This window comes from Squalius cephalus (genome assembly GCF_949319135.1).
Source record: "Squalius cephalus genome assembly, chromosome: 9".
Lineage (NCBI taxonomy): Eukaryota > Metazoa > Chordata > Actinopteri > Cypriniformes > Leuciscidae > Squalius > Squalius cephalus.
In genome coordinates, this window is record NC_137130.1 from 6302291 (window position 1) to 6363238 (window position 60948).

The 60948-nt window shown below is 38.2% G+C and overlaps 2 protein-coding genes across 4 annotated transcripts; one reads left to right on the plus strand and one right to left on the minus strand.

Moving 5' to 3' along the window:
• Positions 1–17895: 17895 nt before the first annotated feature.
• Positions 17896–33313, plus strand: igfbp5b (insulin-like growth factor binding protein 5b). Of its 2 annotated transcripts, none has more exons than XM_079882293.1 (4): positions 17896–19005; positions 26657–26865; positions 26959–27078; positions 29567–33313. In XM_079882293.1, exons 1-4 carry the CDS (start codon positions 18678–18680, stop codon positions 29699–29701), a joined length of 792 nt encoding a protein of 263 aa, XP_079738419.1. In that variant the 5' UTR covers positions 17896–18677; the 3' UTR covers positions 29702–33313. The 2 variants fall into 2 exon arrangements, with proteins under 2 accessions (XP_079738419.1, XP_079738420.1); XM_079882294.1 differs by having other exon boundaries at positions 18285–19005; positions 26741–26865.
• Positions 33314–38044: 4731 nt separating this feature from the next.
• igfbp2b (insulin-like growth factor binding protein 2b) lies at positions 38045–60119 on the minus strand. Of its 2 annotated transcripts, XR_013822214.1 has the most exons (5): positions 59619–60119; positions 46548–46705; positions 42589–42729; positions 40513–40849; positions 38045–40434 (listed from the first exon to the last, which is right to left on the minus strand). XR_013822214.1 is itself a non-coding variant. In XM_079880502.1 (4 exons), the coding sequence occupies exons 1-4, from the start codon at positions 59959–59961 to the stop codon at positions 40691–40693; spliced, it is 801 nt and encodes a 266-aa protein (XP_079736628.1). In that variant the 5' UTR covers positions 59962–60119; the 3' UTR covers positions 38045–40690. The 2 variants fall into 2 exon arrangements, 1 of the variants encoding a protein (XP_079736628.1); XM_079880502.1 differs by having other exon boundaries at positions 38045–40849.
• Between the last annotated feature and the right edge of the window lie 829 nt (positions 60120–60948).

Genomic DNA, 60948 nt, shown 5'->3' on the forward strand with positions numbered 1-60948 from the left:
GCAAGTCACGCTGGTAATGACAGAGGTTTTATGAAAGCCAGATCTTTGAGTAATGTCGCTTTCTGTTCTCTGGTCCAAAATGTATTTGTCAATTCCAAGTGGCTTGGGAGAGCTGAAGCTATTGCAGCAAGGCTTTTCTCTCAGAGACCGTCCAAAAGTTTAATCATCCATGAAGAATATAGGTCATTAGAACTAAGGTGTTAGCCTTAGGGGTGTCCATAGCTAAATAGTTAAGGATCTGTGCTGGTGACAAAAAGCTTTCGGATCAATCTTAGCCTGGATGAAGCAAAACCTGCTCTTACTGTCAACACAATCCTGATCTATGATCAAGGCACTTGAGCCATTAGTGTTCGGCAGTGTCTAAAATCGACATAAATATAATATAAAATATACATTTCAAACACTATTAAAGTCAAGTAAACAGTCTGCAATAAAATAAACAAATAATCAAACTACAAGCATTAGCACAATTAAACAACAGAACAAAAATGTATATGAAATAAACAGTGCTTTTCATGTCTAACAGTAGTTATGTACAGAAATTAAATAATCAAATGTAAAAACAGTGCATAGTCTTCACTGTATCAAATAAATACAGATGAATCATTAATAAAATCACTAAAGTTATTCAGTCAAGAGCATTGAGAGATTTATTTGCAGTAAGTCTGATGTTTGATTAACATGAAAAACACAGCAGCAGGGATATTAGGCTGCTGTCACTTTAAGATGTGCAGATCCAATTCACTGATACTGTACAAAGCACTTAAATTTCTCGACTGTTTACGTTCACGTAACCGGCTATGTTTACTAGGATACTCGCACACGCAATTGTCCGTTCAAGCGCAAGACGACGTAAAATAGAGCTCAATTTAGTATGCTTAAGATGCGCAGTTTGCACACAAAACTTCTCACACAGTGCATGCGAGTTATTTTGCATATTCTTGCGCTTGAATGTTTTAACTGGAAAGGCTTAAAAGGCGAGCAAATGATAAACTTTCATGACTACGCAGCAGTGATCCGATAGTTCTGTCAACAAGCCCTGCATGTGTTTTCATCAACTGTGAACTTGGCAACACTAACTGTTGTCTAAGGTAGTAGCGTCTTTTTGAAAATACTTGATGCTTCAAATAACAAATAGTCATTGAATCATTCAATCAAACCGTTATTTTTTTTTACATTTTAAATAGACTGCAGCAATTAACATTTTGTCAGAACCTCTAGTAATTTACATGTTATTTTGTTCAGTATCGAGGGAGAATCATGATCTTTTTTTGAAGCAAAAAAAAATTGTGATTCTCAATTTATCCAGAATTGTGCAGCTCTAGTTGGAAGTGGGAAAGCTACACTATTCTGAAAACAGCTGAGACGCTGCCATGCTACTGAAAAATATAGTCAAGTTAGCAGTTAAGTTCTTTTACAATGCGCACTGTAAATCACTGCATTGCATTGCAGCCTACTTCTTATTAGTGGTGCTTGCAAACAACCATGCAGCAAGGCCCTAGCAACCACATAGCTGCACACTAAATCCACACAAAAAACCTTAGCAACCACTCACAAATCCCTAGCATCTTGTGGTGAGCTTTTTCAGAAAATGTAAAAATCCCATCTTCGTCTTTGCCACACATTTCTGCAATTAAATTAGATTTAAAGCTTAGCAGTCACCATCATTTTTCAGTCTTATATTTGATATCAACATTTTTCAATCCCATCAAAACAAGGCTGGGTGTCATCATGATATTTGCATACTGAATTAAGTGGTCAAGGTTTGGCTGGTTAGCACAACCCGTTTAACACTATTCACTTCCTGCCTTGCATGTACCGTTGCTTCCTTCAGGAAATGCAGATCTAGTTTAGCGATTGCTCTTGTGTGCATTGCTGTGAGAAAATAAATTAAAAAGACAGAAAAGGGAATATGAAGATAAATTGCTCTTGATTTTGGCTCGGCTGTGCGCCGTGCTGATATCATCGCTGCATGCATACGATTACATGCAACGGACACATTTATTCTGAAGCGCGCTAAAAAATGTAGTAATACTTGGAGAGAAAACTAGCCCGTACAGTGATTTCACCGTGGACGACATCCATTATCTTACCATATCTGAGGCAAGATGATGTGTAACCACTAATTGGAATCTCCATGGCAACTCATCACAAGCTTAGCTAATGTCAGATCTGCAACATAAATCTTTCACAACAGCTCAGCTCTGAGAGAGAACAGATGCGCTGTAAACAATCCAAGACAATCCAACCATACTGAAGCAGTCCTGATTCAGTAACATCAACACATGAGCTGTGACCACATGGACCATGTATATTTTCTGGGATGTTTTGATTGCACCCAGTTGCAAATTGATCCTTTGTAGGCGATAGTGTTTAGGATTTGTAAAGTTTCTTGTGCAATGTAGGATTTACAAGGCCCAGGCGACGCTCACACGGCCAAGGCTAAATGATAAAGAGTTCTGCAAAGACATGTTAGACAAGCTAGTTTAGATTTGTATCCCAAATGAGACATTTATTTAAAACAATTGACCCTTCGCAAGGCCGCGCCTCAAAAACGTTCCTGACCGGTCCAGCCGTAGCAACTGTTGCCGTCTGCCATATTAGCAGACAAACTTTTCTGATCCAAGACTATTGCAAACCATAACACGGTATAGACATGGAGCGAATTACAGGGGGTTTGTTGGGGGTTTGCCATATGGAAGTCAAATCTTTGGTTATCTTCTTTTGTGTTCAGCAGAAGAAAGAAATTCATACAGGTTTGGAACAACTTAAGGGGGAAAAAATTATGACAATTCATTTTTGGGTGAACTATCGCTTTAACTATACAGTAGTAACATGTGAGTGCATTCTTTCATGATCATCCATTTATCTGTGAAATGGTAAGGAATCACTTACTGAGATGGTGTATCATAGAATCTTTTTTTTTTCTTTCTCTAAATTGTTCATACCAATTTCATATTAAATACAGGCCACTATATATATATATATATATATATATATATATATATATATGTGTGTGTGTTACATGATATGATTTATCCATGTATAGTTTATGTTGGTCATAAACTGAAAGTAAATGGAGTGACCTTTTCACATATAAATAGCAGAGGCCTTTTTTCCCACTCAGATTTCATTTAACAGTGATGATGTCATGAGTAAGAGAACAGCAACAGACATAATACAGTATTTTACTACAGTATACTGCCTGCTGTATATAGTTTCTTATTTACAATGTTTTGAAATATAGGTGAAGCTGTTAAGCAGTTTTAATAGCTATTGTGTAGAGTTCATACTGAATGGAGGAATGTTTTTCTTTGGATATTAACTGCATACTTTTGTTGAATAAATTAGATCTAATTGAATTAAATTTGATGAGCTTGGCTTTAAACTAGGTAACCTGAAAAAAGCTGAACCCCCTGAAAGTCAATGTATAATTCGCACACTGGGTATAGGGTTTAGAATTTGGAATTTGAATTGAATTAGCCAAATCTCACAGGAAGTGGAATTGGAATGACAGGAAGAGGAATTTTTTTAATTAATTGAATTTTCTAGTAAATTGTAGTGTTCTTCCACGCTGAAAGTTAAGTTTCTAAATATGATCAAATATATAAACAAACACAAATTTCTAAAGGTGGCATTTCAAACATCCATCTATCCATCCATCCTTGTCTGTATACACAAGACCTACAAACCTTTAAGCTTTTTATACTTTTTTGTTTTTTTTCAAAACAAAGGCAAACATTCAAAGCTTGACAAACTTAGATTGTATACTTAAAAAACAGTAAAATGAAGTGTACATGAATTTCGATTTTTTTATTTGTTACATACAAATTCTGCATCACCTCAACAGCATCAATTTATTATTATCAATTCAAATAGAATAATCATAATTAAATCAGTTTTTACCACTTCATAGAAATTCCAATTCATTATTTATTTTAGCTTGTCTGAGTTAGCAACAGAAACCAAGGGGAGGAGCTTAGCAAAGGTTAAAGTAATTAAAACTAGCCTTTTTTTTTCCTTCTTCTTCTTCTTTTTTTTTTTATTGAACTGGCCTTTGTAAATTCCCAAAGCCTTATAATTTATGCCCTGAGACAGAGTAAATAATATGAATATAATGTTGGGATGACTTGCCAGAGCATTACATTCTATCATGCTTTTTCTTCCAATGTACAACTGACAGACAGATGTTGCTTCTCTCTCACAAGAATGCTGATCACTTGTCAGGTTTTCCAGCACAGTATGCCAATGCAATCCCATTTCTTTCAAGGTGAATGTAACTTCAAACTTTTTGTAGGAATTATCCTTCACATGACATAAATCATGCACAATATGCCGATGAACTCTGAGCTATGTCAGGAGCAGACCAAAGCAGCAGGGACATAACCTCAAACTATTTAAATCTCAATATTCCAGATGTTTTGGAGCCTAGAAAGAATAACTTGACATTTTATTTGCTAACAATACCTCCTAAATGTAAGCACTCACACTACTCAAATGGGCCAAAGATAGTTGCTAAGTGAAACTTTTTAGCATTTTCTGTGCTAATTTAGAGGAGAAATCCATTTAAAGATAATAAAAGGAGTTAAACGGATTGGTCAAATGGAAATTAGAGCATTAGAATGCATATTCTAATTAGTCAAAATATTCAATAAACAACCATGCCATGGTCCACACTGCAGCTTACTTTACACATAGGTGAACTGACCAGCCATAGCTTTTTATGTGCAATTAACTTTTACAAATCAGAAACGGCTATTTAGGTTGACTAATGCATGCCAATCGTGGCATATGCATCAGCTGAGAATTGAAATACACTAGCAAAATATTTAAATGGTAAATCAATGGGCTTTAAAAAGATGGCATTGATCACAATTTAAAGTTCCGTATCAATTACAAAGTATTGCTACTGACCTATAAAGCCCTAAATGGTTTAGCTCCCGTGTATTTAACGGAACTTCTATCGCCCTACAATCCATCGCGCTCTTTAAGATCACTAAATTCGAGGCTTCTGGTCATTCCTAGGATATCTAAGTAAACTAAAGGAGGGAGAGCTTTTTCACATTTAGCTCCTAAACTGTGGAATGGCCTTCCTGATATTGTTCGAGGCTCAGACTCGCTGTCCCAGTTTAAAACTAGATTAAAGACGCATCTCTTCAGCCAGGCATTCACATAATACTTACATTTTATACTACAGTTGAATCAGATTGAATGCATTAATATTGCGAACAGCAGCTACGCTAATTATTTCCCATATGCTTTTCTGTTGTTATCTCGGGACGCTAGTCCCGAGGTAAATACAGATCGTCAGCTCCAGTTTGTATCCAGCCTCTCATGGAAACTACAGATTCTCCAACACCCGTGCAGAGACGACTCGGCGCCTGTGAAGAGACGACTCGACGCTGGCGATGTTTATGCCCTAAATCAATACATGATTAACTAACTATATTTCTCTATGTACATTTCTGAAATGCACTTTCTGTAAAGCTGCTTTGAAACAATATGTATTGTGAAAAGCGCTATACAAATAAATTTGAATTGAAATTGAATTGAACAATTTCCACATCACCTGGAGATGGTGAGAGAGAGAAGAGTGAATTCAGAGTTAGTTTTTTCTGTAGCCCTTTAGAACCTGATTTGTCAGAAACATAATTCCTGTCTGCTATTGCCATAGTAACAAAAACTTGTCACCATGGCCACGGCTAAATTAATACAAAAACATGCCAAAATACATTGGCAAAGACCTCAGTGACAAACATCAGTGACTATGGCTACAGTCAATGAGTACAAAAGCTCCCTTCCTACGGTAGGCCGTGCCCCTATAGGAACTGCCTGGATGCAGTTTGCTTCCCAAAGCTTACACATTCTCCTGGTGGGAAGAGGGCAAAAGCAACCAACAGGGAAGCCAGATTAAATCTATGCCTTCGAAATCTCTGAAAGCCCATTCAGGGCCGAGCTCAACCCTGGGTTTCTGAATGGGGCTGTTAGCTAAGCTTTTCAAGGAGAGGTATGTCTAGCACATGTTCATTTTGGCTTTGAATTTTCCAGGAATTCAAGGTCTATATCTGCTCATATGAAAGCAGTACCTGAATAGCAGTAACTGTTTAAACTAGCTGCAAAATACACTTAAACTACTGATAATATCAAAACAAAAGTAACAGTTTGTTGTGAAGCTAAAATATCTGATGCCTTAAACCCAGCTGAAGAAACCATGTTTAAAGAATATATTTTGCTTGTTTTAGACTGATATGGGTCATTTGTTAACTGGTGGGAGAACTAAATCAAGTGAACTGAGACCTGCTAGGCCATCTTAAACCAGCTTAAAACCAACAACCCACCACAGATAACACACATTTTTGTAATACAAAAAAATGTATTTCATTTCAAGGCTTTATATAAATATTATTAAATGGAAAAAGAGGGAAAAGATTTTTTACATTTGAAAACTCAATAAGAATCCATTTTTGCAATTTGACATATTTATAAATGAAACTGATTTTGGTTATTGAAAACTGATCCTTACACATCAAAATGGAGCCAGGTTACTGGAAGGGGAAAAGACAAACTGTTTTCTATTGTTTGAAATAATATGCACCAATGAACCAAGCGCACTAAGACCAGGAAAAGTAAAAAGGATCATTTTCATGTTGACTTTAAACACTCACAAATTAAAGATGTGAGGGCTAATAGTTCAGAACTGGGATGGTCGGGTGAATATATTGCTCAGGTTGCAAAAATAACAAACAGCTTTGACAGTAGCGCCGAGACATCTTCCCTGTGAGTTGAACTGGGAGCCAAAGAGTTTCATTCACCAAGCTGAAATTGCACATAAATTACCTTGAAGTGCTTCATGCTCTCCTTGACTGTGTTTCTCTGGTTCCACCCTGGCTGGCAACTCTAGCAGCATACTAAAATCGGAAAATAAAAATGGTAATGAGAGAAACCGTATCCTCTTCCAAATAAAATCTCATGCTTAGTGAACTTTCTCCACGGCTGAGATAGAACCATTGTGAAACGAGTGCATTTAAGTGGCCTTAATGTTTACTTGCTTATCAGTTCTGTCGCAGCAAGGTTTGTCTTTATAATTACACCATAATTAAACCTGTTTCATTAAGACAAGCTAGAGGAAGAAACAGGTCACTGCCAGGTTTATGGTTGACAGAGTTTGGTCAAGAATTTGCCTTAACCCTTTGCAGAGACGGGAGCCTCTCGTATGCGGGTTCGAAAATGAGGGCCCTTGATAAACATCCTTCTTACCACAGGAAAATTTGCAACATAATTATATACTCTGTAAAGCCTCCGTGTCCTCTCTAGAACTATTTGAGAGTCTCTGCAGAGCTGTAGACGCAGTTGGGATCCACGACCAAAACTGCCATTCTTACCCACCGACTGGTCATAAACTAAAAACCAAGAAACAGACGATTCCCCTACAAATGGCTGCCATGTTCGACACAAGTCCCACCATTCCTCTTGGCTGGGTCAGTGAAAGAGAAAACAGAACATACCACTGGTGTGGCCTCATTGTGGTCAAAGCGCAGCCACCTTTCTGAATGGGAGAACACAAGACTCTAACAATACATCCATTGTAGAGTGTGCATGGTGCATATCTTTGGTGGGGTATAGTGTCAGAGAAGACAGATTGCTAGAAGAAAAAGCAATTGCGCTGAAATAGTGACGACATTATGAAGGACAGCAGAGCGTGTCAAACATGCATCGGTTTGTGCAGGCCAGGAGTCCGACAGGCCTAGAGGAAAGAAACGAGCAAGAATCCAGGGCACAGTCGCCTGGTTTGTTCCTCCTTGGGCAAATAAAGACTCAAGATGAGCAGCAAGTGCCATGAGAGGTCATGTCTTAAGTCACAATGAGCAATATAAATGGCATCAGTAATAGGATAAAGGATACCAATGTTCAATGATAGATCATTAGTCTACACAACAGAGGCACCAATATTAAAATCCCTTACTATTTTGTCTGATTAGCTAAATTTTCAACTTTCTATTTTCACATTTTCAACTTTATCTATTTAACGTTGCTGCATTTGAGCATGAAAAGTTCTGCAACTTTTCTGAACTCCCTGAAACGCCTCGATTGTAGTCTTGAATTTTCTTTTTCAGTTAAATAATTCCCCAAGGTATATGCAAATAAAGGGGGCGAGGCTTGGTTGAGTTGCGTTAGTAGTGTGTTGAAAAACGTGGTTATGGTAAGGGATGTGACATTTCCAAAATTGGTTGACCAATCAAAACAAAATGGTCCAGCCGACCAATCAGAGCACATTGCGATTTTTTTTTTGTTGTTTTGTTTTTGAAAAAGGCAAAGGCTGCGATTATTTTATGCACAGTTTGTCAGTGCAGGACGGCTGATCGGTAGTAAATGCTGCTCCATCTGAATGCCAGAGTGCACTCTCACATACACACGCCAAATATGTCCCGCCGCAGAAGTACAATAACACACATCATTCCAGGAAATCCCTATGGGCATCATACTATCGCTGTATAAGCTGAATAAACAGAAGATTGAAACGCTTTGATTAAACATGACTAATAAATACATTTTTCTGCCTTTTTCTGAGTAAGAAGCCACATCATCTAAAGGAAGGATGCTCAACTGTCGTTATGAAGTGAGTTGAGTAAAAGCATGTTATTAAATATTGTCTTTTGTTGGACAAGAGGTTCATAAATGCTTATCATGTTTGGAAAGATGTTTGACATGGGTTGCTTTTTCAAATGCACATTATAAGAGACTCAATCTCAGTGCTTTCAGATGGAGCAGCGTTTACAGAGCCGTACATCAATGACAAGCTGCGCATAAAAAACTTTGCGATTTCAAAATCACAATAAGCCAACTCGATTTAAGTGCGATTACATGTAAATTGCGATTAATCGTGCAGCCCTATGTGAACTATTATTACAATTTAAAATAACTTTTCGATTTTAATAGATTTTAAAATGTAATTTACTCCTGAATTTCCAACTCCAGTAATCAGTGTTGCGTGATATTTCAGAAATCATTCTAATATGCTGATATGCTGCTCAATATTTTTTTTTTATTTTTTTTTATCATTATAAGTTTTGGAAACAGTTGTGCTGCTTAATATTTTTGTGGAAACCATGATGAAAAAAAATCAGATTTTTTTTTGATGAATAGAAAGTTCATAAGAACAGTATTTATTTAAAATATAACTATTTTGTAAAATGATACTGTAATGTATTTACTGTTATTTAATGCATTCTTGCTAAATATTGAAATATTCCAAAAAAAAAAGTCTAAAACATGTATAAAACCTGTTCCATAGAAATCCACTGATTTTGCCAAGAAAAGTCTGCAAATTCCATCTGGGTCCAGTCACAGCTATCCATCTTATAATGTCCTTTAAAAAATCTTCTGGATAATCTAGGATAATATTCAGTCAGGAATGATTTAGACAACCCTGTGCTTTTTTTAAGGTCAGGAAACGTGGGTTAGCTGAGAACAAATTCTACATGCGTTGTCTGGAAGAATATATTGTGCCAGCAAAAGCCACAGCTTTGACCTCTAAGAATGTGCACGGTCCCTGGGCCAAACATTCCAACAGACATCAGAAATACAAATGAAAGACAAACAATGCAATACTGATTTTGCATTAAATTAATGATATTTTTCTCATGCTGCTTTTAACGTCTCTGTGTACTCTGATATTGTGGGAAATGATGGTTGAGAGGGAAAGGATCAGAAAGATCATATGAAACATTTCTAGAGAAGGACACTCATGCATCAGCAAGAAATATGAACTATAAATGAGCATCAGCAAAACTTATAAACAAACATTTTAGCTGGACACCCTCAGAAAGCAACCTGCTTTGATCACCATCAGTTTGGGGTTTAATGCATTACTAAGAAATGAATTACTGTAATTTAATTACTTTTCCCTTGAAAAAGTAAAGTAAGGGATTACTCTAATTTTTTCTGTAATTTAATTAGTTACTTCTGGTGTAATTGCATTAAATGTTATATGCCAACAATTCTATTTAAAACACTAGAGAATTAAACATCAAAATTTAACATCTAATGATACAATTTATGTTTTAATGTAAACTTTGTTTAAATACTCTATATTTATTTGAAAGAATTAAAAGAGCAGTTTCATGTATCATTCCTTGTATTGTACTGGTCGAAGTTGATATGGGATTTAGAATGTAATAAGTGCAATACTTTTTGAGAGCAATTAGTACAGTAAAATAATTACACTGCTAAAGATGTAATTACAAGCTATAATTCATTTTTATTATTCCCCAACTTTGATCACCATTACTGTTTCAAAGTTTAGTGCGCTGCCTTACGTAGGATCCAACACAAACAAAATAAAACATCATAAATTACCAATTTGGAACATATGTGCATCATACAAATAGCACTTCTCACATAAAGTGCATGTTTCTTTATGTTATATATACACATACATATGCCTGAGGGCTTTACTGGGTGGCTGAACATGAGGGAGAGCTTTAGAAAAGAATTAGCTGTGTGAGTTCAAGCCATCCAGCGGCCTCATTGTCTCTCTGATGCTGCTTCTATTCATCAGGCAAGCCATGTAATCCCAGGAATTAGGCCGAGATGAACTATGGAAAGATGGATCATTGTGACCAGTAGTACTGGCCAATCTTAAAACATCTGGACACAAACTATGCCTCAATTCTACACTTACTTTTTATGTAGAACTTAAAGAAAAGCTGACAGCACCTCAGCCTATAGTGATTCAATCAACACAGACTCAACCAGTGGGGCATGGCCTACTATCTGTTTGACCAACCGATGAAAGTGTTCAGGAAACTAGTTCAAACTAGAAACAATTTTTTTTTTTTTATTGTGACGCTTTGAGCGGAATCGTAAACACTTCTGATTGGCCATTGTATTCACAAGCTCATCGGATATGTCTGTAGCCGCGTTTCCATTAAAGATTTGTGCAAAACTTTTGCGATTTTTTTCTAAATATCGATAAAAAACTATAGCGAAATGACGGCGTTTCCATTAACCGATGTTATGCGACTAAAACGTCATTTTATCCTCTCGCGATAAGTCATTCCAAAAATCATGGCAACGGACGTTGGTAAGTTTATATAAGCTATATATCACAGCCACGTACCGCACTAGACATTATTATTATTAATAGAAGGAAACGTAGGCGTGTTATCCAAGCATTAATGGCAAGGAAAGACCCATGTCTGTGAGCGGCACATATGAAGTGTTTCTGGGTTTTTCTCACTCATTTCTGCTCCGAGGTCTTGATTGTGGCATTTCTTTGAGGTTTAGAATCCAGTATTTCTGTCATTCTTTTGTCTTTTATGAATTCAATAAAGAACTCCGTCTCGTAGGCTATTCTGTCCAAACACACCGCGCCTTCTATGTCAGGTGACCTGTAAATGCGCAAAAACTGTTTCCATTGCAGTTTTGCGAAATATTTCTTTTTCGAATTGCCTGAAAAACCACCTCATGTGAGCGTAAAAACCTTTTTGCGATAAATGGGAGTTTTAGCAAAATTGACGTGTTTCCATTGAGCGTATTTTCAATTCGCAATTTCAATTTGCGCAATTTGAAGGGTAGGCTAATGGAAACGCGGCTTGTGATTGGCTACAATGATCAAAGCACAGGAGCGTTTGAGAGCAGACAGAAGTGTTTGAAAGTGTTTTTAAAAAACGGGAGCTGGAGCAAACGCTCCCGTCTGGATCTGTGCAAGCGCTCGGTGAAGAGCGTCAGTGATGTATTTTTACAATATGTTTTTGACGCGTGATCATTGTAACCAATCACAGACATATTCGATGAGCTCGTGAACACAATGACCAATCAGAGGTGTTTACGATTCCGCTAAACAGTGTTCAAAGAATCACATTTTTAAAAATTTTACTTGGTACCGAAGTCAGCACTTTTGGACAATTCATTATTTTGCTATTGCTAGTGGTGCAGAAAATACTCAATTTAAATGGCTATATATAGCAAGAGGAAACCTGTAAAGCCTGGAACACACCAGAGAATGTCTAATATGAAGAGAATTGGCGCTCTCTGGTTACTTCCGGTTTCTGGACTGGCTGCAGTAACACGTCTCTGTCCATGCGGGGGCGCTCGCAGGTGAGTGCAGAATGAATGGAGATCTATGGCGCTATACCCATCAAAATCCACTTTTCTCCACTTTTTTCTTTTTCTAGTAATTTGAATGTTGTATTCGAAAGGAGATGCAAAGAAATTACACATTGCTGGGAGTCACTTATTTGCTTTAAAAAGTCTTTTAAAGTGTCAATGACGTCATACACATCATACGACCAGAGATACTGCTTTACGGCAATCCTTCAGTCACTTTGGTGCTTTCGCGCTCTGCACTTTCTTTTCACTCGAGGCATCGACAACACAGCTGACACAGGTAAACACACAACACAGCTGACACAGGTAAACACATGTGCTAGAAGAGTTTTTGTTTTGTTTTTTTCTGGTCCTGCTTCGGATGCCACGATGATGCCATCAAGCGGTATCTCTGGTCGTAATCAGTCCTTCACTGACCAATCAGCGTTCATTAGCAGAATGCTAGCGTGTTATGGGCAACAACAACTCAACCTGTAAGAAATCGAAAGGACAGAAGTACTAGTTCATTCAACTTTCGTCCTATAACCCATGTTGAACTTGCAAAATCTACAATAAAATCTGAGATTTCTCAACGGCAATCGGGTGAAAGAGACAAATTTAGCCGTCTAGCCTCATAGACTCCCATTCATTCTGCACTCGCCTGCGAGCGCCCCCAGTGGAGCTCTGGTGGAACTACAACCAAAATTCGGTACAATAGGACTTAATAGGGAGTGCCAAGACTCTCCGGAGACGGGCTCTGAACACACCAAGCCGTTATGAATCTTACCAAGCCGTAAAATATGAATCTTCAACGCTCGTTCATGAGAGTACCACAACGCATGGGTGTTGCGAAAGCAGACATTGTTGTGTGAACACGTGTTTTAAATAAAGTGGTAAATTATGGGTTTTTTTAGCAAACAACGTTTTCGTGTTGCTTCATAAAATTGAGATTAAACCACTGGAGTCACATGGATTACTTTTATGATGTCTTTACTACCTTTCTGGGGCTTAAAAGTGGCAGTTGCGTAGCTGTCAATGGAGGGACAGAAAGTGCTCAGAAAAATCAAAAAAATCCTCTTAATTTGTGTTCTGAAGATGGACGAAAGTTTTGGAATGACATGAGGGTGAGTAATTAATGACAGAATTTTTGGGAGAACAAACCCTTTAAAAATATATTTTTGTTAATTAAAATAAAGCTGAAAGAAAATATAAATAGTACATTAAAAAATTAAAATGTTGCCTTGGCAACTAACTGAAATAAAAGAATTTTACAAAAGTACTAAAATTACTAAAAGATAGACATTTAAAGCCAAGTAGACGTTTAATAAAAATGTGAAAATTTTAAAAAAATGACAAAAGCACAAAATTACTTAAACCTAAATTAAAAACAAAACAAGTATAAAAATAAAAGCTATTTCAAAAAATTTATAAATACTATAAAAATAGTATATAAAAACATTCTAAAATAAGACAGCTCACCACACACAAAACAGCATTGTACAGTCTCACAGCTACATATTAACATACATGTTAACGCTTGAAATCATTAGTTTGTGTAAACAGTACGACGCCCACAAGGCTGACTGAATAAAAGACAGATGGAAGCATTACACGACGAGAGACATTAATTTACCAATTAAGGCGTTTTTCATTGTGACGCAGACATGATGGAGTGCGAGAAAATTCCTACACTGATGTTCACAGACCACATCCTACTCAAAATATTTGTACATAGACACCTTTCTTCCACTGACAACATTTTTCCATCGATTTTTCACCATGTGGGTGACTACATTTCCAAGCTGAAGAATCATTTTCAAGCATCGTAAATATTCAAACACCCAGACAACACAATTAAAACGTGATTGAGATTGAGAAAAGGTGACAATACATGCTACTTTTGCTATCACTGACAGAACATTGTAACTATGACACAAACGCGAACCACCAACAAGATATGCCATAAAGCCATTAAAAAAAAAAAAAACAAAAAAAACATTTTATATTTTATGTTTCAACTGGACCTGTACTACTAGATGTTTTGAGATAAACACACAAAGTAGTAAGGCAGAAACATACTTTACACAAGTCCACAAAAACTTAATGATAATAACCGTCAGTGCTCTTGCTCAACTAAATACACGTCAAGTAAAAAATTCCTCCTTACAAATAAGGTTAAAGAAATCTCATATAAATTAATTCATAGAGTTTATCCCACAAAGGTATTCTTACAAAAATTTTAAATTAATATTGATTTAAAATGTTATTTTTGTGAATGCTCCACTGAAACAATTTCACATTTGTTTTGGTATTGCCAATTTACCCAGTATTTTTGGAATAATGTGGAGGGTTTCATTGCTAATAATATTTTAAGAACATTTTCTTTATCTTATAAACATGTGATTATGGGTTTTTATATAAAGGATCGCTCTTTAAAGGACGCTGGTTTTATTATAAATTTTATTTTATTTGTATGTAAATTTCACATTCATAAATGCAAGTTTACAAAAGGCAAACCTCTTTTTATGGTGCTTGAAAAGGAGATTAAAATGTACATAGATGCAATCTCTAAATCTAAAAATAGTAAAGCAATTAAAATGATTAATATATGCTCCTTCTTTAACATTTTCACTTAATATAAAAAATAAAATGTAATGAATGGGGCTGACCTGAAAAGTATATTCTCTGTACTTAAATTACATTGTAACATCCTATGGAACTGTTATATATATAATGTAGATCTGTTTGTAAAATGATGCTTATGTACCCTCTCATCCTTTTTTTTTTTTTTTTTTTTTGTGTGTGTGTGTTCTAGTTTGTTCTTTTTTGTTGAGGCATGGAAAATATTTTTGTTATACAAGATATGGCACTGTACATGCTACCTGTTGTTGTCAATAAAGCATTTAAAAAAAAAAAAAAAATTAATTAACATTTAGGGGTGAACTAAATCAGGCTCTGTAAGAATAAACAAGAAGTGCTCTGAGTTTGAAATAAACATGTGATTTAAAAAAAAAAAAAAACGTCAAGTACCAAACACTTAAACACTTAAAAATAAAGCGTTACGATTAGCAATTTCTTGTTGAGGGATAGAGAGTTCGCATAACTTTTAGTGCATTTTAATATTTTGAAATATTGGTATTATCATATCAAAGAAGATTAAATGTTTTAGAGTACTATAAACACAGCAAACCACAGCTCATACTCACAGAGGCTTGTGCTGTTGCTTTCCCTCCAAAATAAAGTCACTTCCTGTTTGGATGACGTCATGAGGGAAGTGACTGTTGTTATTTAAAAGGTTAAAAGACAAACAGGATGGAATGTAATATTGAGGACGGGAAAAAATTAAAAATAGATGATCGATTATGACAACATTTCTGAGAAGGTATAAACACGTTATTTTAAGCATTTGAGAAAGAAACACTTGAATGAAAAATAATATTCTTAATGATTTTTTCTAAATAAATTGTCAGTTTTTCATGTTAAAGTTCATCTGCTCAGACCAAAATAAAATGAAATCGTTTATGTGAAATACAGTGATATCATGTCATTGTGATAAAAGAAAAGCAACAATATCATTACATTTAATAACATTGTATATCTTTATGCAATATAAAAATAGATTTACAATTCATAAAATAATGTTTTTAATATATTGTAAAAACAAATTACTTTTTTTAAAATAATATGTTATCCAATATATTAAAACATGATATGCACAATATTTGTACAAAATAAAACATAGTTTTCAAATGTATAAAATAATATTTTTAATATATTTTCAAATAAAAATATGACTTATTTTTTAGATAATATTTTCTACAATTTATTAAAACATGGTAAGCACGAGAAAAAAGAGCTGCCTAACATAAATGACTCAATATCATCAATAAACCACATCCACGTGATACTGTGGCGGTTAGTAGTGTTCATACCAGTAATTTGCAACAGTTTATCTCCTCATTAGCGAGCGTATAACAGTTCCAGCTTGTTTCCAGTAACTTGTGCACTCTGCATCCATTAAGTTTGTTTTATATCCAGGCAGGGATAAATACACTGTGAGTGAACCGGGGCAATCTGATATCTTATACGACTTGAAAACAGTCCCGGTTCAGGTCCAGAATGGTAGATCATAGGCCTACAGGAACTAAAATGAAAACAGGCATAATTAAATGAACAGCAAAACATCTTTGCGGACACCATGAGCAACCAATGTCAGGAAGACGGGCACTGTGGACCCATTAGTGTAAAGATGACATCAGTCAAACAATTCAGACTTACTTGAAATATGATTATTAAAACAATATCTAGCCTATAGGCCTATACAGATAATGTTTTCGAAACATGCATACAGAGACAACAGGGCACTAAACTACACGTATCAAAACAGCATGTGCATTCTTGACGGCTGATGTTTGTCTCTTTGACTCTTGAGTGTGAGATGTGTACAGCAGCACTGTATAAATCTCTGGTAATGAAACATCAGCGTCTGCGGGCCAGTGTTCATTCCTCTTACCATTGCTAACAGCTCCTTCTAGTGGTCAAAATCTCAGAGGTGAAGTAAATCCAACAGCAAGGCCCACAACCGACACTCAGCCTTGTACAGCTGGGCAAAACAAGAGACAGCATGCATGTATGAAAAACACAGAACAATCAAAAGAAATAAAAATATCATGTGCAGTCCTTTAAACTTGGTATCGCACATCTGACAAAGCAATTTTTAAGCAAAACAGAGCAGCTCATTTTGCCGCATTGATGAACTTTACATATGGGACATGTGCAAATGCCATTTTGGAGCACTCTATAAGGCAAACCAGGGACATGTAAACAGCAGAGATCCACTTGGAAACCGAGCGAACGGCATGATTGAACAATCGTGTCTGTTAAATCTCATCTTTTCAAAGTGTGGTTTCAGTAGTTCAAAGTTTGGAACAGGTGGGTGTAGATTGCCTATTCTTCAACTACCACCAAGACCACTGTAATTAAAGCTCAAACGAGACTTGGCAACTCAACGAAAGCCTCTCCGCATGAGAGAAAAGAGACTCTAGGCATTTACCACAGTATTTACCACACACCTCAGCTGGTTTTAATTGTGCACTGCAGTGATTTGTCTTCATGGTTGTAGTCAGTAGCGCATGTGAATGTTGCTTATAAGTTTCTAGGGGAGACCAAGGTGAACTGTTACCCTGTTAGTTTAACCATTTAGAAACAAGTTACATGGATGAATCACTATTGATGATTGCCACTCTAATGAGAAGAGTTGGAAGGTATACTTTCACATCTGGCTTTTAATTCGATTTGTGATCACGCTGATGAAGATTGCATGACAAGTTATCTGAATCAGCAGCTTCTCTTGTCAAATTTGATATAGCATTCAAACAAACTCTCTATCTTTGGAGAGTTGTGCCATCTTCAAAACCACTCTAAACTCTACACTTGTTAGCCTTTTATCTTTGTTTTATATGTTTAGAATGAAAATATGTCCTAAATGTTCACTGTTTTGAACTAAAATGCTTCAAATGAGAGTGCGGTGGAGATTGAAAAAGGGCATCGTTATTTATATAAGTAAATGTGATTCGTTTTCTAGTGCTACCGGTAGGTTGTATAAACAGCACACGCTGTACTTCACACTAATTTGAACAGTTTGAGGATAAGTATTAGATTTCAAAACGACTTGAATTTGTAGAAGCCAAACATGGGAATAATATAAAATTGTTTGAGACACATACAGCAAAACAATAAAGAGTTACAGACGTTGAAACAAAACACTCCCCGTTCTCTCCTACTCGTAGGTACATGTTATCTGCGCTCACTAATACAGGTGGTGCCTGCAGCAGAGCGCTTCTAATCGTGCTCTTTTGTATGTATTCTCACAAATATATATGCGAGGAAGCGTCTTTATCATGTCACATCCATGTTGCCTTTTGTCGCGTTTTGTCTTGAATCTGTTGGAAAGCCGCTGAGCTTCGCGAACGAATCTGACGCTATACCAGCCACAAAGTGCACGGACGATCTCAGAGGAGCATATCTTCGATTTTGCATGGATTTGTGTTTTGCTCTGCGCTCTTGGCATCACTGCGTAAAAGACTGATCCTATTGCCGAGGGGGGGAAAAGGCGCTGGCGCTGCGCCACGATCTGGCAAGTGCGCCTCCCTTCACCGCTGTTTGGCTTATTCATAGTTAGGGGTTTGGGTTTGGCTGTTTTTAAAAAGGCAAGCACTGCTGTGAAGTTGATCAGTCTGCTCAGAAAACTTCCAGAGGGGAAAGTGTTTTGGAATCGGAAAGTCCAGAATTTCAGTGCGCAACCAATTGCGCACAAACTGGACTATTGGAGAATACCTATGTGATTCATTTATTTTATATGTATTTACATGAAAATCCACCGGATTGTTCTTTATCATCTTTTTAAGAGACTATTTTTAATTGAATCATTTTTAAAACACCACAACCAGTGCTTTCACTTTGCATGCGGACTTTTCCTTTGAGTCGAATCTGAGCCAAACGTTCATGCGTTCTCATATCTAGTTCTTGGGTTTTTTTTTTTTTTTTTTTTTTTTTTTCGCCATCGGACCTCATTCACTTTGACACGAAGTATGGCTCTTCTTGTGCTGGGTACATTTCTGACGGCGTTGTCTATCAGCGGAGGCTCTTATGTGCCGTGCGAGCCGTGCGATCAGAAGGCGCTCTCCATGTGTCCTCCGGTCCCGATGGGCTGTCAGCTGGTGAAGGAGCCCGGCTGCGGCTGCTGCTTGACTTGCGCGCTGGCGGAGGGGCAGGCATGCGGGGTGTACACCGGTACATGCACACACGGGCTGCGCTGCCTGCCGCGCAACGGTGAGGAGAAGCCGCTTCACGCCCTGCTGCACGGCAGGGGAGTGTGTACGAACGAGAAGGGATACAAACCACCGCACCCACCAATTGGTAAGTTAACTGGAAAGCAGTGCGCCTTTGTTGCACGGAGGCATTGTTGCGTTGAGATCGTGTATCTGGTGGGAACTTTGTGGCTTTCGCTGATCCAGTTTTATTGCGTGCGTATGTTTCTGCATGAGCTTTTCTGTGTTGTGGCCGGTCTGTGCTCCTCACTGCTGTTTTCTATCATATTCCAGCGCTGCATGTTGTTAGGATTAGTGAAACCTGTTTGGGTTTCATCCAAAGCCAATCATTAACAAACGATTTTCAATGCAATCTTTGCGCTGCAAAGGCATTAACAAAAATAGTACCGTGGTAGTACCGCGTTTTATGGAAATGTAGGCTACCATGGTATTATTGTACGTATAATGTAAATACCATTCCGTTACCATTGTATTATAATCTGGTACTTCCACATTTGAGTGCTGCGCATTATAAGTATTAGTGTAGATTATTTTATTCAAAGCCAATATCAACAAACACTAGCCTACAACTAAAAGTACCATGTTTTTTGACATGGTACCATGGGTCTACCATGGTATTTTTGTCATGGTACTACCATGTTTTTTGGCATCTACCATAGTAGCATCATGGTATTGTTTTGGACGAACTTGGAGTACCAAAAAAATGCCATGGTTGGAGTCTCATATAATGGCATTACTGCCACAGTACTTTTTTTTGTAAGAAATATTGTTAAAAAAAGCTACTTGTGTATATAATGTATGTGCGCAGAAATAATTTGCGGTGAAATGTATGAAAAATCTGATTGTGAATAAAAACATTAAACTATAAAAGATAAACTAACTAATATATATTCTATCATGACAAAGTTCAAGGCTGCTCTGATGCTACATTTCATTGGCACAGTAGCAAAGCAGCATCAGACTCACCAGAACTGCATAATTTAGTATGCTGCTCAGAACTGTGTAAAGAGCCTCAAGAAAGATGCATAACTCCATACAGTCTTGCTTTGTGCATAGTTAGTGTTTGATTTGGCAGTGGTGCTCTATTGACATTAGTGACTCCTCCATTGTTATCATCACACCTCTCATCATTGTATGGTGTACCCACGTCTCATGATATTCTTGATTGAGATTCTAGGTTGCTCTGAATTTAGGTCTAAAGTCTGTGGGTGGTGTTGAGGGATGGATTACCGTTCAAAGATTAAATCCATGGGAAGGAGGGTAGCTGTAGTGTGTCCACAAGCCCTCCTATCTGCAAAAATCGCATGTTTATAAAGAATAACCGTGCACAGCATGCATATTTATTTATATTTATGTATTTGGCAAATGGTTTTATTCAGTGCATTCAAGTCATGCTTTTCCCTGAAATCGAACCCCCAACCTTGGTGTTGTTAGTGCAAAACTCTAACAGTTGAACTACATGAACAAAAATGGACTATGTGGTTTCAGAACTATATATTTTAGACAACAGCAATGCATGAAACGGAGACAATTTGCTTTATTCTCCAAGACAGCACAAATTTTGTAAAACAGATGAGGTTTAATTCAGCCGTGGGTGTTTGTACACAAATACAACCCCCTCACACACAGGTGCACATCAGAAACCCGTTTGTCTCTATCTGAAGTCCTCTGATGAGTGCGGTTACTGGTTTACCCCTTCTGTGATTGCAGTGGGCACACAGTCGAGCCCTTGTGATTCAGCAAAATGTCTGTGGAGCCGATCTATCAAGAGCTGTTCGTCAAGCATGGGGATGAATTTAGAGGAACGCTTCTAGCCTCCCGTGGTATTCGGTTTCAGCCTGGTTTTACTAGCTGGGCAGGACAGACAGAGAGAGAGAGAGAGAGAGAGAGAGAGAGAGAGAGGGGGGGGGGAGGTCAAGCGTCCTTGCCCGCATTAGGATTCAGAGCTTTTTGGCTCGTGTCTTCCTGATCCATTTTTATTCCCCCTCAGTTTCACAGTTATGCAAACATAAAATTGAAATACAAGTTTAAAAAGGAATAATTTCTCACTCAAGGAACATAACGTGAATAGTCTTATACCTTCATGGCCTTGAATGCTGGCGCTCACCATTTAAAGATCGAATGTTTTGAGCCAAGTACAAAAGGTTATGCCGTCGCCATTGATGGATTGGCAAATTCTGCAAATGTGTCAATGATCACATGGGAGACTTTCTGTTTGGACATGCCATGTGGATCTTGGAAGCAGTTGCCAACAGATATGACTACAGGCTACTTGCCCGTTAAGTCTGTGTTCGCAACGATTGCACACCACGGTCTGAATCTAAGAGCGTGCAAACGTAAAGAATCGGGCCAAAAGAAGTTGGCTGTTGTATTCGGTTACTTCTGTATCTCTGATTTATGCGTTTTATTTACCCACCAGAGACGTAGCCATAACTAAACAACGATTACAAGGGATTGGGACGCAGTTGTTCTTCTATTGCTTGTCTGTCATCAAATTTTTATATTATGCCACAGGCCAAACTCACAGAAACGTATACTTGCTTGCAACAGCAGACTGACACTGACAGATATACGGCTCGCTTCACTGAAAAGAGCCTGAATAGATCTCTTGCACTTTTTGAAAGTGGTGCCCAGCTTTTGAAACTTAGTATAATCTGCACATTGGTTACTTTTAACCATTTTTTTTTACCATAAGTCTACAGCACTCGTATATCAAGTGCCCTGTCATCCTTTGCAGAGGTATGCAAGTAGGGAACCTATTTAGCATGCTTGAATGACTTCTTCCAGTAAAGTTTAACAGCAATCTGCCCAGCGTGTATTTGTCATTGGCACCTGGAAAGCTAGTGAGTAACAGCTGTGAAGAAAATCAGCTTGCACAGTAGTCTCGTCTCTGTCAGAAACGTGATTCCCAGGCTGCGACATCCTCACGCTGGGCCCTGCTTAAATAAGAACACATGTTAGGCTGACCAAAACAGTGAACGCACAAAAACAATCTATTTAATCTATGGGTTTACAGCTCACATTTAGAAAATTAAACATACAGAATGTAAGCAGACAGCAGGGCTGAACCATGTGGTTTAGCAGAAGACACCGACCTGTTGAAACCTCCTGTCATGTGCTTCGGGGTGGTGGAGGGGGAGCCGCAGTGTCACGTTTCTTTAGGGAAGGAGAACAAAAGGTGCCTAATTTCTTGCCTGCAGCACAGGTTCAGATGTGGTTCCAAAGTGCTGCCTCAAATTTTGTGCCCTGCAGGATTCTTGAGAGGATAGATAAGATACAGCACAAGACAATCATTACTTTGCAGTAGCTCTGTTACAGTTGTTACATTTGGTTGTTGAGGATCATGGGAAAGGTGATTTGGAGCTTGGACCCAAAACTTTGCTTGCTCAGAATAGCCGATTTATTCGAAAATGATTTGATAAAGCTCATTCTATGAGTAACACACACTTACTACTGTACTATAAGTGGGTGAAATTACCCAAGTTTGATATTATGTTCATTTATATCACGCTAACACTCTAACTGCTGTGTACTATTATGTGTACTATAGTAGTCTCACATCATATAACACTCAAAATGTCTACTATTACTTACTAAACATATACAACGAGTAGTTATGACGCTAAATTCTGAGCCGCAAATGAAGCCAAGGCACTCGAGAGTTAATTTATGTAAAAAGCATTTATTTTATTATACTTTCTTGACTTGTTTGGGACACATCTCACGCCGCATTTTCACATTACTGCTTGTTTCTTTGTCGCTCTCATGTGTAAACAATGTAAAGCAGTCCTGTCCACTGATAGTCATGCAAATATATCTACCACAGTTTAAATGGTATAGCAAAATCTCTGGCTGACACAGTTCTGCCATCATAACACCCAGTCGTACTTCCTACAGTTTAAAACCTTCAATATATCCTACAATGAATCCTTCTCGTGGGCATTTCATCATTTTTGGCTTTTCAGTGTCAGTTAAAAATCGTTTTTTTAAGGCCCATTTTACCTGTAGAAAATCCGAAGGTGTTTTTCCACTTTAAGCCGCACATGAACAATTGTATATCCCCTTTAAATGATTATATAGAATCTTAAGAATAAACAAGTTAATAAATAAAAGATAGTTTAGGAGAGGAAAGATTGTACCTAGATACTCTTGACGGAAAGATGCCTTGAGCTTATAGACAGTATCGTTCTCTTGCCATTGTCTGAGCTAATTGAAATCAGCGACTTCGAGTGATCCACTGATGTCCTGAAGAGCACCTCTTGAGTTCATGTTTCGGAGTGTTGATGACATGAGACACGGTCAGGCGATGAAGAGGTGCGCACATGTGCTTTCAGCCTTAAAGGCATCGACAGGTGTCATCACTTTGCATTGTCCTGAATTACAGGGGGCTTGTTTGAATAGTAAGTTATATGATGACTTTCTTGGTTGTAACTGATAGCATATTGCAACATGGAAACTGTTATCCCAAAGTGTAGCTTTTAATGTTACTTTGCACTTTGCAATTACCCCGACTTCAACTCGCATTAGTGCACAGTTGCATTTCTTGGTATTCTTTCTGGTAATCTAGCATGCTTCTCTGCTACAGCAGCCCAAGCATGTTGTGGACACGGTCCAGGCTTTAAATATTTAGCAGTGGAGTCTTGCCAGGGATGCCATGGTTGGTCTGTGACAATGAATGCAAGACAAAGACAAGCCCAGCAGAATGGCCTGCTTCAAGAACGACTTTCAAAGGAGAGCTAGTCTGAATATTTAACAATAGCAAGACCTAATTCTAACCGTGCATGCTAATAAGAGACTAAAGAACATGGTTTGAGGCCCCTAAGGATTTCAGAAGCACCTTGTATTTGCATTTCTCGGCTTGTTTGGCTGCACATTCTGAAAAAGAAATCAGACTAGGTGACAACGCAACTCAAACGGGGATCTGCTTTCATCATTAGCCCCCAAGCTGTAAGAAACTGTGGATATTCATGAAGTATAATTGCCCAGCGCACGTGTAAATTATTAAACAGAGCCCTATCAGATGCATCTCTTTTGGCCAGGCTCGGGTCCCTTTATCTTAATGAAAAGTTTTGCAAGACCAAGAGGAGAGACACCAATACCTCTTGAGCATTCTTTCCAAAGCTCATTTGAATAGACAGGCTACACGTGATACGTCTGGTTTGGCCTGGCTCCAGGATCTTGGCTGTGTGTCAGATGTTAAACACAGACCCGCTAAACCTTTACAAGCTGGGGACCACGAGCATGGAAAAAGTGATTTTGATCCTCACTCCGAAAAGCCTGCAACTGAAAAGACGAATTTAGTGGTTTACAAACTCTAGTCATTGCTGATTTCATAAACGCGATGCTTTTGGACCGTGCGCAAGGAGTAAAATCACGAAAACAACCGTAAGGAATTGTTTTTGCCAACCCAGTCATCCTGCACCCTCCCTTTTAAGTCTACATTTCTAAGCCATGTAAATCTCCCTCTAGGCAAACTTCCCTATGACATTTCCATGAGGTGATCTCAAATTCGGTGGCTTCAGGAGCCCAGACCTGCGGGGAAATCTGTACAGAAATTTCAGTCTGCCAAGTCATGGGTTGCAGGATTGATTTCAAAGAGACAGCACCATGCTCTGATTGTAACTTCAGAAGCCAGGAAACCAATTCCTGTAATGACCAGGCACCCGCCCCATGCGTCTCCAGGTCAGACAGACTCTTTCACCACCGGCCCGCTCCAGAACAGCCTGCCCCAGTCCGACTGAGGGACTGCGAAGGCAGTTATCTCAGTCATTTCTGCTGGCTGCCTCAGCTGTCTGATAATGCCCTCTTGGCTGTATGCACAGAAAAAATACTTGGCACCCCCAACAGCCTTGATGTTCAGGCCTGAATCCGTATGTCCATTTCCATTCGGACTGATTCTCGATATCAACAAAATACTATAATATCAATCTATATGTTTTAATAATCGCTTTGTGTTGTGCCTAACACGATCCTTTACTCAAGTATTTACTAATGAAATACTCTACAAATTAGCAATTTGAATAAAACAGCTCGGTGTGTTCATATAGAACATGCAAAAACAGGAGGGCATTTATCAGAATTTAGAATTGCTACATAAATTTGCATCGCATGCTGGCATCAGGCTTAGTCTGAAAGGAAACAATATAATATTCACTAAATTATATAATTAAACCACAACCATAAACAAATACACTTCCTATAATAACACCTATTAAAAATGGCATTTGGTATTGCAAATATGATAAATATGAATTTATTAGTTGATTTTACTGGTTTGAATGACTAAATGTCAATGTAATTTTATCTCCTGATATTGTATGCTTAGTGTTAATGATCTGATAATCTCCTCTGGATGTACTATGTTTGGCTTCGCTCTGCATCCAAAGTATTTGCCTTCAGTGGAAAGACAATTTATAAGTAGAGGCATGTATCCTGTGGAGTTTTACTATCAAGCTATATGTGCTTGAATTACTCGTTTTGCGCAATATCTCCACATTTTCCCTGGACACATGTTGACAGTTACTACATACACAGCCTTAGATTCTTGAAGAAGAAGGTTGTGGTTGTCATGGTGTTATGGTTATTGTGACTTCAAAGTTCTTCAAGTACTTCTCTGGGCTGTTAAGGGTCCTTTGAAAAGCCGTTTCTGTTCTCACTCATGCACATGCGCTACAATGTAATCAAAGGAATTATTCAGTTGTAAAAACAGAAGCGCATTCAATGTTTAGGCAGTACACCTAAGTGCATTTTAGAAAAATCCCATCTAATAGCATTAGAATTTTTAGGATTTGGGGATTTTTGTCAAGTTGTAGAGGGTGTGATAGGTTGGGGGGGTGGGGGGTGGGGGTGGGGGGGGGGTGGTTATCAGCTGTTGATCCTGCCCCCTCCCTCTGTAAACAAATGCATAGGAAACATTTGGTGGAAAAACAGTTGCTTTAATGTTTACACTCTCATTAGCAACCAGGGTGTGTAAGAAAAAAGCCTTTTGAGGGGGGGGATTTTTCTGATATTTGTCTTGTTTTTATAAATCAAATTTGTAGCAATGTTGCTTTGCAACTGTAAACAACCTAAAATACAACATATCACAATAGTCGACCAGTTGTCTAACCACCGACTCCATTACACACCACTTTGTCTGTTGTTAGGATGACAAAAAGTTTTGGTAACAATTTATTTTAAGGTGACGTATTTACTTCATGTACTTATTATAGTAATAACAGTAAATTATGCATCATTACAAGTAACTAACCCTAAACCAAACTCTATCCATAACTATATAGTAAGTACATGTAGTTAATTAATATTAATCAGTTCTTATTTGAGTAAGTACAATGTAACTACATCACCTTAAAATAAAGTGTGAAAAATAAAGTAAAATTTTTATGCTGGCATGTCTCAGTGGTCTTACAGCGCTCATCACTGTCAAAATGACTGAGATGACCAATCAAACAAGGTTGGTACTATAATCTGAATGATACCAAATTGTGCGGCTTATTAAGGTTTGCTAATGCATTTTTTAGCTGGGCGGATGATAAAGCGTGTGAAAAAATCCCATAGATTTACATCATAGGACCTGAAAATTTCAGAGTCAAGAATATAATAGAGAATAATATACTAAAAACAATAGCAACGCCCTGGCAACCACTTTAGCATCATGGCTGTGAGTTTTGCACGTGCACTCACATTTTCTTGCAGTAAAAGCCTAGTTAACGCTTATTGTTTGATTCTCTTTGTCTTAGATCGTGAATCAATAGAGCATGATGATACAGTGAAGCCAGACACAACTGAAGACCAGAGTCCTAAAATTCCCCTTAAAATTCCAGATGTAATCAACAGCAAGAAGCAGGCTGCCGTGCGCAAGGACAAGAAGAAACAACAGGAGAAGCTTCGCACACTGGGGACGATGGATTACTCCCCCCTTCCCATTGACAAGCATGAGCCTGAATTTGTAAGTTGTGTGACGCAGCAGCTGCAGTAAAATGATAGCTAGCCGTAAACACTGAGGTGATGATGTAACTCACAATGTGTTGGTCTGACGCAGGGTCCCTGCAGAAGGAAGCTGGATGGAATCATTCAAAGTATGAAAGACACCTCACGCGTCATGGCTCTTTCCCTCTACCTGCCTAACTGTGACAGGAAGGGCTTCTTCAAGCGCAAGCAGGTAAGACTGTTGTTTCTTTTATTGTATAACATGGATGTTTCAATTTAATATGATAGATTTTTTTTATCATTAAAATCAGTCGATTTTAATGCCGTCAACAAAAATAGTTAGAAACAAACTCATTGCAGAACCACTGCGCGTCTCTCAGCAACCTTTCCTGAGTATATCTGTTTTGATCAGTCAATAATTCAAATAACTCACACAGATAGTCACCACCAACTGGTGTATTGATGTCATTTGCATAGTCACTGAAAAATCCCTACCACTAAAAAAAATAAAAATAATAATATTGTCTCTTGTATACCATGTGATTCTTTTTATTTTTGGGCTACATGAACCCAAACCAAATGATTAACCAAATTTGTAAAATATACATACATGTGACCATCCATCAGTTGAATTCTATAATAATGCAGTGATTTGCAATGTTGCTTTGCAACTTAAAATACACCATATCACACCAGTCATCTAATCAAGTAGTCTATTCGTGAGGTCCACTCGTTTATTTACATTTTCTGCTCTGCTGGGCTACATTATGCACAGCCTCTGCTTGTTGTTAGGGTGATAAAAAGATTTAAAAGTTACATTTTTAGGCTGGTCTACCTCAGTGGTCTTACAGTCTTCGCCAATTTCATAAATGATTGAGATGGCCAATCAAATCAAAGAAGGGCATTACAGTTTACGGAAGTTAAACATGAATTGAAGTGAAACGCTTCAGTTTTAGTTGGGAGAAAGTGTGAGGTAGAATGTAATTAGTGATGCAAACTACTCAACCTTTTTGTCAAATGTCACCCTTTTAATTCAAAGGTATAGGCTATCATTTACGTGATTCATGTAAATCATACTTGAATATGACGAAAACAAAAACGGAACCATTTTCTGCATATTATTAAGAGTGAATGCATGCATATTTAAAATAATATATAATATTTGGCTGTTTTACTGTTCTTTGTTTTTCTTCATTCCCTTAAATCCCCTTTAAGGGATAGTTCACCCACAAATGGAAATTCTGTCATTAAGTACTCACTCATCGTTCCAAACCAAATCTTCGAAAAACAAATGAGCAGTTTAGTCCAAATGTTCTGAAGAGACACGATTGCTTTTTATGATGAACAGATTGAATTTCGGTTTTTATATTCACATATAAACATTCATCAACTCACACATCAGTTGTGGTAAACGGAAGCTCAAGCATGTTTAACGTTTGACCTGCGAGAACCAATGAGGTTCATTCTCATGTTACGCAGGACGTTTGAGCATCTGCAAGAACCAATGAGTTTTGTTCTTGCGCATCAAGCGAGCTTCTGTTTATTTTCGCTGATCAATGTTTATATGTGAATAAAAGCCTAAATTCAATCTGCTCATCATATAAAGCAATCGAGTCTTTTCAGAAAATTTGGACTAAACTGCTCAATTCATATGGATTAGTTTTACGATCTCCTTATGAACTTTTTGAACAGTCTATGCCGCGTTTCCACCGCAGGAACTTTACCCAGGAACTAGGAACTTTGTGCAGGAACCAGGGTCTAAATGAAGTTCCAGAGTAAATATTTCCCCCTCCGAAAGTCCCTGCTCGCGAGGTAGTACTTTTTCAAAGTTCAGGAACTTGCAGGGGTGGAACTTGGGTGCTGAACATGCTGATTGGTTGAGTTCATGCCGCATTTTGATTGGTTGACTCCACGCAGCATTTTATTCAACCACCATCTGTTGCAGTGCTTGCAGTAACAGTCGTCTACTATTCAACAACTGAGTTTAAAAAATACGACCAAGGGACCGACAACAAGGTTCAGGCTTTATTAAGCTTAAATTCAGAGGATGAAATCCAGTGGGAACTGTAAAGTCGCGCGCAGTCCTACTATTTAGTCACCGGACTATTTGCCTAATCTTCACAGTACTTTAGACCGCGGTGGAAATGCGGCTAGCAATAGGTCAAAAAACAAAAAAGTTCCTGGGACAAATTGCTCCGGGTAATTTCGGTGGAAACGCGGCTTAAGTGGTAGTTGCGTAGCTGTCAATGGAGGGACAGAAAGCTCTCAGATTTCATCAGAAAGATTTTCATTTGTGTTCCCGAAGATGAACGAAAGTCTTGCGGGTTCGGACTGACATGAGAGTGAGTAATTGATGACAGAATTTTCATTTTTGGGTGAACTATCCCTTTAAATACTTTATTTAATTAATAAATAATTAAAAAGACCATTACTACTACCCCCATGTCCATACATCTTTACAGCTGTAGCTGTAATGCTTTTTTTCTTTAAAGTCTACTTAAGAAAATTAGTCAACTAGTTGCATTTAAAAATATGTAGTTTCAAAACTAAATCACTCCCATTATAATCAACACAGTCTTGTACACTTGAATTGACCGTCTTTTTCTGATTACATCACACCACGAATATTTTGTGAATGCATACCGGTCCTAGTTGAGGCATTCTCATTGAGTTGGACAGCTTGCAGTTATATGACCCTTTGTCCCTTGTCCACCCTGCAGTGCAAGCCCTCCCGCGGCCGGAAACGAGGCATCTGCTGGTGTGTGGACAAATATGGCGTGCAGCTGCCCGGCACTGACTACAGCGGCGGTAACATCCAGTGCAAGGATTTGGAGAACAGTAACAACAACGAGTGAGAATCAACCCACCCTGATCACCAGACCTAGGGCCCACCCTCCTTGTCCTGTCCCACCAGTCTACCCGCCAGTCACTTTGAGATTTTGATGCAAAACGACAAAGAAACACAACAGCTATTACAAATATGAACAATCAGACTAAAAAGAAAATGTTAAAGTGAGATAATCCACAGGAATCGTTTTGACTGAGCGCTCATCTCTATCTCACTGGACTCAGCCAATCAGAGGAGTCCCCTGCTAGAGCTGAGTCCCGGCAACAACAAAAAAAATGTTAAAAATATATACATACAATTATATATTTTTATAGAAGCTGGGGTTTGAGCACCATACTGTTTTGTTTAAAGTTAACATAAAACAAAAAACTACAAAAAAAAAGAATATATGGCATGTTGAATATTAACAGGGCTATCTTGGTCTTTTACATCTTTTGTTGTCAAGGTATCAAAGGAGATAGCAGGAACTCTTACTATTTGAAAAAAACAAAAACACAAAAAACATTTGTTTTCCAAAAAAAAAAAAAAGAAGAAGAAGGAAAACACATGTTAGAGATCTGCTTATACAGTCATCTCTATCTGGCTTTTTTGGTCATGTCAGAGCACTTATTCATTGGGGAACCTGCTTGGAAATGTGTAACTTCACCAAGTTCAGTGTATGCGCGTGTGTGTGTACGAGTGTGCGTTTGCGTGCACACCCGCGTGAGAAATGAAATACGGCGATAGCTTTCAAAAAAAGAATGTTTTTTTTTTGTCTTTGTGGCATATCCCACCCAGAACGTAGTGAAAACCAGGATCCCATTAGACAAATCTGTTTCAGTGGCTCCAGACTTTGTAGCTTACCTAACATGCCAACCGTGCCTATGTAAACAGACAGCATTTTTACACGGGTGAGCAGAGCAATCCCGAACGAGAAATAAAGTCCACACACAGAATCAATCGGTGTCCACGCCTAGAAAAGAAAGGGCCACTCTGGAATAGTTTTGTATCAGATATTGTGGCATCTGGGCTGAGTTAAAATCGAGACAGATGCTGTAACCCTTAAACGCTCCCAGCATTTGCGTTTGAACTTTGACGGACGTTCACCGTGCAGAGCGGTAGTTTCTTTCTGTCTGTAATGTTTGATTTTATTTTATTTTTTGCGGAATAACTTTTGTTATGTGCTGTTTCCTTTGACTTCATGGAGGTAATGAAAGTCCACTTATGAGCCATGTTCCTCGACCATTTGGTTTCACTGAAAATAGGTGCAACCTTGGTATATTACCTTTAACTCTAGATTATTGAATGTTTTCTTTTTTGTTTTGTTGTCCTTAACAAACAACCACAACGATCTGGTGCTCAGCAAAGGAGTTTTAGCATTATCAATTTGCATATTTCCATCTGACCTGTCACAGTGACAACTTGCTCATTTGAATGCAGGTCGGACCACTTTTTAGGATCCGCCCACTTTGACTGTTCACAAATCGGTAATAGCTCTTTTGGTTAGCATGATGACACATTTAATTTGTATTTCTGTATTTCATCTAACCACAAGGCACGGTGGAAACAGAAGGTGTGTTTCACTACAGCGACGTTCAGTGTGAGTTTCTGTGTGCGAGTCTCAGTGCCTTCCTACATGCAAATACATTTGAATGGTGACGTGAACGTTACACAATAGCCAAGGGGAACGAAACAACCTTTTCATATTGACGAAGGACCTCAATTGCGTTCAAATATTGCATCAGATCAGATACGAAATCCGTTACACTACACTACATTGTATGTCAAGCAGCTATCAGAAATCGCTCCCTGCACCGAGGCTAAGATAGGGAGATCGTAGTCCAGCTAGCGCTAGCTCATTTACTGTTATTTCTCTTACGAATAAGCTGACGATTGATTTGACAGAGACTGCAAATGTGTGTAATTGCTGACGAGAGTATTTTCAATCAAGCTATACATCAAACAGGGATACTCACCGTTCAGCTCTTGAAGAGTAAGTGAAGCCATTCCCTGCCACAATGGGTCCATCCGGATCTTATTTCAGGGCCCGAATGATCATAGTTTCACTGCTGGGAGGGGGCTGTAAAAATAGTCACTAATCTATCCAGATCTCAATCATATAAATACCCATCATAACCAGGCCCGGACGGAATCCGCCCATCTGCATATTCCATATTTCATATTTCATATTCGTGGAGTTGAGAAAACTACGTTCTTATTGGTAGCTCAAAGCACAATCAAATTAGCCAGAGAACGTTGCATAGAATTCCATGCACAACGATTCCGTGTGGGCCCGGCTGTAATTTTAAATAACCACAGGTGAGCAGAATGTAACCGTTGCATGTCAAAAAAGAATTGCGAATGACAATTGGCTCTCAAATAGGAGGTGGTGGAGAGTGAGAGAAAGAGTGAGTTCAGGGCGTGCGGGTTAACCAGACTTTCGCAGGTGTCTCGAGTACGTCGTGGAGGCGTAGTCGCCGCTGTTATTGCACAATTCGCCTCGTAGGTGTCTTTACCACAGGGCGAAATCAGTAATCAGAGTCATCCAGGTCCTGATCCATGCCGAAAGCCCCCTCCCCCATTTAAAGAAAGCAGCTTGCACTTAATTCCTTACCTTGCCACACGTTTAGTGCCGTCTCAAAGTGAATCTCAGTTCAGGTATAGGAGCAGGAGCAGGCCTCGGACAGATACCCTGCCTGAGCACCTTTGACAGGGGCTTCGCAAGCCCAAGCCTGAGACCCGCATCATCATTCAGTGGGTTTACCAGTAATACAACTCTACCAATCACAGTCTATTCTCCATCTACTCTTAATAGACTTTGCGTCTCAGTGATATCCGGGGAGAAGGAGAGCGGGTGAGAGCCTTAAGCGGTGATCTTGTGCTGGGCCTCCCTTCACAACACACAACACATACTGCAAAAATCGTTTTCTTCATCAGTATTCGTGTCTTGTTTTCCAGGTAAAATCATCTGAACGACTTTAAAAGTAGTACAATTTACTTGAAAAGCAAAATCGTATCTTGAATTGCATTCAAGTTTTAGGGAAAGAAAAACAAACTCTGTTTCAGACCAGTTTGACTTACTTTCTTCTGTGGAACACCAAAGGAGAAGTTTAGCATAATGTCCGAGCTGCTCACTTCTATAGTTTGTCAAGCTTCAAAATGAACAAACGAAGCACCATACATGTCATAGAAAGTTGTATGAGAGCTTTGTGCAAAAAGTAGCTGTTAATTCAAAATCTTGCCCTGAAAATCTTGCTTGACAGCCGTGTTCACCATTCACTTGTTCATAACGCAGCTGCAAATATCTTCTTTTGTGTTCCATGGAAGAAAGAACATTATGAAGGTGATAATTCAAGACATATTCAATGAGAATAAGCATTACTTTATTCCAAAGTGTTGCTTCTCAAGTCAATTGATCTTGTTTTAAAAACGTCTAGATATTTTTACTGGAAAAAAAAAACAGACAAAAATACAAATTTTTGCAGTGCTTCACACTTCATAGTAGAATTTTTAGGTAGACTGTCTCGGAATCTGATAAGCAGGCACGCAACAGCTTTGGTCACGAGTAAAAATGTTTATCTGAAAACCCTGAATGTTATAAGACGATGCACTGTGGCTGAAATTAAGTTTTACCTTGTTTCCCCAGGTCGTAGAATCCATCTGGGTGTTATTGTGAGAATGGGAAAGAAATGTCATTAATGTGATTTTGATCCGTTCTGATTTGTAATTAGAGGTAAAAGACTATCGATTGCCAGGACGCAGCATGTTGCTTTTGTGCTTATCTGCTTTCATCAGATTCCGAATCTCCTACTTGGGTAGACAGCAGTGTTCATAACTCACACTACAGTAGAAACGACAGGTTTTCTTTCTCTGAATGCATAACAGTTTTTTTCTTTATTGATTTCTTTGTTTTTTTGTGGATGAGAAAAGACTTGATGATTGACCACCTAAATGTGGCTTAAACTGGCATGTGAAAAAGACCCATTAGTGGCTGGAGGACTCTAAAAATGTTCAGCATTTGGAACTCTTATTAAAAACCAATAAAATGAAAAAAAAAAAAAAAAAAAAAAAAAAAAACTCAAATTATTAAGAAAGTGAATATCACTGTGTAATATTTATTCAACTTGTAATTTATGTACTCTTTTAACCTTTGTCTTTTTTTGTTATGACAAAGCATTTATTTAAATAAAGTTATGTATTCATTTAAGCTTGTGCAATAAATTTATTTGTACATGACATGAATTTGATCTTGTTTATGAGAACAATTTAAATAAAGTTTTATCACTATCCACGGCAGTAACCACAGGAGTTTTCCAGATGTCACACCATTATCACACACTGCATGCAAATATAAAGACAACAAACACTGTGACATTTCAATAGTGCAATCTTGATATGATCATAACACTTACCAAGCACATACACTGCTGCTCATAAATCATCATGTTGGCATATGTTAATGTTCCACGTGATATTTTTTACACTGATCGGTCTGCGCTGCACCACTTCATGTCAATCTTCCATCATCAATGTCATGAGAATATAATGCCAGTAACTTTAGCATGATACATTTTCCACATTTATTATAATATTAAAGTCATCAAAACTACAGCATAAATGGAAGTATGGGAATTATTTAGTAACCAATCAAATTTAAATATCAGAGATATTTAGCTACACTACACACTTCAGGTTATTTTAGCTTCATGAGATACAGGACTTTTAAACATTATTAAGGGTTCACAAATATAATGCATAACCAGATTATCATTCACCTAGAAATGTAGTTACATCTGAAAAATGATGATTTAGAGATTTTAACAGATCAAACAAACATGATTTCACTGACTAATTCAAGCGCTTAAAAAACACATTCTTAATATTTTTTCATGTAAACCCATGCTGGCCCAATTTACTTCGATGGTGAGTGTCATACTGTAATCATTCAAATAAAATGATACATATATATATATAGTGTAGGGGTGTAACGATACCCTCATATCACGATACTGAACTCATATCACGATACTGAACTCACCATACGATATTATTGCGATACTTAAAGACAAATGGTAAAAGGTTAACAAAAAATATGCTGTAGGGATGGACTTGATGCTGGTAACCCAATGCACAGGACAATGGTGTCACATGAATAAAAACATTGATGATTCTGAAGCTGAAAATTCAGAATTATTTTAGACGAACATGCTTGCACTCTGTCACTGGCTAGATATATTTAAAATAATGTATGACTTTTTACTGGTAACAACATAAGACATTTGGCATTATCAGGACCCACAAATATTCCCCCATTGCATTATTATACATTATATTCAACATTATATATAGTAGTTTAATGTAGTACTGACACTAAAACTCTGTAAACTTGAATTTTTTTCTCACACAGATATTTTAATTTTGGGTGAATTATACACAATACATATTGTCACTATGATACATATTGATGCATTTTTGTATTGTGATACATTGTGACACTATGTTACACCCCTATATATATATATATATATATATATATATATATATGTGTGTGTGTGTGTGTGTGTGTGTGTGTGTGTGTGTGTGTGTATGTATATAACACACACAAAGAGTCACACCAATCCATCGGGAATCTGTGACACATGCAGTCATTGTTCATCTGCTAATTCAATTGTCTTCGTTGTTGAACCAGGATTTGGGTGATTAACAGACGAGCCCAGAGAAACAGAGCGTTACAGGATACAGGTTTATTTTGGGTGAAGACTTGCTGCATTTAAACTCTGCCCAGAGGCAAGGCACCTGGCTTTCCAGAGAAGTCAAAGAGATTGCTCAGGAACAAGGAAGTCATTTACCAAGAGCCCCAACATCAAGGGGGGATCTCTGACCGACAGAAAGGAGTCCCAACTTCTCCATTCAAATAAGTGGGGAAACCAACAGTACGGATAGATTATGTGGAGCCATGTTTTATCACAAAGCTCCAGGGCAAGTTAGCACAACATTTCACGACTGCTTGGACTCGAGGATCAAGCCAAAGAGGCAAAAGTGCCACTGATAAGAGCCTATATTGCAAAACATTGTTGATAAATGGATTAAGCGGGTATTTCTAACATGTTTTCTTGTGAGTTCAGAGCCAAACCTCTAGCAGCGCCGCTGCTTCTATGCAAATGGCTGGCAAAATTACAAAATATGTGGATTTTATTTAAATATATGGTGTGAAATAAGTACTGGATAGTGTTTGGGGTCTGAGACTTTAGTCGCCTCAAGGTAATGGCTAATGCAGACATACAGGTGAAGTTCTTCCTGGGATAACTCAGGTTTACGGACTCCAGATGTGATGGATCAGGACTCTGTCCGCAGCCGGGCATGCAGCATTCATTTGTAAGAGACAGATCAAGGATGGGGAAACGAAGCAGACCCGGAGAGGAACACGTGTCGGCGATTTGATTTGTGGGGCAGTGAACATGACAATTACTATAGCCTTCAAAGAAACTGACAACTGCGTTTTAGACTTCAAAGCACTCACGTCCCTTTTATCGCGCAATTAGTTGAACAACTATAGATGGCTGCATCTTATCACAACATGTGGCTCTCCACACCGCTCTTTCGCCTGAGAACACAATGATTAGAGTTTAGCTTTTCATCCTCGGCCGGTCCCTGCGTGAGGCGCACCGCTGCTGTTCGCTCCTGTAATATTTTTGAGATTCACATTCTGCTTTCTGTTTTAAGGAAGGAATGCCAGCACAGATGTGATAAATGCAGATAAACTACTGTACACCAGGGGAAGCTTAAGGTGGATCTCTTACCTTACAATCTCTCCGTAGATCAAAAATAAATAAAATCATGTGCACTGCTAAAGTACATAAGGCTCTATCTTTAAACAGATAAAATGAAAATAAGAGATAAAAATAAAAAAAAACATAGAGAGACAATGACCTTGATAATACTCAGTCATCAAGAGGATAATCTGGCCAATGAATTTCCAAACCTTTTCCATTTGCTTGCTTTTACTGAATAAAGCTCTTAAAAATAATTTTACTTACATCAATTTCCAGCTGAAAAAATGATTTTATAGCAGAGCATTTAGAAAAATTAACAATCTATATAATTATATATTTAAGAAATCTGAGACATGCAAATAAAACACTGTAGTAACATCAATTCAATGAATTTCTTGTCTACCACAATAACGTTTTTGAATCATTTTAATTTGTGGTCTAATTCTATTACTACAAACTAATTTTAAATCTATATTAAAAAATATGATTTTATAGTATTTGGGATGTGCTGGAGTAGACTTTACAGAGTGCTTGACACTTGCGTAGTCAAACCAAGATCTCGACTTCTTTTTCATTCTTTGGCTTTTTCTCGCCTGGAAATCACCATTTTAAAATTCCATAATAACACTGAATGCTTTATGACCATGGGAACCCTGAAAAGGTAATTAGCACTTACAAAAAATATATATATATATAATTCAGGACGGGCTTATGATTCATGTGCATGGAAAACATTAACAAGACAACTCAAAACCCAACAAAGAAATCATAAAGAAAATTCATAAAATGAAAACTCGACAAATGAATCATGTGTCTGAAAGATAATACATTTAATCATGCTGGATTTTATTACAAGAATTTAAAACCAATGTCTATTTGTGCATGCATTTATGGCTTTTTCCATTGCAGTTGTACAGAAAACTCAGTTCATGCACCATTCGCATGACAGTGGACACAAAGAGCATGCTTTGAGTAATGTACGTTATTTAAAACCACCGCATCTCGTGACACACAGGATACGCAATGAAATACAGAAAAAGAAAAACATGTGAGATGCTGGCATGGTACATGGCTTTGGATTTGCTCAAGAAATTCCCCCTGTCATTTGTTTAAGACTCTCCAAATGCAGAGACCGGCTCTGACAGTTTTACACTGCACCAGATGGCAAGCAATCCTTCCCACCGTCACACTGGCTCCAGGCATGGCACAGCATCGAAACGTTCACACAAGTACACACAAACACACACACATACATACACGAACACTTCCATCCCATCGGAACCGCTCTGGCAAATCAATATGCCCGAAAACCACAGGGATTGGTTTCGCACTGTTTTCAAACTAGGCCAAACTCGAGCTACCGTAAAATTTACTGTACCACCGGAGGGTAGGCAGCAATCTATTTTGGAAACAAACCAAAACGGAAAACTCGTAACCCGTGTCTCAGCAAATCTATCTATGAGGCACCAAAATCACACGAGGGGCAGTCTGTAGCGGTAGTTAGCACAATGCTAACTAGTTAAAGTAAATACATGTAAGCAACTACTAAAGGCGAGAGAGATGTGGTAACACTGTGAAAGTTACTGGAGGTTAATGTGTTAATGTATCATAAAGACTAAGCTACGAAAGCAAACGCTGGGCTGAACACTGTCTAACACGTTAGGATCAATGCTAAAGCGCAATCGACCTCTATTTCCAGATTGAGCTGTTCAATTCAACTCTCACAGCGAGGGAGATGATGGGAAAGAGAGAGACAGATGGGGAAGAGATAAAATGAGTAAGAGATATGGGTACTAAATGAAAATATAACTTAATCAAGGGATGTTACAGCTGCCGCCCTTTAACAACCCTTAACTGTTGTTCACATTGATAATGATGTCGGTTTCCAGCGACATGACAATAAGGTCACATACAGTGGCACACAAAAGTCTTATGCGAGGCTACATTGACAATCGAAATTTAAAAAGTTTACATTTATGAGCAGCACCTGGATACTTGCTGCATTTAATTTGTGTTCAGATTTTCAAAAGCTATGGCTATTTACACAGGCCACCAATGACGTCAGAGAACATGCAGAGGTAGGACCGTCAGGAACAATCATTGATCTGGGGACCTCCAGCAATAAAACCACTGTTCGTGTGAACAGGGTGCTAACAGAACAATTTAACCCATTAAGTCCCACTGGCCCTATCCGTTTAGTTTTGATTTGAAAAATGCTTGGGGTCATTAAGACTTTTTTAAAGAAATATTATACTTTTATTCAGCGAGGATGCATTATATTGATGAAAAGTGACAAAAGATTGCAATTTTAAATAAATGCAATTTTTTGTTTTGTTTGTTTTTACTGAATTCTGAAAAAAAATTATCACAGTTTCCAGAAACATATTAAGCAGCACAACTATTTTCAACATTGATAATAATGAATGATTCTTGAGCAGCAAATCAGCATATTAGAATGATTTCTGAAGGATCATGTGACACTGAAGACTGGTGTAATGGCGTAAATAAAAGCAAGTATAATTCAGCTTGTCCATCACAGAAATAATTAATTTATAATATATTAAAATGGAAAACAGTTATTTTAAATTATAGTAATATTTCACAATACTTTTATACTGTTTTTTTGTTTGTTTGTTTTTTTTCAAATAAACAGCCTGGTCATTTAAGAATTTATTTTTCAGATTTAAATTAGTTTTTGAATTGGATGGATGGATAGGTTCAAGGTTCAGACTTTTGTACCCCACTGTATGTTACTTTATTGTTTGCAATTTTCTATTGGACCGACTGAGCCTAACCCTGCAGTTCCCCACAGGTTACAATTGTGACCCAGGAATAAATCATATACTTTCACTAACTTTAAGCTTTTTTTTTTTTGTTTAGAAAAATGTGTTGCATTGGGCTATCCAAAGAGTAAAAAATAATGTTTTTTTCCACATTCCTTTCAAGAACTTTTCAACTCCACATTCAAACATTATACTGGGCAAAATACATCCCTCTGCAGATGAGAGTGAAGCAAAGTGAGGCACAGCCCACTGGCACTGCAGGCAAACCTGTGTTTATTTATAGGCACTTATCCCACTTTATATCACATTTGTCAATGTCAGCCCTGTGTCCAAATCAAGCCCTCTGTCAGCACATCATTAGTAAACTCTGATCCCCACTCTACAAACACACACATACACTACCTGCATTCTAGCACGTTCGAAAGACCACGAGAACAGAAGTCTATCAGCCGCCATGAGCAGGGATGGCCAGATCTTGAGTACCTGGAAGCGACAGCAATTATCGATATGAAAACACACTTAATTGCGTGAACTTCAAAACCTATGATGCTGATTGAAGTTCAGTAATATGTGCCAAAATGGGGCCTCATTTTCAATTGATCCTTTGTTTCTGTCACATTTTAGGCCTTTAGTACTTCGCACTCTGATTGGTTAGAGGGACGGCAATTTGCGGTGACCCCGCAAAGCAACTTGCGTACATGGTGACTTTCAGCCCGAGGCAACTGAATGGAAACAAAAGTAGTGGTTTAGAGACACATTTTAAAAATGTTTTAAATGCATGGTCTTAATGCAACACTCATGCGGAAAAGACGCCAGTTTGATGCATATCTACAAACGGCACTTGAGTACTCAAGGTTGTCGGGTCAGTCGGGTACTCAAGTAGTCAAAATGGCCTCCAGCCTCTCAAGCACAGGTCCTCTCAAATCTGCCAACAAATCACGACCCCTCCGCTTTCTCTGTCAACGAGTCACAATTTTTGGTTTCATAATTTGGGAAGTCAAGCTCCTGCTGTTGTTCATTTGCAGTTTCTATAATCTGTTTCTGGTGACCAACGGTGCAATAAATGCACAACTATTTTTATTGGGTCTCCAAAAACAAAAGAGAGAATTAAACGGATACATCTTCACACCGAACAGCTGCAAATGCTGTACAAGCGACTCCCTGCAACCAGATTCAGTCACAAGATTAAAAGGCACCAGATGAGCCTATAAATAGGCAGAAAAAAACAATCACTCAGGGTTAAATTTGGAGTACAGTTATCTGGATTTGAGAAGTTTAACTACCTGTCCTTGAATTGTCTTTGCTGGCATGTGACATTCCACACTCCTATTGACAATACAGATCATACTATTTCAAAAATACACACACATACAAGTACAGAATTACACACATGCACACCACTCTTGCACTCGCTTTTAACTCTCCTTGTTTGTGACCCGGTGCATCTCCCTGATGGAGCGTCTATTTCTGCTGGGCGGTGGGCGGTTCCAGGTCGGGGCCGCCATAGAATTGGCTGCAGTTGGGGTCCCCCCTCACTTTGGGGGACGAGGGTATCTGGACACCAGTGTAGGGGTTGACGCACCAACACTCGCCCCTCTGTCCGTGGTTGGACATGTGGCACTGGAATACAAGAGAGGGAAGATGATGAGAGGGGCGGGGAAACGGTGGGTGTTGGGGGCTTAATGAAGCTCTTGGGCGAGTACGGGGTGGAGGCACTGGCCCAAAACAGCCCTCCCGCCTCATTTGGCCCAGCACGTCTCATTGACCCCTACTGAGCACTCCCAAAATGAGGTCATAATTGAACTGGACATAGCTGACGCTGAGACCCAAAATAGGCAAAAAACAGATTCTTAATTTTGTCCTCCAATGACAAAGAACAAAAACTGACAGTTACAGTAATCGCAAGAGGAACAGGATGATTACAAAACAATTAAGTATGGTGAGGTACACTGTTTTGAGCCCTGGGAACAGGGTCTGCACGTCAAAACAACATTCCAATTTACATTTACAGGAACACGTTTGTCCTGGTTTAAGCTGCAATGTGTCCTGTCAGAACAGAGAAATATTAAATATAATATAAAATTGTATAATATAAAAGTAAAATGATATAAAAAAGAGCCTAGACAACAGCTTTATATATATATATATATATATATATATATATATATATGTATATATGTATGTGTGTGTGTGTGTGTGTGTGTGTGTGTGTCAACACTATCTCACAACCAATGTGAGTAAAAGGAGTGAGTAAAAAGTGGCAGATTTGTACGACCACACTCGTACGAATTCGTACGATTTGTCTAAACCCAGTGATGGGTTGGTTTAGAGGCAGGGTAAGGAGTTGGTCATTTGTACGAATTCATACGAATTGGGCAACTCGTAAAATATGTACGATTTAGCAAAAATCATTCGAATTTGTATGAGTGAGGTCGAATGAATTTGTACGAATTAGCCACCTTGTACAAATTGGGTTAGTGTGTGTGTGTGTGTGTATATAAATATATAGATATATAAACTCTATGGTAACTATACAGTATACAGTAAGAGTTAGAGCTAAAGAATGTATGTAGGTAGGAAAGATCAGATCATTTGTTCATCACTTTTCATAGCAGACTTTGGTATCTTGGCAAATTTGAACACATTTTAAGACATTGTTGAGACTTCTGAAAAAAAGTGGACATGCGTGACATTTTTTCTAAAGAACCTAAGAACCTTCAACAGTGTCCATCTATTTGCTTCTCATTTTATCTCATCAGGCTGTAAGGGATGTGTAAGACAGGTCATTAAGATATAAAAGAGATTACAAAAGAGTTCTCATTAGTGATTCTCTTTCCTCTGAGAACGTCACTACAAAGAAGGGCAAGCCACCCCACAGACAGGTTAGTCATTCAGCAACATTTTCATTAGCTTGTAACTCTCAGCTCAGATACGGTTGCCTTGGCTTTGATAAAACAGCATTCTGTAGAGAATGTGGGAATGTTTTATACACAGTTTCTCTTTGGCTCTATCTTTGTGTCATTATTGAACCTTCCATGTGGAATTGGATAATAAAACAGCAGGCTGCTGCAGATTGAAAGGTTGTGCAATGTCTCATATTCCTATTGCCCTATAGTGAAAGTAACACCCGCCGCCATTCAAATGTGGTTATGTTTTGTTCTAATGGCCAATGTACCAGGTGACCTGTAAAACATTTCAAACTGACAAAGGACAAAAAGACTTCATAAACTACTTTCATTTTGTTAACATTGTAACTTATCTAATGCATTTCAATTGGTAAATTAAAATGGTTGGTAAAATTGGGCATTGACAAGCTACCACTGTCTTCGAAAGATTGAGGTAAGTGTAGATCATTTCACCTGCTTAAGGTTGTACTGTCCTGTCTTGTCACAGTTGGGAAACTTCAGGTCATACAGATTTTCCAGAGGTCCCTTGTTATCATGGAACACCATTCGGGAGATGTTCTCTAACACTTTATCCAGCTCCTGCTGACACTGGCTCTGTTAGACAGCACAGACATACAAACACATATTTGAGTATTTCTTCAACTCTTAAAACAGCCTAAAACACATTTTTTTTACACTCTCACTAGTTTAATTTGTATACTAACAATGTCCAGAAATGGATATACAAACATACAGAGCAACTCTGTCATTTTAATATATTTTCTAAGTTAACATTTCCACCACATCTCAAATTGTTTAATAGCATTCTATGATGAAAATTACGTTTTTGGAATAAAATGGCAATCTCTTTTGTCTTGCTAAGGCAAATTTTATAGTTAGCATTTTAAATACACACAATTAAGTAATATTTTCACACTTTTTATAATAAATGCACAAGATTACAGCTTGAAATGCAAAAAAAAAAAAAGAATTTATGCTATTACTCCGGGCAGTGTTTTAGACATCAGAAATCTCCTTTGTAAATCGTAAAACAAATGTAAATATAAAAAAAATATGCTGTTGATGTGTGAGATTTACCTTGATTAAATATTTTCTTCACACATTGCGTCTTAAATCTTTATCATTTTCAAGCAATTAATATTGAAATGGTCTAAGATGATTTCATTCTATTTAAATGATTCTAGTTTAAAAACTATAATTCATATTTTTAATGATATAATATAATATTAACAAAACAGGCATTCACAAATATAAACATCAAAGTAGCAAAAAAATGTGATGAAGGGACAGAGTTAATTTGACCTTCATATAAAAAAAAAAGTTAGTTTTAATAAAAATTCTCGAAGAAACACTCACATAAGAAGGAGAGTGAGATAAACAGCAAGCCGGCGGCTTCATGAAACATTTATGTGGCTGATATTAATCTCGTACTCCAGCTAATTTTCTGGCTTGGTTCTACCTCCCCACCTCTCAACAAGGACAGGCATCGGCATCAAAGACCATTCCTGTCTCCCGTTCCTTCTCTTTTTCCCTGTATCTCTCATGATGGCTGCTCCCTGCTTGGCCCGGGATAAGAGGGCACTGGGGGAAGAGGGCCTGCCAGGGATCTTATCCGTACCGTGCGGATGAAAAGTGCTCCATCACAAAGCAGTGAACAGTCCCCTGCTGTCATCGAACATGCCGTCACCCTGACATTCTCCTTGAATGTCTGCTTTTCATTGGGATATGTAATGGTTACACTACTGATTTATGACCCCCACAGAAAAGATGTTTATTCGGTTTGGCTTTTATTACCCTACCATTATCACTGGTTTGAATTTTTATTGCCTTGGCTTCTTCTTTTTATTGCATCTACCTTATTTTAGTACTTTCCAACATCCATTTGCTTTATCAACATATCATTTAGCTGTTTTTATTGTAGTTACTATAGCTTTCAGGTCAGCAAAACCAGAACCGGTGTGCTTCATAGTACAGCTAAATGTTGTCTTAGCTGTTGTTTGTTGATGGTCACATCGATTGTATTTCCTCGAACTATTTCTTGCACAATAGAATACGAAAATGTGAGTGGATATAGGACTGTTTTCATCAATGCGCTTAAGGCGTCCTTTAAATAGTGAGGATATGCTGATATGACAATGTAAAATGGGGAAGCTCGATCTAAATAAGTTGGCATGCAAAACCAGGGCCTAAAACTCAATTTTTGCCACACCTGCAAATGGCCCAGTGACTTCAGAAAATGTACTGACCACAAATATTTTTTTACCAGCCATTAATGCTAATAAATGTTACAAATGATTGAATCTAGAGCAGTGAGTGATTTTATTTGCCATTTGTTGTTTGATTAACATTAACAGACAGCAGCAGGACTATTAGGCTGCTGTCACTTTAAGAGCTAATGCACAGATCCAATATATCCTAACAGGATACAGATGCATTTTATTTCCCAATTGTTTACAAACAATTAAGTTATAACTGACTATGTATACGAGGATACTTGTCAGGTGTTTTGACATCATTTGTCTGTTCAAGCGCAAGAAGACGTGAAAGAGAGCTCAATTCAGTATTTACACGTTGTCTGAGACGTGACTTTCTGAGCGCGCTTCGGATGTTTGCGCACAGAAAACTTCAAAACACAGCGCACCAGTAATGAATTGAGTTCCATTTTGCGTCTTCATGCGGTCGAATATTTAAATTGGCAAGGCTTAAACTTTCAGCGCTGGTCCTTCAAATGTCTTGAGAGAATTCATAAAAATGTTACTGGCCAACTGGCAATTGACACTGTGTCATATACCTGTCAATGCCGATTTTAACTCGCATTTGGAACTTCGCGAGTATTAAGTTTAGGCCCCATTCAAAGCATGTCCTACAACATTTGAGTTACTACGAAAACTACCAGACCTACCATTTACTTCAGCAAGTTTTACTTCACTCAAATCAAGTGAAGGCCGTATGGTAACCCATACTCGGTATTTGTCCTCTGCATTTAACCTATCCAAGTTAGTGAACACAGATTAGGAGCAGTGAGTAGTGAACACACACACACACGCACACTGCAAACCGCAGACACACCCATTCACTGCGGCGCCCGGGGAGCGATTGGGGGTTAGGTGCCTTGCTCAAGGGCACCTCAGTTGTTTCCTGTCGGTATTGAGAATTCAACCCATGACCTTCTGGTTACAAGTCTGACTCTCTAACCTTTAGCCCACAACTGCCTAAAAAGTTATGAAAAAAGAAAAACGACTTGACAACTAAAGTAAATTAGCTAGAAAATGTGTCTATTGGCTAAGAACAGTAGATGATGCCTGATAGAAATGCTGATTGGGGTGAGGTCCTGTTGTAGTGGTCACTTGGCTAAGGATTTAAGGGTCCAGGTAAAGCATGGTACAATTCCAAGAAAAGTTAATTAACTCTGTGGATTTGTGTGATGGCCAAATTCGACAAGCACTGGCCCATTCCTTGTTTCAGCAGAGGCGGGAGCCGTTTGTTCTGTCTTGGCAATCCGATTGTGACTGTTTGCTATCACCGGGCAGTGTTTTAGACATCAGAAATCGCTGGTTAATTAGGTAACTAAGGAAATTATGTTTTCAACTGAAAACATAGCAAAAGTGGCACCAGAAACAGCCTTGATATGAAAAACACTCGAAAAACAGCTTACAGCTGTTTTTGCACAGTTCCAATCATGAAAATAACATACTGGAGCAATAAATTATACATTGACAAACAACCTCAGACCACAGAATTATAGCGACATCAAATTTAGAGGGTTGTACAAAGGACATACCGTAAATCTGAACCTCAGAAAACTGTGTGAGGATAATTAATGTTTAGCTGATACAGAAAAGAGCGTTTCTATGTCATAGTGAGAGACAGTGTGTGTGTGTGTGTCTGTGTGTGTGTGTGTGTGTGTGTGTATACCTACTTAACTATATTTTGGGGACAAATTTGTACCCAGAAGTGACCAAAACCTGACAAAATCTCCAAAAACCTCCCTTTACGGATGTCCTCATTTGTAAATCTAGTATAAAAATTAAGTAATTAAAGGTTTTTAAAAATGTACAAATGCAGAAAGTTTTGTGTGATGGGGTAGGGTTAGTGTAAGGGGATAGAATATACAGTTTGTACAGTATAAAAACCATTACGTCTATGGAATGTCCCCATTTAGATAGCTACGTAAACGTGTGTGTGTGCGTGCGTGCGTGCATGTGTGTGTGTTGTGTAAGCCCATACTGTTGTGTATGTGGTGTATTAGTCTGATAACCAGAAGAGGGCACTGCCGTACTGAACACAATGACATTCAAGGTGAATACAGGTCTTTATTTCAATAGGTCTATCATTCTCTGTGTTAATCTAAAGGCCCTTTCATACGACTCGCTTTAGTGTTCGCCGATACTCAAGAGTGCTGGGACACTCACCTGTTTGGGGATAAGCGTTTTGAGATCATCCAGGGGGCTGAACATCCTGTTCCTCTTATTGTTGTGATGCTGCTTCACAGCCATTTCCTTGTAGTGTTGGTAGTTGTTTTCTTTGCTGGTCTTCTTCATCAGAGGGGAGCGCGTGCTATTTACTTCTTCTGATGGAGGGAAGAGTAGGTTACAGGAGTTGGTCAAAATTCAGAATTTAATCTCTCTCTCTCTCTCTCTCTCTCTCTCTATATATATATACATACATACACACATATACATGCACTCACACACACATACACTGTATAACTTTAAAGTACATATGTAATTCATAGTGAAAAGTGAAATAATCAGAAATGCAATTGCTTTTTAAAAGTAATTTTCAATTACATTCTGAATGCTGCACAACTCTATCAGGTTAGCTTAACAAAAAGACATATTATTTATAGAAATTTGTATTATTGTTCTCAGGTCAAAGACCGCAAGCAATCTTTTTAGTCAATAAAAACAAACCCTGGATCAGTGTCCTGGCAGTGCATCAAAGCATGGCAGAGAGAGAAAGTTAAAGGCTGGGATTAATGACAGCTCTTGATTCCGATAGGCACAGAGGCCTGTGAAGAGATACGTGCCTTTTAAGTCAAACCATGCCTGGGAAATCACAAGTGAACTACTAATAACAAAAGCAGACTTTTATCCTTATTTAAAAGTATAGTTTACCCAAAAATGACTTTCATCGTATGAAAAAAAAAAAAAGACATTTTCAGAATATCTTCTTTTGTGTTGCACAGAAGAAAGAAAACCATACAGATTTGGAATGTCATGAGGGTGAGAAATGATTTTGATCCTTCTGCGTTCTTCTGCAAAAAAAAAGAAAAAAAAAGAAGGTAGGCCTATATAGGTTTGGAACGAAATGAGTATGAGTAAGTAATAACGCAACAGTTCTTTCACAAATAATTTTTTACATGGGTTAAGGCCGGGACACACTAAGCCGGACATCAGGCTGTTTTTGAGGTTTAATCTTCGGTATAATCTTCCGCACCGTTGGCTCTAGTCTGACGACATCAGGTTTTTGGAGCCGATTCAGCATGTTGAATCGAGAGAGAGAGCACTCTGATTGGCTGTTCAACTTCGCGAACGAGTCAGTGCACGAGAACAAAAGTGAAAGTGATGAAAGCGAGCAAAGAAGTCACGACCGTACAGATAGAAGGCTGTTATAATCTTACCTGAGCAATTGAATGCATGAATATTTTCATAATAACATGAGCCGACTAGAATGAAAAAAGTGATCAGCGTGATCATTGCTATTCAAAATGGTAAGCAGCGCTGCTTTGTTTGCGATTTTGTATGCAGTCCTAGTTTTGGTTTCCCTTTTTTGAACGACAAAAATAGACTATTGATACCTGCTGATATAGACAGATATTTGCACACAGACGCAGAACGCACATGCTAGCTGACAGTCACCTAACCTTTAGTCCTTTAGGTGTGTTCAAGTGCAGCTTTTTGGCCGAGACGCAGCCAAGGAGAGGTGACAACACAGTCAGCTTTCATCGCAGCTAGTTCTTTGATGTCGGCTTGGTGTGTCCCAGGCTTTACATGTACCTCTTGGTAACATCACTTGCACAAAGCGGGTCATTTGGACTCTAGCTGGCCCTTTGAAACTCTCGCCTGCATTCAGATGTGTTCTGTGTCTGGCCCATCGACATTAAAAAGCAGAAACTCAGGCAATGAGCCCAGAGCGGCTCGCATGATGTCAGCGTAGGGTGAGTATGAGCCTAGAGATCTGAAGGAGGGTGATCGCTCTGAGCATTGTCCAGCACTGAATACTGTGGTCTAAAGTTTCAAGCCCAATTGTGAGGAACAGACCTAAGAATAGTGTCTGAAATAGCGGGTGACTTTGCCAGAGTTTGCCTCATTGAAGACATTATTGGCGGGCGTGCTTCAGCAGACACCTGCCATTACATATCCTCAGAAGCATCCCTGTTCCACACTCTCATCCCTGGGCCTACACCAGCAACACTTCCCACTCACAGTTCCTCTCTCTTTCCAAAGGCTTAGTGTGTGGGCTGTGCGGTTGGGGAGTGGACAGGAACTCTTTTCAGGGCTTGGGCCGGTTTCTCTCTCGCTTCTCCCAAGGAAGCATGACATGCTGTTGAAAAGTCAAGTGCCACTTGTGAATTTACATACCGACTCTGATCCAAAACCTAGTGAGATATCTATGTAGGGTCTATGTAGAGGCATTTTGAGGCATCACTGACATACTTCCGGAATAAAAGCTGTTCCAACAAGAAGATTTGTGTCGATTTTCAAAAAAATAGGCAATCCCATAATGTATTGAGCTCAGCGGGGGAAGAAAACATCTAATTATGGCGGACAACGCAAAATGGCAAAAAACAAACGCAATGGATTCAGTACCAAAAAAACAAACAAAAAAAAGGACGGACCAACATTACATTTCTGGACCAATATTTATAACTTTAAACAGGAAAAAAAACTTCCCTCGACTCAAAATCTGTGAGAAAATGTATCCTGCGGTGTTGGTTAGGCTGCATTTTTAAGACCTGGGAAACATTAAGACATTTTAATGCTAATAATTAGTATTATTTATAATTTTGAAGTACTTTACAACAACAGCATCATATACTAACATAACATTTCTGAACCGCTATTAGTGACCAATATTTTACCCTTTAAACAGGAGCTTCACTTGACTAGAATCCAAACTCAAATTAAATCTGTTCATCATATAAAGTGATCGTGTCTCTTCAAATAATTTGGACTAAACCGCTCAATTCATCTGGATTAGTTTTACGATCTTTTATGAACTTTTTGAAGCGTCAAAGTAGCAGTTGCGTAGCTGTCAATGACAGAAATATCTCAGAATTCATCAAAAAGATCTTCATTTGTGTTCCGAAGATGAACAAAAGTCTTACGAGTTTGGAACGATATGAGGATGAGTATTTAATGACAGAATTTGAATTTTTTAGTGAACTAACCCTTTAACTACCACTTAATTTTCTGTCAAGCAAAACCATTTAATTTAATATGAAATGTGATCATTATAATCATGATAAAAATCTGTAAAAACATCATACAGATAGATTAATCATTACATATACTGTATCATCTAGTAGAGGGAAAACTGAAAAGAAAAAACAACTCAAGGTCATTTCTGCTCTGCTTGTATGCTACTACCACCCATAATCAAACACTCTTTCACCACTGATTTGGTTTAATCTATGCATACTTCTTTAATGAGCTTAAACGGCAGGCTCTCTCCAGGATTTATCGAAATGCAGAGGTCTGACGGCACGATTATAACTGGTTGTATTGGTTTACATTACACAATCTACTGATATATACAAACATGCACTCTGTGACATGCAACATGAAGCTCTTGTAACCAGTAAGCTATGGTCAATTTGTGGATGAACTGAGGCCCACTGCATGCTGGGAAATCAACACAAAGACACTGACATTGATTGAAACCTGTTCGCAGTTTACCCATCTGGTTAAACATTTACAGAAAATGCTCTTTCAACCCACACGGCTATGAAGAGGGAGCTGAGCGGCGATGTTGTTTTTCCAAACAGGCTGCAGTGAGCACGCTGGCTCTCAGAATGTGTCTGCATGAAAAAGTAATGCAAAAAAAACATAAGCAGCTGTGATGCCCGAGAAGCCGGCTTGTATTTGGCGCTTTTTCTTACTTGCATAACCATGTGGCCTTTTGTAAAGGTTGTAACTTCAAGGACTTGCTGTACCACGGCGGCACGAAATAACAGTGTAGAATGTAATTTAATTTCCTTTCTTCTGTGGAACTACACGACTCACAGGAAAGCTATGCCAGTGTCCGGCAAAACAGGACCAGGTGTGGGAGAGTTTTGCAAAAACTAATTGTTGGTTTTGGTTGGTGCAGAATGGCTTCCCTTGGGCATGTACAAGAGGATTTTGGAGTTCAAATTTGATGCAGCTTTTATTTGGCCTGGCACGTCGTACGATTACTTGCAATAGAGTTTAAAGTCCCCCTGAAATCAAAATTGAATCAAAGTTTTTTGGCTTTTAGTAAGAATATGCTAGCCTTCCTGTAATCTATAAGCTAGTGTGCTCCAAAACAATGACAAAATTCCCATTTAGAAGATATAAGCATTCAAAATTTACAGTTTTTCTCTTCTGCCAATATGGATCAATGATTTGGATGACATCATCACTCTGCACTTCAGCTTCTCAACAGATTTTCTGTCCAAACAAATGCTCTCTAGTATCTGAAGCATCCCACTCCCTACACTATAAACAGACGTAGAAGCTGCGGCTGAAATTGGTCACTTGTTCACACATGGCGCACTGTGCACTATATAGGGGACAGGGAATGATTCAGACAGTGTAAATATGTTTTCCATTGGGGCGAATGAAGTCTTGTTTCACGTTAATGTCACGTGTCTGCTCCGGTCCAGAGACTTGAGAGCAGATGTGCGAGTCAGCGCATACCAGAAAACGTATCAGACCCATTTGAATTCTGCAAAGAATGCTATATTTTAACACAAAATGGAGGAGAAACGCATTATAGAGCACAACGGCTCTTCAAACCTCATTGGCTCTTGCTGAAGCTCAAACATGCTGCGAGAATGAACCTCATTGGTTCTCACACGTGAAGCAAACATGCTTGAGCTTCCATTTACCACAACTCATGTGTGAGTTGATGAATGCGAATAAAAGCCTAAATTCAATCTGTTCATCATATAAAGCGATCATGTCTCTTTACGATCTCTTTATGAACTTTTTGAAGCGTCAAAGTGTCAGTTGTGTAGCTGTCAATGGAGGGACAAAAAAGCTCTCAGATTTCAACAAAGATCTTCATTTTTGTTCTTGAGATGAACTAAAGTCTTACGGGTTTGGAATGACATGAGGGTGAGTAATAAATGACAGAATTTAAATTTTTGGGTAAACTATCCCTTTAAACTAAACTGATAATATAAATATAAAAGATCATTCAAAATATGAATAAACTATAGGCCTATAAACAATACTAAAATAACATTGGAAGAGAGCTTGGGTTTGGTCCAAACAAAGTGTGAAAATAACTGTAAGAGCTAGTTGGCTTATTTCCACTTCTTTTTTCCACTTACCACTTCTTTTACTGTTCTGTCCTACAGGAACTTTCACTGGTGTCCTCTATCTGTCCTCTACATCATTGAAACATCTGTTCGGTGTCTTAGTATTTCGCACTCTCTCTGATTCCACTTAAGAAAATCGTTCTGAGAAGTAATTTGTCACCATCCTCTGGGAGCACTTCCCCGTTTTTTTACTCCCCCCATTTGATGAAAAAGCATTTAAGATTTAATTCAACCTAAACTAGCCTCCCTGAGCCTCTTCTCAATATGCAGTGGATCGTGCCAGCACATTTCTCTGTCTTTCTCTTCAACTCTCCCTCTCTCTCTCTTTTATCTTTTCTGTAATTGCATATGCAAAGACTAAACAGCAATGTTGTACGGTCATAAATCAGAGGCCTACTGAGGGAGCCTCGATGATTCAACAGCCACTGTGCACAAAGGAAATGTTCTCAGCAGACGAATGAGATTCAGTCCTCGATTCTGCTTTTGAGTGTATGTGCTTCTTCTGATCGTTTCTATATACTAAACAGAGATTTCAACAACAACAACAACAACAACAACAACAACAAAAATGTAATATGAGATGCCGGTAAATGAAGCACTGCTATAGGTTTCTCACGAGTCATGCAGGCATTCAAAGGTGTTGCACGTAAATGTACTGAACAAGAACTCAATAACTGAAATCAGTGAAAATATACCATCACAGCATTTAAATAAATAGTCCTATATCCACTTTTTATAATAACAAACAACACATAATGTACATAACACAACATGCTCACATTACAAGAAAATATCAATATATTGTGATTAACAGTTATTTCAATTTCATAACACTGACATGTTCAATAGTGCAAAGCGTAACAAAACTTTCTCTTTCACTAATATGCATATCCAAATTTAGGGTATGTTTATATGACAATGATGTACAAAAAACAGGAAAGTTTTTCCTTTCTTTTTTTTCCCGTACAGACGACAACATTGTCAAAACAATCCCCGTTCACACGCATTATGTATTATGACTGTATTATGCTTCCAGGCTAGTAGGTGGCGATGTTACTTTGTAAAGAAACACTATGCGCCTACAGACTGATCATGTAAAACACATGCGCATGACGTCACAGTTTTCACAAATTCGTGTTTTTGTATACTTTACACGGAGAGGATGAGACACTTTGAAATCCGTTTTCTGAAGCTTGCGTTTTCATGCCCACAAAACCCTGTTGTCGCATAAATGAATGGCAAAAACGCATACAATTTTTAGTTGAAAACAGTGACGGGTTAATATGTTATATGCTTTAATATGAATGATTTTTGAAAATTCTGTTAACATTTAATCATCTTCATGTAATTTCAAACCTGTATCTTTTTATATATTTGTATGCCTGTGTTCCTCAAAAGCAAGCAATTTGATAATCAGTTAGAATTTAAAAAATTGCATTAAAATTTTAGACTTTGAGGAAACAGCTTGAAGTCAAAGTTTTCCTCAGGAAATGCCTTGGATTCATGTAGTGTTGATCTTCTGTCTTCACTTGGCACCATAGCAACTACAGCCTCCTGAGTGTCAAGAACTGCCTGAGCTTGAGCATTTGACAAGTGGTTGAGCAACAAACTTATAAAACTAAGCACAGTGCTAAGCTTGGCTCTCAGGAATATGCTTTGCTATGTAAGCTACCATTAGTTTACAGAAATAATGTCCTACTTCCATGAATGTTTTTTTTATTTATTTTTTTTTTTTGGCAGTTATTTTAGAGTGAATATACCTGTTGCAGTCGATATTGACATTTTCAATTGTGTATCAGTCAAGCAGCCAGATTTATAGCAAGTAGTGAAAGATAGCTGTATTTTTGCTGACGCTTCATCGTCTCTCCAGTCTGTGGGGTGGGTTGTCTGGGATGGCCTGAGGTAAAAAGAGCCCAGGAGTTTTTTTGTTATTCCAATTGCTTGTTTGACACCCATGACACTCCAGATGCCCCGGGGTAAAAGTAAAGTCATGGCGCCTACATGGAGCCTTTCTGGTGTCACAGGTCTCGACAAGCCGCCGCCACCCAAGGCACTGGAAAGGTGTTGAAGAGAGCGTGTCTCTGCATATCAGACCCCGGAGGGTTCCGAGGGCAAAACACGCGATACAAGGAGAAAGAGGAAAAGACTGAAAAACAAACATGAGATATAAACCGCTAGCTTGAATAAACTTTGATATATATTTTATTATGGTGGCGAGGAGGCTGGATTTTCTGGAGAGAATCGGTGCAAAAGTTAAATTTGCATCTTTCTACATGCTTTTATCTAATGACCCATGGCTGTCTTTGCAATCCCAGTGTCCATTTTATTTTAAAGTATATTGATCAGTATAATTTCAGATTTATCAGACTTATTTCTCAGACCGATGTTTCCAGGTTTTGTGTCATTTTATTAGAAGCAACTTAAAGTACATTGACTGATGCCCGCAATGAGCAGTGTAAAAATAATTGCTAATTCAAAATAGTAATAAATAATATAACAGTATATAAATAATACTAAAATAACACCATCTTGTAAGTATATAAATAATACTACAATAACACCATCTTGTAGCAAACCTGCTGTTAAAGCTGTATAAAGCTGTAGCTGTATTTATTAAGTCATTATTTACTCACCCTCATGTTTTACCAAACCATTATGATTTTCATTCTCCATGAAGCACAATAGATGAAGTTAGGCTGAATGTCGACGCTGCTTTTTATGCCACACAAAGAATTTTTATCGCCAAGCCCCAAAAAAGTATCATAAAAGTAGTCTATACAACTCTATACAATATTTCAAGTATTCTGAAGTCATATGATAATTTTGTGTGAAGCACAGACTAAAAATTAAGAAGTCCACTGATTATCTAAGTTCACAAATATTCCAAGTCATCTGAAGCAATATTATTACATTTCCTTCTGCTATAGCTTTGAAATTTCATGTGTAGTTGAATTTTTTCAAACAGTGTAAAAGGGCACATGATAGATGAGAAGTCGTTTTCCATCTAATCTTGTGTGACACACATAATTACGCCATTTTGTAATAAAAAAAAAAAAAATCGAACTTTGGTTGAGGGGCGGGTGGATTATTGAATAACAGCTTAAATTTCAGTCTGTTCTTCACAATGGATGGATGGATGGATGGATGGATGGATGGATGGATGGATGGATGGATGGATGGATGGATGGATGGATGGATGGATGGATGGATGGATGGATGGATGGATGGATGGATGGATGGATGGATGGATGGATGGATGGATGGATGGATGGATGGATGGATGGATGGATGGATGGATGGATGGATGGATGGATGGATGGATGGATGGATGGATGGATGGATGGATGGATGGAGCTCCTCGCCCCTTTTCCAGAAGAGGGCAGAGCTTTTACAGCTCGTGCTTCGAATTCAACAACAAAACCGGCGAAAGTCACGCAGCCTAAATGTCAGAAATTGTCAGTAGCGGTGTTCAGCCTAACATGTACGAACCGGAGTCGGACACAGATGGAGAGACTCAGGAAGAAGTTACAAGTTTTAGAATGAAACTGGAAGTTTCTGAGTGGTTAGTGGATACATTTATGTAGTTGTTGTGGAGTTAAGTTGATTCAACTCAACGACTAGCATCTACCATCATGTTAATATAAAAATCTTTCAGAAACAACTTTTGTGCAGATCCAGAGTTGAACTGACACTCGTTTGTGAAGCAATCTGGCGTAAAATGATTTGTGCAAATATATAACACTAACGAATTTCTTCGCCATATTTCCTTCATAAAAGAAATTCAACCACGGTGTCCTCAGTGGCTCAGATGCCAGGAGTCTTAAGAGATATTGTGTTCATTGGTACATCCAATAAAAGAACAATTGTAATGTTTTTGGCGCAGACATTATCTCCAGCTGCTACAGCGAGGAAACAGAAATGGCGGGATCTATGCTAATAAAGCAGATCGTCACCAGTCATGGGCGGAGCTTCCCCCTACTTTCTTACGTAAGATTAGGAGGGAAATCTGGAACCGCTCGTTTGGAGAGACTATTTATGATTTATGGGGATTATAAAAAGGAGTGGGTGGATTTTTACCATTATAGGCTGGTTTACACACACTGTGGACACACATCTGTGTTCAAACACCTTATAAAAGTGAATTTTGCATAATAGGCCCCTTTTAAGTGCCATGCTAAAGGTCACAATGATAGAGGTCCTCAGATGTGTACTAGGAACATATTAGATGAATAATGGTCATTCACACACATTGCAAAATAGTTATTTTCAAAATCCATATTGACTAAACATATTCAAGACTTCTTGCAGCAGATTCTAAGTTAAAGCCAAGGGAGCATTATGCAAGTCAGCATCTGTGCACCGCTTAAGTGTCATTACTAAAGATGTTCCTCTCATGAGGTCCAGCGTGCTGCCGGATCATGTCTGAGGGAGCCGTTCGACATATGAACAACGCTAACTACAGGTGGTGCAATATGCTCACAGCTGAGGCCATGCACAAACCTACACACAGTGCAATGATGCCAGATGATTCTGAATCTAATTCAACTGACTCAGTGCAGAATGACCTTTCTTTTTGAGATGCATTGTGCCAAATCACCACAGTTAGTTAAAGCTACACTGATGAGTGCACACTAATGCAGTAACACAAAATGAATACCTCCCGGCATGTTGCAAACACAAAGATGAGGATCAGAGGTCCTGCATGCAGCACCTAGTATTGAGTTTTCATAATTGCAGCATTCATTCAGAGTTCACTGCATTAATTAGCCTTAATAGACAGCATAATCGCTATTCATTAGATCAGCATTAATTTGTGTTTTCTTTTCAGCAGAAACAAAAGTACTGGGCCAGAACGGGTCTAGCCTTTGCTAACAAGATTTCCACATGACTTTCAGTAATCGTACTCACTCACAGGACTTACTGGTTTGATGCTGATTTTGAATTCTTCCCACAGAAAACAGTGAGAAAAGAAAGACAAATGTGCTTATTACTGACCGTAACAGATGCGGGAACTGAAGATCGGACACATTTATGTGGCCCAGTGGAAATGGACCAGTTGTAACAAATCAGATAGCTATCTGGTCAGTAAAAACACATGAAGTGACCCAGTGTGAACTGGCTATTAGGTGATTATAGGCTGAATGTCCAAGTTGAAGGGTGATTTTTGCAACAAAAAAACAAAAGGTATCATAATAGTCCATACGACTCATACACTATATTCAATGTGTTCTGAATATGAAGCCATACTGTAGCTTTGTGTGAGGAAAAGAACTTCACTCACTCCGTGATCTGCCAATTAGGGTTTTAAAATGGTTTGTTCACCAAAAATGAACATTTTGTCATGGTCCAACTATTATTTTCTTTCTTCCAGAAAACATTAAGGAGATCTAATGCAGGATGCCTGAGCTTCTGATTTCCACACAATGACAGTAGACGCTGATTTATACCGTAACCACAACATAAACATAACATAAAAGTATCATTAAAAAATGCTTGACTTATCTGATATGTTCAAAGTCTTCAAAAGTCAATAGTTTTTTGTGAAAAATAGACAAACCCTCCCAACATGTTATGTGTTATGTTTATTTAATCGTGACAATCAGTCACGATATGCGACACAAAACTTTCGAATTTAAGCGCAAATGAGATTTGACTGTTCTGGATGAAGAAAATGTTACAGTGAAGTTATTTTCCTCACACAAAGCTGTGGCTTCAGATTCAGAACACATGGAATATTTTGTATGAGTCATATGGACTATTATGATAGCTTTTTTGTTGTTGTTGTTGCAAAAATCACCCTTCAAATTGGACATTCAGTCTATAATCACCTAATCGCCAGTTCATGTGTTTTTACTGACCAGATAGCTATAAATAGATAGCTACATAAATGTGTGTCCGCAAAACGAATATATATCCGATCTTCAGTTCCTGTGCTATATGCAAATTTAACAGAGTTCACGTCAGCGGAAGCAACAGATATGAGCTGCATTTTATTTATCATCAGCTATAGTTTCAAGATCAAGGGGAGAAATAGGAAAGAAAAAGCCATCTCGAATGCGCTTCGGAGGGCATTTACACCTGGTGTTTTCACAATCAGATAGCTATCCGATCAGTGAAAATGCATGAAGTGACCTGGTATAACCAGGCCCAAAGAAAATAATACAGGGCCAGAAAAACATGAAGGGGAGTAAAGGTGAATTTTAATTTGAACTATCTTTAGAGCTGGCAGTATTTTCTCTTCATTAGAAACCTGCATTGGAAAGGGCTGGAAATGAGCAGATTAATTGCCGGTGCTGGGCAACCTTGTTGCTTTTGGTATCCCAAAATACACCATTCAGACAATGCTCAGACAGTATAGAGGGGCACATGCACAATGGTGCTTGCAAAAGTCCAATTTGTGCAGGGAGACATTAGCCTTTAACCCCTGATTTCTTGGAAATCTCAACAACACAACAGTAATGGCTGCCAATTTGTTTCAAAGCAGAGGCATTTGGCACAGTTTAGACATCAATTTGAAAATTCTTTATTTTATTAGAAATCTAGGTCACATATTTCAGTTGTATGGCAAAGGTTTGGAAGCGCTCATCCTGGCCTCTAGAGCAAAAGAGACGGCCTCTGATGATACCCAAATGAGATCTGACAAATTATATTATCAAGGCAAAAGGCAGCATTGTGCAAGATACATTAGGACTATGTTCCTACAGCCATATTCAGAAAGTACTAGTTGTCCCTGAGAAAGTTTCAGTTTCAAAGAAATGTCTTTTTTTTCCTCGTACAACCTTGTAAAGAAAGGAGGGATGAAACTACATGTTTTCTGGTTAACTCAATGTGTTTAATGTTGTTGGTCAATCCAAACCCTGGAAAAAATATATTTCAAAAAATATTTGCTTCTCTGGGGAACACTGGATTAAAAAAAGACAGAGAGAAAGGCTGATACGAATAAAATGAGAAAGAATGGCAAAAACGTCACAGTGTCAACAGTTTAACAGGTGATTTGTTTGCTTACTGAGGAGATCAGTGGACTCATGGTCAACTGAATTTCAACACTGGTCATCCCATTGCACCTTGGTTTCAAAAACAATGTTATATATCTCCAATTGCTTCTAAAGCAGGTAAAAGAAGCAGACCTCAAACGTCTAAGGCTGCTGCTCCTTACTGATCTAATCTGACTGTATTAAACCCTAAGGACCATAACAATAAATGCATGGATAAAGCACCATCTAAGTAAATATAACAGAGTTCCCACAGATTTTTGCAATGAATTTCCATGTTTTCCAGTTGTTTTTGACTACTAGATAAGCTTAGAAGAATTTGGGCCTGCAGTGACTACATAAATGTCCATTATTTTTCCAGCCACATTCCCATCGGCAACAACCTGCAGCAACGAAAGAAATGAACCCAGTATATATATATATACTGGGTTCATTTCATATATAACATATATATATATATATATATATATATATACTGTTGTATTCCTTCTAAGATACATAAGTAGAGTGCTTAAGAATTAAATATTTATTTAATATTTAATATTTATTTATTTATCAATTTCTAGAAGATGAAATATTTGAAAAACTGTCCAGAAATGTCCATGACTTTTAATATTGCATTAATTCCCATGACTTTCCCAAAGAAATCTACATTTTGACAATGTCTGACATTACCATGTTGTCCATGACTGTGAGAACCCTGATATAAACTAAATCAAGCATGTATGAGCAGATGCACCAGAAGCAGTTCAGACAGAAGTTGGTGATCTAACAAAGGGGCTGTATAAACAATCAAACAAGATGGTGGAGAAAGGGGTGCCAGAACAAAGACCCTGCACTGATTTTTGTTGATTCCCCAAGTCCTGGCACATGGAGAAAAGAGGAGACATCAAAGTGCAACATCATCCGTGTGATATACTTGTATGCGTACATTTTGTCAGCGGCTGTGCATCATTACAAGTTCACAAAGTCTTGAGACTCACCACTGTGTCCTGACTCCTGGTTAGTCATGGTGGGCTCCAGGTCCACTTTGTTCTCGCATCGTCCTAGTCCCTGTATCAGCTGTTCCAGTGGTAACTCTGAATTCGCGCTCGGGTAACACCTTAAACCGCTCCCGCATCTCGGCGTATAGACGCCGCACAGATCGCCCTTCTGCCGTGCGCAAACCGGACAGCAACCGCAACCCGGTTCCCTGACAATCTCGCAAGAGGTGGTGGTCTTGGGACACGCCGCCTGGCGCTCCGCGGTGCAGCTCGGGCAGCGGAACACGATCTCCCCGACCGAGCCGTGCAGGAGCAACAAACTGCAGAGCAATGCACAAAACATGCCGTTATCTTTAAGACTGACAGATGTCGGGATTCTGCAGGCGACTTCAGGTGGAAAAGTAAAAGTGCGTTTGGGGACAGGTGAGGTTCGCCGGAGAGCTCTGCTGGGTCCTATTTGCTGTCATGTTACTCCGACATGACATCACATCAAAACCTAGTCAAAGTCAAATGAAGAGTCTATATAGTCGGATTGCAGGCTCTTTCATCTGTGAAAGATACGCTGTGTTGGATTAATGTTTGTTATGATTGATTCCACTATCATGTTTCTTAAGTTGAAATGACCATATAGTAACCATATGTCTGGGCTAGTCAAAACAACAGCATTCTCCTTCAATGTTTTTGTTACAATATGAGTGTGCGATTTAAACATTGACGTGATTGGAAGATAATTTTATGGAAGCTTGTTTCCTCCACTGAATAAAAAATAAAAGAGGTACTGTAACTGCGACTTTTTATCTCACAATTCTTATTTTTTTTCTCGCAATTGCAATTTCTCGCAATTCTGAACTTTTTTTCTCAAAATCGCGTGATATAAACTCGCAATTGCGAGTTATAAAGTCAGAATTGTGAGATATAAACTCACAATTATGACTTTTTTCTCACAATTGCAAGTTTACATCTCGTAATTCTGACATTTTTCTCACAATTGCGGGATATAAACTTGCAATTGCAAGTTATAAAACAGAATTTTAAGATATAATCTCGCAATTCTGACTTTTTTCTCACGTTTGCAAATTTATATATCGCAAATTCTGATTTTTTTCTCGCAATTCTGAGTTTAGGCCTAAAGCTATCTCGCAATTCTCACTTTTTTCTCAGAATTGAGTTATAAACTCGTATATGCAAGTTATAAAGTCCAGTTCTGATGGGATAATTTTCTGTGAGTCTGTGATTTATACATTTACTTGATTGGGAGAGAATTTTATGGAAGCTTGTTTCCATAAAGCTTGAACGCAAACCAAGAGCGGCCTACTCGTGCACACACATT

Coding starts and splice junctions, on each gene's coding strand:
- igfbp5b (XM_079882293.1), top strand. CDS start 18,678: ATGGCTCTTCTTGTGCTGGGTACATTTCTGACGGCGTTGTCTATCAGC. Junction 19,006..26,656: donor ACCACCGCACCCACCAATTG/GTAAGTTAACTG, acceptor TCTTTGTCTTAG/ATCGTGAATCAATAGAGCAT. Junction 27,079..29,566: donor GCTTCTTCAAGCGCAAGCAG/GTAAGACTGTTG, acceptor TCCACCCTGCAG/TGCAAGCCCTCCCGCGGCCG.
- igfbp2b (XM_079880502.1), bottom strand. CDS start 59,961: ATGTTTTGTGCATTGCTCTGCAGTTTGTTGCTCCTGCACGGCTCGGTC. Junction 46,706..59,618: donor CCAGGAGTCAGGACACAGTG/GTGAGTCTCAAG, acceptor TCCCTCCATCAG/AAGAAGTAAATAGCACGCGC. Junction 42,730..46,547: donor AAACGCTTATCCCCAAACAG/GTGAGTGTCCCA, acceptor GCTGTCTAACAG/AGCCAGTGTCAGCAGGAGCT.